Source organism: Pelecanus crispus, chromosome 6 (assembly GCF_030463565.1).
Source record: "Pelecanus crispus isolate bPelCri1 chromosome 6, bPelCri1.pri, whole genome shotgun sequence".
NCBI lineage: Eukaryota > Metazoa > Chordata > Aves > Pelecaniformes > Pelecanidae > Pelecanus > Pelecanus crispus.
Window position 1 is genome coordinate 40,560,297 of NC_134648.1, and position 72,089 is coordinate 40,632,385.

Genomic DNA, 72,089 nt, shown 5'->3' on the forward strand with positions numbered 1-72,089 from the left:
GCCAGAGACCTTGGCTGTAACTTTAGTCTAGGAAGTCATCCCTAAGAACAGCCTGCTTCTCAGGAGGCCAAACCTTTTACTCAGATACCTCTTTACAAGAAACCCACTGCGAACTGTACCTCAATTAAATGTAATTGCAGAAAAAGGTTAAGGTATTTTGAACTGATCTAAACCAAATGAGGCTGATCCTCCAAATGAGGTTGAATAATTCATTTTTAGATAATATAGGCATCACACCATTAATTTGCCATCTGTATGAGTCTAGCAAAACTACGTCTAAAATTGTGTGTTCTGCCCTGGGCTTTATCAGGAGTATTCCACAATATCCAACAATACACTTAGGGGCAAACTTCCTTTGATGCAAACTTTGTCACCTATTAAATACACCCAGAGTGTACACATCTAGGCAAACTCCTGACCTTTTGAAATTAAATTATCCTCTTCCAGTGCACCAGATTTAAAATGATTTTACAAATTGGGATAAGCTCAATTTATCCTAGTTTTTCAGATTAAGTACTAAATTCCTCCCTTTTTTGAGTCACCTTTCTGAAGCTTTCCTGTCTCAGTGTCCTTGAGACTATTATTAACATTTGTTTAGCTTTGGGACATTAGTAAACATTGAAGAACCACTTTTTTAAAAGAACAAGCCCTGTCATACTTTGATATTTTCTGATTTATTTCTTTATTATTTGTTTTTAGTGCAATATATTACATTGGTACACCTATGAATGGATTATTATGGAATAAAGTCCTCATCCAGAGCTAACTTTTGACTTTTAACTTCTGCTTTAAATGGATTTAATTGATTCGGATTTAAATCACAGATTTATAAAAATGATACTGCTTAATCTAATTCAACATACAATTTCATTTTCAAATATTGTTTACTTGGCATTATTGTTTTACTTTGCATTATTTTGACAACACTGAAATCAGTGCTATTTTTTCACTGACATAAAAAAGAATACCAGGATTGCTCTCCACATCCCTTTTGCAACCTATTTTTCAGTGCAAGTATCTTGTCATTTTGGGACTGGCAAAAGAATACTAAAGCAGTTTGTAAATTTCAGGACAAACAAAACTGAAACAAGTAGACAGGAACCAATTTAAAGAACTGTATGGAGAACATGCATGTATAGATGCAGCCATCTTTTCTCATTATTTTTGAATTCAGAATTTTTTTATAAAAAGTGAAATTCTGAGACAGTTGTTTAAGAGAACTGACAATTGCTCCAAAATGGTAATCTAAATTGTTCAGATTATCTAAAATCAAAAAAAGTTATTTACAGTAAGAGTTGATCTCCCTATCTAAGCATGAACAGAAATTTTGGGATTGAAAGAGGGAAAGTATAGGTTAGTCTGTTTTTTTTTTCTTTTTGCTTGGTTTTATTGGTTTATATAAAATGCCACACGGAGCTTATTGCACCAATAGCAAACATTTTTTTCGAAAAGGATGTTGCATTAATATTTCTTAAAACTTGATGTACTTTTAATTACTCCAGGGATCAGGAGCTATTAAAGAAGCCCTTCAGTTTGGATTATATTTTCCCAAAGAAGAGTTGAAATGAAGTAAGTGGCATGGAAGAAATCTTATCATTTACAGCTTGTTATACAGAATTCTTAATTTCCTGCTCTCAGATGTATTTTACCTCTGAGGTCAGGTGAAAGACCCATAACAGAGATGGTGCATGTATCCTATATGGATTTATGATAGGACTCTTCTCCTCACCCTGATTTTTGATTTTCCACATTTGCTGATGATATAGCATATCTTTTCTTCAATACTCATGAACAGACATTAAATAACATCCTGAACCATAAACATATTTCATAACTCATTCCAAAATTTTATATGATCCAAAAGCTTAAGCAATGACCCAAAAGTCAAGTCCTTGCAATTAATTTTTTTTCTCTTCTTTAAGTTTTTATATGAAAATAATAATTCCTTAAGATAAGGGTTTTTTTAGGTGTCTTATAATGAAAGTAAAATTCACTGTCAAAAAATATTATCAGATAATTTTTGTATAATAGCCTGACAAAAACTTTCAAATATGTTAGAAATCACATGTTAAAGTCAAGCCCTATGAAAATCTAAATTGTTTTAATGTAACCACAGACTAACATATTTCTTTCTGAGGTTATTATTCTTTCTTAGCTGCTTTTAAACTGTTTTTCAGGTCAGGGTCATCATAGCTACCTTTAACTATACTGTATGATCTAGAAAAGCCTTTAGAAAGGCTTTGCAGTGCAGCATAGATGACAGACATCTGTACTATTTCAGTAAACTTAAGGTTAAATATTTCTATAAATTAATTATTATATTTAAGGTAATAACAAGTCATTCGTTTTCAGTTATGCATAATTCAAAGCTTTTGTATCAAACGAAAAGAGAGACAAAGTATTTAAAAAGCTTGCTTAAACTGGAAAAAAAAAACCCTATTAACTGTTAGAGAGAGACATGCAGGGACAACTGTGTGTGTGTGTGTGTGTGCGTGCGTGCGTGCGTGCGTGCGTGCATATGCACAGGCACCCACCCATGTTAACATGGACTCTAATAAGTCTTATTTGTCAGCTTCTTCAGTTAACTTCCTAAATTAAACTTTGGAAAAACGCTTTGCTCACATAAATTTTTTTCTTCTGCACCTCAGAAGACCCTCAGAAGATCCTCACTGGTTAGCTAAAATAAAAAGATTTTATGTTTTTACAAAGTAATGTCAAAATAAGTAACAGATAATTTCAGAAAGAATAATTCCAGGGAGATGAACAAATGAACATACCAACTCTCCTTTATGCTGCAGTCATTATAGGCTTGCAGATATGTTCTGAATGACTCCTAGTAAAATCATCTTAGGATGCTGCATTGTACAATGGACACCTGAAAAAAGTAAGTTCTTTTTAATAGACACAGCTATCTAGAGCTGGAAAGGGAATACTTTCTATTTTGAATATGTTCTCCAATTTTTTTTGGAAGAGTGTTTGAGGTTGATGTACTAAAAGATTTCTTTGGATTTATACATATATTCAATTTTCCATATAATTCTGTCTTAGGCCCTTTCCTTTTGGACAGGATAAGGCTGACTCCTTCTATCAAAGGAGATTTGGTCAAAGTCTTCATCAGTTGGTAGGACCAGTGTTTCTTCCCTTTCCAACTCAAAATCAGTCAGGTTTTGCCTCTTCTCATTACACTGAAAAACTAAACAAGTGAAAGAATGTATAGCTATTTTGTTTAGAAGTGTGTATTGAATTTGAGCTCATCCCATTGTGTTAATGCAGATAGAAGCTATACATGAACAAAGAAAACTGCAGAAAGATTACACTTGTTCACTCTCACATTAAGTTTTGTCTTTCAAAGGAGGACAAACATGTTTTTCTTGGTGAACAAATAGGGTAAAAAGAAAACAAGAGATATGTAATTGACTTTGTTAATTTACTTACATAATTTTTACCCTTAATTATTTCTGATAATTTTGCAATTTAATCTAGTAAATGGTTTGTAATCAGATTGAAATCTTTGTACCGGAGCATTCTGTTCTATCTTTGTTGAGAGGTGAGGTAGTATCTTCTGTGTCTAAAACTGATCAAATGTCCACAACAGTAATATTACCTACATAAATGAATGTCAGCGAAACATAGGTTAGGTGGTTTCAGAAGCAAAATAATTTTTGCCTTCTGTCATGCCAATGAAACTGACATCACCAATGTTGTTAACTAGTTTTCTGCATACACATTAAGATGTCTCAAACACTTTAGTCATTGATTCCAACCAAGCTGATTGTTTGTACCTCTAAGGTCTTCATACTTGCTCTGCTGGGATTTTTCCCATGTCTCATACTTCCCTTGGAACAGTGTTTCACCATGTTCTTTTTCCCTCTGATCTTTAGATTCACATTCTTGAGTCCTTTGACATGCCTTTCTGCTACATGTGAGCCCCTGGTTTTCAAGTTTTCACTTTTGACCAAATCTATTTTTTTATGTCATTTTTTATCCTCTTATATAACCTTCCTTGAAGTGAAAAAATGATACAAGAATTGCCTTTTAAACTTGAATGAAGCAGTATCAACCGCTGTGCTGTCCAAAGCAGAGAAATGAATTGATTTGGGGAAATTAAATATTGATACTGTGCTCCCAGGGCCAGCACAAAACTAGGCAATTTTGCAAACTTCGCATGGCCCTCTGAGAGCTGGTGCGAAAAGATATTAAACTATAAGTAGGACAAGTGGCTAAAAGAGAGGAGTCTGTAGCTGCCACACGAGGATTGTAAGCTACAGGTTCTTGTGAACATTCTTGCACAACTCCACAGAATATAAAATGGTAAAGAGCAGAGTGTCTTTTGCACCATCTTTACTCAGATAGGGATGCAGACTACTTGATTCTGTTTGAATATGTGCAATTGTACCTGCATGAAGCAAACGTGGAATTGCATGGGAATTTCACTTGAAATTGGTCCTAAACTCGAGTCAAACCAAAAGAATCCCCTTCATAAGCTGTATAAATAGCTAGGTAAAAAATTTTGGGTCAGTCATCAGTCAGAGAAAGTAATTCTACGAACAGTTTTATTTTCTTGTACACTATAAGGCTGAATGTTACTTTTCATGCTAGCAAGATTTCTGTACTTTGACTTATGAAATGATAAAAAGCTAGAGAATACAGAAGTTTATTTTAAAGATATCCTTCAACTTATTGGCTATGATTTAAATTAAGGACTAGCTTTTATCTCAAAAAATGGAGACTTGCTTACTTTAGAGGCTATGTTTTTAGAAGAAAAAATTTGTGACCACATTCTCTATTCTAAGTTTGAAGAACACTTAGGTCAGTTAAATGCATGTCTCTACAAAACAGTAAAATTCCAACCACTCTGTCTGTGTGTGTGCATGCACATGCATGCACAGAAAAGGACAGGTCATCCAGCTCTTACAGTCTAGACACTCTTATTTGTATTAGGAAGGGACACATTGAAAAGTAGGCCATAAGCTGATCATTCAAGGTCATAGATTTGGAACAGCCTTGGCACCAGTGCATGATGCTTAGCAAGACTGCTTTTCCTAACCTTGATTTTGTGTCAAATTCAGAAGCATGCTTTCTACTCACGCTAGTGAAAATATCTTGTAGTTATTTCCAAAACAGGACTGATGTAAAAAACAGCATTGCAATTTGTATCTACTAAAGAAAGGTTCTTTTGCTTTCTTAAGAGAGTATAATGAACCCACTTAATCAGCTCACTAATTCAGCATCAGTGTTCACTTAGCACAATTTGAGAACAGAAAAGTTCTCTCCTATACTTTTTCTTCTGTATTCTTACTTCCTTACATGTGTCTCTGTGAGCAAAACTCATTTGCATACTGCTATGAAAGAGACAATATGTTACAACATTAGAAAAGAATATAAGTTCATGTAACTGTGAATTTGGTTCTGTAATCTTAAAGAAATCCACTATGAAGCAAAACATCATCTTTCATACACATTTTTGATTTTGAATAAACTGTATTTTTCAGAAATTTGAATTGCTGAATTAAAGACTGCTCAAAATCATGATAATCTAAAAGAGAAAAACCCCCAAACAAAACAGAACCTAAAGCTGTAAAATATGTTTTAGACCTCATTCGCCTACACTTAAATCTTCTGTTGTATACCAAACTTCTGAACATTACTTGAACCTCATATAACTCTTTTTTTAATGGTATTTTTCTATGATGAATTCTGTATTATCATTCTGTGTTAACTTTCTCTATTTTCTTCAAGCTGATCTCTGGCTTTTTATTACTAACTATATTTACTCTTTTAAACATAAAAAAATAATTCAGCAAATGCATCATTTTATGAAACTGGCTGTATTTATTGTTCCTACTTCTAGTCAGCTACTAGTCCTTGAGCCTTTTATTGTTATTTATTTTAAAATGGGTATTCTGATGACCTATGAGCATGTACTGAAGCATTATCTGAAACTCAAGTTGCAATACAGCTTTTTGTTCTCTGTACTTTGTAATTCTTAAATCTTTCTCCTTCCCAGACTTTCAATATTTTTTTCATTTTTAAAAGCCTTCTGTTTATTGCTTCCACTAATCTTTAGATCTCTGCTTAACCTCATTGCCCACTATTGCCCTTTTCTACATTTAAATTTAACCAGCATGTCAGTTACAGTCTCTCCAGAAACCTTCTTACGCATTTTCTATTTTTTATTAAAAAAAAAATCCTGAAAAAATCCACAGTTTTTATAGTACTCACGTGATATCACAGCTTTCCTCAGGTTCTGTGTCCTGAAAAAAACTATTTAGAAGATCTCACCTACTAAGTCAGATAAATACAAGCAATTAACAGAGGACAAAAAAACTATACTCTTCCTGTTTCTATAGGAAATGCCAATAGAAGTGGAGAAAAGATGGGAAGTAAAGATTTTTTTGTTTTTCAAAAATGTCCCCCCTTTAAAAAAACCTCACGAAAGTCTTTGAGCATACCCCCTACATCCCCATCACTTCTGATATACTTTGCAGAGAAAGGCAAGTCACAAATGGCAAATGGGTCTAAGCCTGACACACAGATGGAAGTGACTGAAAGAAATATGCGAGGAGTTAATAATCGTGTAACAGATGCATCTGAGAGGATAGAAGAAAGTATAAATGAATCCTTAAGTTTTAGACTAGGACTAATTATGCCCATTTTCTGGGTGTCACTCATTGCTGGGGTTACATTTTTTGGTAGTTATAAAGTGTCATACTCCAGGTAGTCTTCAATGCTTTCAGTAAACTAATTTTCCTTGCTTTTATTGCCTACGCTTAGGTACAGGTTTTCATCTTTGGCATTGACTAAAAGCGAGCAGAAAGCCATTGTGGCGGTTTTGTTGACTATTTAAACTTGAGTCCACAACAAATATTGAAATCAGCATTTGAGTGTCTCTTACTTAAATATTGTTCATATTAATAATAAGTTGTGTGGGACATTTTTCAGATACACCCAAGCCTTTCTGAATTTGTCTTGGCATTTTTCTAAGATATCACTGCTATGTCATCTAGTGGTGGCTCGACCTTTCCCACCTTCAATTCTGCAAAAGTGAACTTTAAAGCCTGGAGTTGTAAACTCTTACTGCCCTGGTTTGATCATTTCTGTCACTTGGATCACAATGAATAATCTCAAAATTGTGACTTCCTTTCTTTAGCCATCTCCTTTACTTTGTTAGCAGGTATGACAAACCCACATCCTTAAACAATGATCAGCAATTTACTCAGTTTTCATAGCCTGAATGTTTCTTAATTACTACAAAAGAACAACATTTTCTAAGGGAAATTAATGTGTTGATGATCCTGGAAAAGGTGCTGGAATTTATTAGTCAATGGTACTAATTTTGTAGGTAAGAAGGAATATGGTTCTCAGCTCTCTGTCTGTGGAAACTTCTCAAGCAGCCAAATCAGCGTAGCTCAATTGAAAAAAGAAGTGGAAATTTACATTTGGAACAGGAGGTCATGGGCCAGTTCATTGGGAGCCAGAGCTAGTCCTTTTCCAAAATGCAGAAAGAGTATTATGAACAGATGGTGCTATAGCTGCATTTGGGTAATAAAACATGGCGTTGCATAACCCATTTTATTCTTATGCTTTAAACAACCATTTCCACTACTCTTGTGAATCATCTCCCTTGAAAGTCTCTTGAGCCCCTGCATTTCATCAGTGATTTTCTGGCCTGCTTCCCTCAGCCTGCCTTGTTTTTTAATTTGGCCAGTACACTTAGACAGTCAAAGAAAAAATCCTTCAGAAGGATTAGTAATAAGGTTGTGTCAAGCAAGCTTAGAGTAAAAGGATTTCTTAAACATACCATGCATTAGTGAAAGTGATTGGCTAAAATGGTGTGAACTTTCTACCTGTTGCCTGCTTCTCCACTTCCTGCAAGTTCTCAACCAGTAAGCAGAGTTGTTTATCTGCCATCTACAAAGTAGGCAGATGAAGTTTTCAGATGCACAAATTCTTAGTGATAGGTTCTAACACATTGCAAGGTACAAAAATATTAGAAATAGGAGAAAGAATTTCCCCTCCCATCCTTCTCTGCCGCAGTATATGCTGTTAAAAATGTGAGAGTTGCAGCCAAGGAAAACTAGTGCTATTCTGGTATGCCTACTTTTTCTCACTGAAGTACCATGGTCCTGCAGGTGCTGTTGTGGCAGTCTTTGTCCACGTCACCTGCACACCTGCTTATTTCTAACCCATGCTTATAACTCTAAGGCACACTGAAGCTAAGTTTATATACCATGTGAATAATCCCTTATTCATTTACAAATGCATTATAATTGTAACAGATTTCCTTGATTTTTTTTGAAAAACAGTTTTCAATTAAACAGCAAAAATCAAAAGACTAAAAATTAAGATTCAGTTTCTGACGTGTAATAGGTCTCCCAGAACACAGCTACTCCACTCTTTGGATTAAGAGTGTTCACATTTTTAGCACAGTACATATTGTGGTAAATAACATCGTATTCTCGGATAATTTCTACAAGTCAGCAAGCAGTACTAGTCAGGGTGCCCATATCTGACTTTTGAAAAGGAAGAATATGTGTTTACAACTGCCAGTCACTCTGACTGAAGGAAGAGACAGACTGAAAGCAGCAGGGTTGTGATTGCTAGCAGCTTGAATAAACAAATGGATGTTTCTCTCTCTCTTTCTCTCTCTTTTTATACTGCTAAGGAGAAGCCATGAACATTTTCCAGCTGTGCTATAGTGATGATTTGCTCTTTTAAGACACAATGTCTGTTTTGCTTTCTTTATACATCCAAGATGACTATATGGACAATGGGGAATTTAGAAGATTTAGAACATCTCACCTACTAAGTCAGATAAATACAAGCAATTAACAGAGGACAAAAAAAGTTTTATTTCTTACATTAAAATGTTGTATTTTGCTTTATTTAAGTAACTGTAATTCAATTACCCAGCAAACACTTTACTGATAGAAAGAAATTATGATTTTAAAATATAGGGCAATAATGAAAGTAGAGGCACATCCTCAACACAGCTATAGGTTTATTTCCCAGTACTGCCATGTATGACTATCAGGTAAGACTTGGCTCCAGTTCTGCTTACCCATGTGTAACCAGGACCTTGAATTTCCAAGTCCCCCTTAAAACCTTTAAACTACTTAAAGCAGAACTTCAAAGGAGACCCATAGCAACAGTCTATGGACGAGGGAGAAGGAGGTTGAATTTTTGAAACAGAAAACGGGGAGATAAAGACAACCGTCACAACATAGTCAGCAAACCTAAGCCAGTCCAGCCAGATCTGTTCTGTTTGGAATTAATAACTAAGAATTCTGAGAGGGAGAGGAAGAAAGAGAGAAAACTATAACCTCCTGGTTTGGGTATCTGCTGGGGTTATGGTGGACTTAGATAAATTTCACCATTCAGATCAAGCCGCATCCTATCATCTTGACTATTCAAGATATCTCTTGGGTTTGTTCATTCGAGATTTGAGAATGTCCCTGTTAAGCCTTGCAGCTTTCTACCACAAAGCAATTATTTCCTATGAAAACTTTCTGGTCATACAATTCATGACTTGGTGTAGCTATGAACCTAGATGAAGAGGAGATATGTAGGTAAAAACCACAGTCCTGGAAAGGGCCTTTACTCACCTCTGTAAAGGGACCAGAACAATCCTTGTAGTATTATTTTTGCAGTTGCTAAAAGAATTACTCTGAATGGCTGGAGATGAACTATAGCAACCAGTGCACCAGAAACTTTGGCAGCTTCCTGTTGTTATCACAGGTCTGAACTGCATTTAATCAAAGTTTAATTTCATTTTCTGTGAAGGATTTCTTGCTTTCAGAAGAGGAGTTGTGTTGCGATAAGACAGAATTCTGAAAAAGTTGATTGACATTAGTTACATTCACTTTCATGATACTATGGTTGATTCTGGTAGGCATCCCAGTCTAAGTCCCAAACTAAATACAAATTTGGATCTAGACCCAGTTTAAAGTCACCGCCTCAGCTATGCCTAGTGAGAACAGATGAACAATAGGAGATACCAATTAGGGTAAACATTTTTCTCTCTTGTGAGATGAAAAATAAAAATTTGAATGTAGCCTTATAGTCAAATTATTTATTCATCACTAGTATATTATTAAATCATTGAGAAATGTGTTACTTTATTGAGAAATGGAAGGATTTTGTGAGAACAGTGAATGGGGAGCATTTTTTAAAAGTCCTTAATGTACAGACTGATGCGGATTGTTTCCTAGGTGCAAATAGTAGCTTTCATTCACAAAAGTAAACATTACCACTGCAGTATCTCAGGTGAAAATCTTTCTAGAATGCTTCAGTTCTGGTGAAAAGCCAGGAGTTTTTTGGCTTTTTGCTTTGAATGCAGAAATGCTTCCACAGCTCTGTTACCCCGCAAGAGACTTCACTCAGACAAAATAACAGAAAATGTTAAGTTACAAAACAGACTGTCACAGCTGCAGTTGTTTTTTAAAAACATGTCAGGGATGAACAACTTGATCTAATTCAGAAAGAGTCAAAGACTGCAGAAACATTTGGCTGCTACTAATTTAAAATAACACCACCATGAAATGTCATGTACATGTTAGTCTTCTAAGCATATATTTCTTGTTGTTGACTTCATTGCACTGAAAATCAACTTAAATTCTTTCTATCAGTATCATAATAGATGACATATCTCCCTATGTTACTGTCTTTTTTTTTTTAACTATACACTTGTAAATCTTACACAGATATATTAGATACAGGTAATGGCTATTTCAATTGTTTTGCTGTCTTTAATGTACTTCATAGACTGTTTCTAACTATGCAGAAGCTAGCTACATTGACTCCTGTGATACAGAACAGGCAAAAAAGCAGCTAGGATCTATGCCTGTATACCTAATTGCTGACTTATCTGACTAGTTTTCCATGACTGTCTCTCTTAAACATGGTAAAATGTTGAAGACTTTATTTGCACCTATATGATACTGGTTGCTACTTCTGCATGAAATTTCCATAAGAAACTCATAGTTCCCACACTTGGTGCTGCTGTTCTGAGCCTCATGAAAATAAGAACTGAGTTTAGAGAGAAGGATATAGGTGAAGGCAGAAATGTAGTGCTTTGCAAGTGATTTCATAGCAAACTGCACACAGTCTTGCTTTGAGAACTGGGTTATTCTGAACATCCCAAGAAAAAATAATGGAATCATGAAAAGCCGGAAAAATCAGGTAAAGCAAAGTGAAGAATATTTATTTATATTTTACTTTACCCCCAACTCACGTAATAACCCATCATGCTGAGAGAAACAGGAACAAATACATCCATGCCAAATAAACAGTCCCAGGTGTCAGCACTGATATCTTCTCTAGTTACTTCAAGGCATCCCAGTTATTCACAGTAACAGAGGCAATGGGAGAGGTCCAAAGCATCTCTGAGTACTGCCATGTCACAACTCTCCTGAGAATTTCAGTTCCCTCCTTAAGGCAATGTCATTACCATGACCTGCTCACAGGCTTGATTGAAATTTCTCTAACAATGCACAGCGCTGCAGACAGGATCATGTTATCCAAGCCCACCTCAGCATTTTTCCCAGGGCATTAGCTGAGAAAGGTAGATTTGAAGGCAAACAGAAACCTAAGAGAATGCTTAAAAAAATGAAAGCTTACAAACTGTACAGTAACTATTGTTATACAAAGTTAACTTTATGAGGTAATGTAAAAAAGCAGCAACAGAGGCTGCTAAAGGAGCAGTGCATCTCATCATTCGCTGCGTTTGTACTTAAGTATCAGAACCAGTGCTGCAGTTTGTATGCTGGCCTTTCTCATGCATATAGATAGCCTCTGGAACTAACATGAGGCCATCCATGGTTTTTGACTTATTATTAAAGGGCATGAATTCTTCCATAGGACAAAGCTAGTACATTTACTCAGACTCCTACATAAATTGTCCCAGGATCCTAATTTGATGTACTCCGGTGGAAAGTGATTAGGGTCAGAGGACTTAAGCTGTATTCTAACACATATTAGATTTAAATAATCCTGTCTCATCTCTTCTGGCTCCTATCCAGTTTATTTTAACATGTTTTGCTGAGTGAGTTGGTTTGTAAGGTTTAACCAAGTTTTAACAGCATCTAGTAGCATTTTACTAGCAAGTAGAAGAACCCCAGCAATCCAGGCTCCAAAGTGCATCAGTGTTCAATTTTTGTAAGATTTCACAGGAGACTGAATTTGCTAAAGGAAACTAAGGAAGCATGGTTTGCCAGAGTAGGTGTCTCAGGCTTTTGAACTATACATATGACTAGGCCATTAGAGTTCCATGTAGAAGTTAGAGATGTATCTTGCATTTCCTGTGCACCAGCTACCAAAGGCAGCTAGTGCTAAGTGAGAAATTTGCAGAAAGCTTATTAAAAAACCACCACATGAGTACTGCAGTCTGTGTTTTTCTTTGAATTTTTAACAGCAATCTGACAGGATGTGTCAGGGCTCCATGTCTAGTCCTTGCAACCTCCCCAGAAAATATGGGGGGGAAGATTTTGCTTCTTTTTCTTTCCCTCTCCATACATGGCCCAGCTATTTGAAAACAGTGCATAAATCTAATCTGAGGGAAATGTCCCTATATGTTAACTAGATCAGAAGAAAATAACCTAGAAGAATGTATGAACAGACAGACCACATGGACATAAACTCTTTTAAATTATCAGCTTAATGAAATAAACTTCAAACAGGCATGAAAGTACTATCATCATACATTGAAATTGGAACTCTGGAAATACTTAATTCTATTTTTCCCCTTTATTTTTCACAGCTGTTCATTCTTGTGACAGTTGTAATGCAAAATTTTTTTTCCTTGAAATTCATCCTAGGCTGTTTCACTGGAATGAGCCTGCAAACCACTGAAACCCCTTGCTCAGAACTTAAGACAATGAAACAGAAACTTGAGCAGCATTTGATTGGATTGGTCCTTGACATAGAAGATGGCCTCTGGGTTCGACACTGTATATGCTTGTTACCTCAGGGTACTACAAATAGTTTTACTGAATGTCATTCCAGAGTCCACAGGTAACACCTGCACCCATTCATTTCTTAACATGGTACTATATATGAGTAATAGCCTTGGAAGAAGGTGAAATGTTCTTTATTCCTATGAAAAATGGAATACAAATATACAAAATGCAACTGAATTTTGTATCAGCAGAGAAGCTCCAGACCAGATAAGAGCTTGAAGAAGTGATTAGGCACAAACCAGTGAAAGGCAAACCAGACTGGAGTAATGAATTTTCAAGGAGCTGACCTGGCTGATAAGTCTGTTGGCATAACTCAGCATCATAAAAAAAGACCAGAGGAAAGCATATTTTGTGTTGACTTAAATACTTAAATACCTCTTCTACTAGTCATGGCATTAGGTAGGAAACTAGCACAACATAAGCTCCCTTACTGAAAGTATTGAAAGCCTAAACAAAGGAGTTCTCAACTCAGACATTCTGAATAACTCTTTATTTGTTCCACATAGCATGCAATAAATCAAGTTTAAAGATATTCAGATCCATGTATATGCTAACCCAAATGACTAGAATTCAACACCCTTCTTAAACTAGCAATTTGTCAGAAACACCTAACTTTACCACTGTTATCAGTACATAAGCTGTTATCTTGACAGATCAGGATAAGAAATGCAAGGCTGTTTTCTTATAATACTAACAAGGCCATTTATGTAGAGGAAAGAGAGAGATAACTTATCTTAAGAAGAGAAACTACTGAGTACAGACTTGTCAAGCAATGAATCAATCATTTAGGCTGGGATATAATATCAAACTGCATGGGGACAACAGGGAATTCATGAGGTTATACTTCTTTGCATCTGTAAATAAATAGATATTTTAAAAATATGTTTCATGCTTTAAAAATATGATTCAGCAAAGAAAAAGAGCAGTGCAGTGAGATAAAAAGATGATTTATCCCATGGCCAGTGTTCTTCAAATTGACCAAAGAAAGTAATCTAATCAGACTTTATTAAACTGATTCTGCAGTACATCCCCGATGCCTGGAAGCATTGTCTGAGCTGGTCTGCAGTCTAATCCTACTTTAGGAGGCTTGCCAACTATTTAGCCTTTTCAAAGTACAAACACAGCCACATTCAATTTAATTATTGCAAACTGTTTTAATTAGAAAAAACGTGAACTTTTGATGATGTCTGACTTCTGAGAGAAGCTACATTCATGGCAGCAGTATTTAAATAACTCTGAACAAGCACATCCATTTTATTCAGAGCCAGCTATAGCAGATATTGTAGGCTCACAAACCAGCCTAAAAAGCTGCTGCCAGGTTATATAATCTTTGAGCACTCATCCAAGGCAGCCCTGAAGGCAACCACAGAGGGGAGAACTGCTAAGGCATTTGTTTTGCTTCAGCCATTTCCCCCATTGCATGACAATCACTGCCCCATAAGTTGGCAGTATTGACTATGGCAGTTTCAGACCCATACCGAAAAGGAAGCTCCATTTGTGCAACAGAGAGTTCCCCACAGATTGCCAAAAAAACCACACTGAAAAAGTAAGGGCAAATTGTTGTCAGTCCTTGCTTGTACATGCATATGTTTAAGTTTGCTCTCCTCACCCTTTGTTTGCATGGTTAAATATCAGTAAGTTCCCATCTCTCATGGTAAAAAGATTACATGGAGAAAATCCTTTTTTTCCACAGAGCTGAGGCAATGCAAAGAAAAGAGTTTATCATATTAAATGAAGACATGAAGCCACTACATTTCATACACATGAATCAATTCCAGGAGATACTGCATTTCCTCGGTGTATTGATTTTGGCTGGGATAGGGTTAATTTTCTTCATAGCAGCTAGCACAGTACTAAGTTTTGGATCTGTGACCAAAACAGAGTTGATAATACACCGGTGTTTTAGCTATTGCTGAACATGCTTGCACAGCATCAAGGCCGTCTCTACTTCTTACACTGCCCCGCTAGTGAGTAGGCTGGGGGTGCACAAGAAGCTGGGAGGGGACACAGCTGGGCCAGCTGAACACAACTGACCAAAGGGATATTCCATACTGTATGACGTGCTCAGTAATAAAACACTGGTGAAAAACTGGGGTTATGGCTTTTGTCTTCCCAAGTAACTGTTATGCATGATGAGGGCCTGCTTTCTTGGAAATGGCTAGACACCTGCCTGCCAGTGGGAAGTAGTGAATTAGTTCCTTACTTTGCTTTGCTTGCATGAACAGCTTTTGCTTTCCCTATTAAACTGTCTTTATCTCAATGGGCAAGTTTTCTCACTTTTACCCTTCTGATTCTCTCCCCGATACTGCCGTGGGGACTGAGCAGCGTGGGATTGAGCTGCCTACCAGAGTCAACCCACAATGCTTGGGCACAGTATCTTTCACTGTTTTACTGAGGATGGTGCAACTGTGCTCTACCCTGTCTTCCCTGACAGAAGAATAATATAGCACTTTTTAAGTTAAAAATCTGAGAAAATCCCAACGTATTGATCACACCCTTCAAGAAATTGCTCTCTCCTTTGTATTTTGCCAGCAGTAATGTCATTGTGCAATATTACAAATCCCACTTAATTAATCAGTTTGTATTCTTTAATCTACCAACACATATTATTCCTCCTATGTCTCCCTCAGTTGCATGTTCTCTCCCCCTGCACTCTGCAAGACCATCCATTCCCTCCTTTTGTGTTTCCAGCTTGATGAATGCTTCTGCAGAAAGTCTTGGATCTACCTATGTTTATTCCTCTCTCTCCTAGTGAAGCAATACTACCTGTGTAATTCCACTGATGTGCGTCCATGTCTTAAATTGCTGACTCTGTCTTCTATCATTCTTTTACATCCATCTTCTGTTTGTTCATGACCTTCCACCCTTTCAAGAAACAAGTCGGTCATTCTTTTAAAACCGCCAAAGTCTATCAGGACTCAAATATTGGATTCTCATGGCCTTCCTCTCTTGCCTCAATCAGGCAGGTAAGATACGTGTGTGTGGTAACATGCAAGTCTTGAGTTTTCGGGGTACATATTATATAGAGTTCTATGGAAGGAAGGAGAAGAGCAAGTCTCTATCATCAAATGAATAATACTTTACACATGAGATACTATTGGTTCTTCTGCCTGTTGCTTATGAGTTTACCGTGAGGTTTCTGGTAAGGCTATATAGCCGTGCACAAAGACAGTGCATATATACAAAAAATTAACAATATTCGGTATAACTGGGGAGATTGGGATCAGCAACAAAATGTGTGTTCATTGTTTCCCAGTGCCACATTAAAGTATTGAGTACCAGAAAGGTTCTACACGATGAAAGATGAAAAGCAAAGAAAGATGCAAAGTAGGATTAACTCTATAGCATTACCGTCTGCAACTCCAGTACCTCAAACAATAATAAAGGCTTTCAAGAAATATTTCGCTTTCCTGGCTTTTCCCTCCTAATTACACTTGTCATTCTTTCTCTGTGATTTCTCTTCATACCTGTCAGAAAGAGTTTCCAGAATTTTCCCATTTCTTTTGTGATGGTGTCTTAAATACTGTCATCTCCCTTACTCTGGCCTTCCTAAGACACACATAATTCTCTCCACTTCTTGTTGTATATACGCAAAACATCTTTCTAGTACAATTACCATTCCACTTCCCATTCTTGCTTACTGCACTAGCTTATTGTTGTCCACTGCTCACCTATCTCTTCATGTTGGAGGTTCCTTCTATATTTGCATTGTCTTTGCAAAGACACTCTTTTATCTGACCAGTTTGTTATATTGCCTCAGGAAAAAAAAAAAAATCTTAGTGTTGCCTTATGTTAGTGAAAATCCTGTCTTTAGTCACAGAAGTATAGCCTGAGGATAAATGGGGCTGGGGTACTGTCCCTCACATGAACCTCATGAGCCATGTGAAAAGACCATGTGCCTGTGTTCAGACATGTGATGTGAGTGGAAATCCTACATTGAATCAGCTGGCCTTAATAATTCCTGTCTATCCTAGTCCTAGTGCTGGCAGTACTTGTGGTGTTCACAGAACAGTGCAGCACTACAGTTCCTCTCAGTCCTCTCACTCAGGCAAGAAACAGCTTGGAAACATTTTTCACTGGAGTTCCAGCAGTTGCAGTGCTCTAGGAGAAAGGTCATGGATAGAAGTTAACAGAGGACAGAAACAGCAATGCATACTTCCCACTAAATCTGTGCTTGAGGAAATGTTGGTTTTGGCCTCTAAAATTCTCCCTTGGATCTAATTCTGTTAAAAATAATCTGGCTAATGCCAATGGGCTTCTACCATGGTCAATGATGCCTATGATTTCATTCATATCCATTTTGTTTTGGAGAACTTTGTGGAAATGTTTTACTCCCTGTGCCTGCAAAACATATGGATTAGAATAGCTTGATCCTGAATGAAGTGTCACCAAAGAAAAAAAGCAAATAAGCAAAGAATTTCAAGTTCCCAAAATTTATAGTAATTATTGACTATTTTATATGCCTTTAAAAAGTAAAGCATTAAAAGGCAGGTTTAGAACTTTCTCAGTGATCACCGGAGATTAGCTGTCAGGTTTTATCTACTCTCTGACCTTTCAAACTGCAAGCCATACAAACCCCATATTTCTAACCTGTTCCTTTAAAATTCCTAGGTTTTGTATGTGCAATGCTAATCCAATTATTTTATTCCATTTATTTATTTTGCTTGTATGATGGCCTTGCATTTGAAAGGCTGCCTGAGGAAAGATGCCTGAAGGAAAAGAGGGAACCCAGACAGCTATAAAAATATTCTGCATGCTTTTCACAGCATAAAATGTATGGGCATGATGGCAACCCTCCCCCATTTTAATGCTGGAGCTGTATATAGTAGAGGAGACCACATCACTATTGCCTTGGTGTGATATTTACAGCATTGTGCACTGTGTTTAGTGGCAGATCTGCCAACAATGGCAAATCTATTCCTGGCCTTAGCGAGTGGAATTCTGCCTACTCACTCTTTCCTCTCTCTGCATTGCCTTCCTCTTGTCATGTACGTTACATTTAGATCTTTGATGTTAAGTAGAGCCCAGCCAAAAAAGAACTTTGAATCAGAGTGCTTTCAGATTTCTGAGTACGGGGTGGATTTGAATTCCCAGATTAGAAGCAACCCTTCTGATTTTAGTATTGGGTTGTGTCCAGAACCATATGGGACCTAATTTCTAGCTGTATTCACATGCAGCCAAGAACTCACAGCCAATCTGAAGAAACCTGGGACAAGCTGACAGAAATAGTATTACAGGCAGAATAATAATGAAAGATTTACACCAAAGAGGATAGAAACCTCACAAACTTGGATCACTTTGATCTTACAAGTTTTTATAAGATCGCGGAAAAACTGAACACTAATTCTGCTTTTTTTGACAGTAACTAATTTAATCTGCTAAAAATTAAGTGTACTTTCTAAAGTAGTCGTTCATACTCCCTCTGATGAAGAGAAATGGGAGGACAATTAATTCTGCAAGTCTTAAACAACTAACTTTAAAAAGTGGAATGAATGGCTCACTGGAGCCTCCTTTCTCTCTCCATGAACTGCATACAATTACTTTAGCCTAGACATACGATGTTTATATGTCTCTCTGTTTTTACACAACCCAATGTTCTCAGCCTTTGAGTAACTTTCATACGCAAACAGCTTGGAGCAGGGTACAGTTATGAACACTACAACAATCCCAAGTGCCATTTTTTTTTTGCATTATTTTTCTTTACCTGGCAAGGTTAAGGCAAAGATCAAATTTAGGTCGTTTTTTCACTGTTACCTTAAAAAGTAGAGAAAAGTTTTGCAAAATCTGTGAATAAATGGGGATTGGATGAGCAATACTAATTCATAATGAAAATAACTTGTTAAGCTATTTTCATAACACTGTTTATACAAAGACCAAAATACTTTTTTTTAAAAAAATCAACACTTTAAGTCTTGGGACATACATAAATTAAAACTACTGCCTTCTTTGTACAAATGGAAGAGAGAAATTTAAACTAACATGAAGAGATAAAAATAGAACCCATTCTTCTCACTCCTATAGCTGGGCGTTTACCATGTTATCATTCTTCTCCCTCTCCAAATCAGTAAATTAACTAACACTAATCATCCCCAAAGCAGCAATGCCTTCACTGCACGTGTAGCACTCACTAAACGTGCATTTGGGCCTCCCAAGTCAAGAGGAAAGATTGATCCAGCACAACACTTCAAATGTTGGGAAGAGTTGGGCACCTTCTTTCCCAGCAGCTTCCCCAAAACATCAGCATAAAAAGCCTGTAGTAGCAATCAGTATCCCCATTAGGACTTCAGCACATCTGAAGAAACTGAAGTACATAACCGGTAGTTTGCATGGCAGTCAGCTTTTAGCTGTGAGGAGCTTCAGTTACCACATTCCCTCCTTCCACAAGGCATGAGGATACAACACATTTGTGGCAGAGTAATATGAGCACTCTCTCTCTCTGCATCTCATGAAAGGCTGAGCCCATCATCACTCACACGGGAGTGTATGAAGCTGGGGAAAACTGAGCCTGGACATTTCAGTCCTTGGAGACATCATGGAGTAAGAAATTCTTAATGTATACAGTTCTTTTGAGACCTGGGAAACTTTTTTACCTGGCACATTTAAATCCTAGGACGTGCAGTCTATGAACTGTTGTCAGGACATGTAGTCAGTGTTTGTGTCCAGTTTCTGATATAGGAATGCGAAAGCAAACACATGTCTGTCAAAATCCTAAAAACGTCTATAGCATCCATGTAATACTAAACATTTGTACAGGTGTTTATGCAGTTGGGCCCAGGGTAAGATACAGTTTGTCTTTGAGTATCTACTGAATGCATCAAAACCCCAAATCCTCTGGACTAACATGCCAGCTTAGAAGTCATTGCTTCCTTCTTTGCTTTCACCGACCACAGACTGAACTTTAACCTTTTATAGTGTTCTGATTTGTGTTTCAGTTTATAGTGTCTTGATCCTCCTGCTACACCAATAGGCTTCTTTGCCTAGCTACACTTGTCACAGTCAGCCTCACTATGCCAGTCTTCAGAGAGCTGTTATCTTTCATCTAACAAATGTGTCCCAAAAACTAGAGATCCCTCCTCCTTGACACACCCTTCTTTCAGGATTATACTATTTTTCAATGGTCTGGTCTCCAAAATGTTCATACTATACATCTTCCTTCAGCATCTAGCTTTGAAGTTCTGCAGGCTTGGTATGGTACCCTTCTAGAAACTACACAAGAACAGAGCATATTTCATGAAACACTTTGAATAACCTGCAAGTGATGTTATCCAGTGTTTTCCAGGAGCTAATAACTGCACCCACATGGAGTTCTGATAAATTTGAAGATGCTGGATGCAGAAGTTGCGCTATATACTTTCAAATGCAAGACTGAATCTTGGCTAATTGTAGAATCTTGACAAATCAGAGACAGCACAGTGAAAATGCTGTGTTATTTTTCAAGTGTCCATCAGCTTGTATGATTATTAAGGAGCATTTATCAATCATGAACTGCAAACAGTGAAGCTTGCAGTATAGTCTACTCAGTCTTTTTACCACTTCATACTCGTGTTTCAAAACAGCTGAAATAGATTCCACCTGGACAGAACTTTTTGCCCTGCATATTTTGTACATGTACATATATTGGATACCATTCTGCTTCCTGGTATCAGCAGCTGCTATCATACTTCTTTATGAGCTGTCAGAATAAATAATTTTTTAAAAGCACTGATAACTTAAGTATCAGTATCTGAAGGCATTAATTCTTCTGTTCTCATACCTGCTACATATGTGAGTGTCAATTTTTTTATTAAGTTATTTCAAAATTTCTATTAAAAATCATGCTGGGATAAATCTGGCAAGGTGAAACAAACAAGGCACAAAACTTACAAAAATTATAATATTTCTTATGCAAAAACTAACAGCCATTTGACTAAAGAAGTGCAGATGATAGGTGCATGTATACAATCTGGGTACAGAATTGCCTATCTTGTCAACACCATGATATGCCAGAAGGTGCTTTTAACCCTCTCCTCTGAGTAATCCTGTCACATAAGATTACACGCCATTATGTGCACAGTAGATGCAACAATTCAGTGCACTGAGATTCCCATGTCACTGATTGGCTGCACTGACATGGCAGGGTGAATGGTCTGCAGCTCCAGTCTCCAGTCATCCAGACTGTGTAAAACATTGGACTACACTCCAGCTCTTTGCCTCCCTGAACATTCAAATTTCATTTTAAAGGAAAGGGGGATGTGTGAGGGCATGGTGTGCATACAGGTACTATTCTGTTATAAAGCCATTTCTCATATAGCTGAAATGCAGGCAGTGATTTGGCTGTGAACACATTGAAGAAGACAACTTCTCTTAAGAATGAACTCAAGTCAGACTTTTCTAACACTCTTGAGCAACTATCAGAGTTCTCAATAGTGTGTGATGGCCTTGTCTTCCTGTGCAGACTTGACTGAGTAATGAACTATCCCTTAAATAACAAGAATTTACCTACAGGCTCCATAGGATTCCTATATTTAGCCATAAACAATGGCAGTAAAGGAACATACTGTATTTTCCTTCTGCTCCAGTTAGTGTTAAGTGTTATAGAAATTAACAGATATAGACTGTTATATTCCTTGCACCAAAATCTTTGTGGAATGTGATATCACCATGTGTCTTGTAACTGGTGAGGCATTATTTTTCCCCATGCACTTTGTTTCTAAATAAAGCAACAAAAATTTTGCCCTCCTCCCTTTTGTCTCTGGTGTCTAATGCTGTGATATTAACAAGGAGTGACATGTTTGAAGCCTTTTTTTATACTGGTGGAGAATATTTTTGCAAGATATATAGTGTAGTGCTCCAAGATGAGGACATTTTTATGGTGATTTTATGGTGTAAGGCGAGAGAAGATTTTCCTTACAAAAAATTATTACTCAAACCAGTAGATCATTATAGTAAATTAAGAGAGGTAAATTATTTTTGTGGACATTTCAAACAATTTAATGCACAGAACTGCCTTCTACTAAAAGTGCGGTGATGAAATCTGCCTGATCTATGCACTATTTACTTTGGCCAGCCCATAGGATTAGGTTCAGGCTCAAAGTAGGAATAAGAGGAACGGAAATGGTTTTGTTCTGATAGCAACAGCTGTTATAGTGTAATAAAGAGTTGCAATGCTGCTGACCCATCTTCTTCATCTTGCCCTTCCTCGGGATTCTCTTCAGTCTGAAGGTCAGTAAATTCCTTAAGTATTCAGTGAAGATTTCCTGAGGCCTCCCACACACATTAGGGACTGCTGCTTGTTACTGGGGGTGGCACAAGACCATAATGAGTTTTAGACTCTTCCTCCACAGTGCTGTCACAAATTCTTCCCTTTTTCTTTTCCCTGTAAGACAGGTTACTTTTGAGCACCTCCTTCACTAGCTTTGACACGAAGCGATTTCTAGCAGCAGATTCACAGTGTTTCTTTCCTCCAACCTCATCAAGTGAGAAGAGGCACAGCCAGCCCAGTGCAGGAGAAGGAACAGTTAAATTACTGGACAGCAAATCCAGTAACTATCCACACAGCTGACGAGTCTGGTCAGATTTTGGATCCTCTGTGCTAGAAGAAACAAAACAAATACTTTTTGGACTGAAAAGAGGACATAAAGCTATATCTTTTTCTAAAACCAGCTTTAATCTAATCCTAAAACTTGGGCTGTATACTTAGTAATAGAAGAATGTTGTTGCCCAAAAGAATGGTGAAAGCAAAACATGCCCTGCACATAGGGCATCTTCTACTTTGCACTTCCCAGAGGCATTCCTCAAGGACACAATTGCACCCTCAGTAACCACCCTTTTGATTTAAAAATTAAGGCACACTAAAGGCCATAATCTCCATCTCATTAGTAATCATAAGCTTTTAGATCATGTGGAGAACATCATCATTCTCCACCGCAGAATGAAGACCAGCATCACAGATACTGACATAAGTGGCTTCCCTTTTCTTGTATTCTTCTCAGCTTTTCAAAACTGTTTTTGTAAACTGAACTTATGCTTATTTTTCCAAATTAGCTGATAAGAAGGTATGTCACAATAGCTTCATACATTTACTTCCAGGATCTATGCTTATTAATAAACAGCAAGTCCTTTACTAGATCTGCTTTGGAAAATTTACACAGAAATGTTTGACATTAGAGCACATGAATTATTTGGTCTTTTGTTGTTATTGTTGTTTTTCTCCAAAAGCACATTTCCTGCCTACTAAACGTATGAATTGTAATGTTTAGGAGTACACAGAGCATTTTTTTTCTTCCACATTACACAGAAGGATTGTTTGGTATATGTTTCTGTTAGACTGGCTTGGAAGAAGCGAGTGACAAGTGATTCCATGTTTGCTTGCACTGAAGTTACCACATTTTCCAAACTACTCTGTGCAAATATTCTATGGAATGCATAGCACAATGCAACACTGTTCCTGAAAAAATTGTTCAGATTTTCACAGAATCACAGAAAATTTGTTTTTTTCAGGTTTTTTTCAGAGTGAGAATCAGACTGTGACTGAGCAGTCCTGAGATAATGTTTTCATCCTTTCACTTCCTTCAGCTGTTCAGTATTTTCCTACAGTATCATATTGACACAGAAGGAAAGGAAATACATTTTCAAATGTCTTCACTCAAAATAAGTGAAAAGATAATGCTTCTTTCCACAAGCTGAATTCATACAGTTGGCTATATGGAGTCTTTTCCAAGATATGAAATCCCACAATGTATTTTTAATTAATTTTGTGGCACAAGAAGTATAATACTTGAGTGAGGATCTTGGCAAACATTCCTCACAGGATAAATTCTGTAAGGCAAAGGCAATATAAACGTAAGACAACACTCACCTGCTTTATCATTGCCCAACAGCTCACTTCTTGTCCTAAATGATAAGTTAAGACTTTCCAAAGATGTTGTGTGCTACTTCAGACACATTTAGATGTTGCTTTTTAAGATATACCTCTACCCACTGTCTGACACATGAAGAGGTTTCATTTCGGCAACAGAGTCATTAGTCAGTTCTGAAAATCCTGGCCATCCCCATGGTTAGACAGCTGCACAAGATGCCGGGACACCATTTCCAGCAAAGAGTTGGCATCTTCTGCTACTGCAAGAAGAAGATTTATCTGGGATTTTAAGGCATCAGGAATGAATCCAGGTCTAAGTTTACCATCATGTAGGATAAAACAAGAAACAAAGGGGGAGAAAATAAGCATAAATATTTACTGTATTTGCTGTTCATAAAAAAGGTTTCTTAAGACAGAAAAACAGGAGTCATGGGATGTTCTTTTTTGTATATCATTACGGTATACAAAGAAGCTTGGATTTTTTTTTTTCCCTCCCCCCCCCCCAAGGGTTTTGTCATTTGGAACTTTAGGAATGTGGAGTCTTTTACTCCCCTTTCTTACAGAGAGAGTTGAATGATACAACATTCTGTATGGGAAACATTCTGAACATTAAGTGAAGTGGTCAGTTATTAACAAATATCTAATAGGCATTTTAGAATAGATAAAATAACAAAACCAACACTTGAAGCAGCCTTAATAAATATAACTTTTCTCAGCTTTGTCTCTCTCTTATTGTTATGTTACTGTTCCTCCTATTACCCCTAAATTTTTCTGGCATTGAGAGGACCTGAATTTGTAACATACATTATTGCAGCACTGAAAGCGTGCATTATTTTCAAATTTGAAAATACAAGAGTGTAATGACAGTTTTCTCTCCTTATGGTAAATAATATTAAAAGCCTTTGTTTAGGCCCATTGTTCTATATGAAAAGGTTTAGAGAATGTTAGTGATAGGAAATAAAATAATATTTCAGTGCAGAAGGGGAACTAAAGTTTTTTTTTTTTTCCCCTCAAAGTAGCACTTAACATCTTTGCATATGTGGTCATCCAAAACGTAGGCAGATTAATCTTTGGTAGGAAATTATTAATTGGATGTATTTTGTGGTAGCTGGTATCTAATTCCTATTTTGTACTGCAAACCAACTCTTTAATTTATCTGATAACCTTCCAATTTAATTTTCTGCCTCCATCAGTTTACATGATAAAAGAAAAAACACCTACTACAGATCTTAGCATTTAAATTAATTGATACAACTAAATTGACAGCCAGAACTTTGACATAGGGTTTTTATGTGACTTTTACCATAGCTAATCTTACACCCTCTTAAACAATAGTCTGAAATGTCACCAAATTAAAAAAAAAAAAAAATCTGCCAGGTAGTATTGGAATCCTTTTCTTTGTATTGATTTCCCAGTTAGTATCAAGCTTCTTTAAGCTCTTCTCTGGGTCTGTGCAGTTTTGAACTAGCTTGTGCAGTGATTGCTCTTCAATCTCTTATCTGCATCTGAACAATGGCCACATGAGGTACTAAGGAGATCACCATCAGAGAGGCCATCTCTTGCCATGCTCTTATGAAGTTTTCTAAACCACTGGAAAACTCTATTGTAATTTAGTGGTGTCTCACACACAGTTAGTGTCACTGAAAGCTCAAGGCAATGAGGACTCTGGCTGATAACGTTCCTTCATCCAAAGTACCAGGAACAATTTGAATTCTTGGAAATATTTCAGATCCTTATAGATGCTTCCTGGTCTGTTTAACAAAGAAAATCTCAATACAAATGAGATTTTTAATGAAAACCAGATGATCTACATGAATACCCCAAAACCTCTAGGCCTTTAAAAAATTACCATGCAATATCTGCTCTGTAGCTTTTTTTCTCTTGTGCTTGTTCATCAGAAAGGAATGAAAGCAAAATGAAGTGGTATTCTTCAGGTTATTTCCCAAAGTATTCCCAAAGATTAATTCCCAAAGATAATATGTGTTGAACATTCCAACTTCCCTATAACTAACACCACCTGTCAATGTTCTAGACAGAAGTCTGTTTCTTCTGTTTTGTAGGCTCTCTTCTTTTAATTGAAGATACATTATTACAATTCTATTTCAGATATACCATGTAAAACATAGAGACAGTTTAAAGACCGTTTCAGCTATATACACAAATAATTTGATGAATAACCATAATAAATATATTTGGTTTTATAAATAAAATCCCAGCTGTTTGAAAATATCATTCCTATAATATCTGCTCAAGAGGTCTACATGCTGTTTGCAATCTAATTTTTAATAAGTGCTCATGTAAGGAAATGTGATTTTTTTCAAAAAATATTGCTCTTTTTTTCCCCTTTCCTTTCCGTTCCATTCCGTGACATTAAATGAATCAGTGGTAAATAGCAGACATATCTAGGTTAGAGGAACATGAACAGCAAGAAGTCACAGTGGAAGAAGATGGTATTTATGCTTTATGTGTAATGCTGCCAAATCATGTGCTAGTTGCCCTTTTAATAACCTCTTTTTATTTCACTTCTGCTAAAAATATCTCAAAAGCCTTTGGTGAAGCCATAATTTAACAAAATTCAATATCCACAGGTTTAGGAGTCCTCAACCATGCCCTAGAAAAGCCAAAAGAACATGAACAATCTACAGTATTTCTGGGAAAAGTCTGTGTTGTAATCCTTTGCTGGACAGAATCAGCAGAGATTTAAAATCTTCTCCTGCAAATGTTAACCCCACAACTGACAAATCTCAGGGGACAATCTTTGATGCTTTTCACTGACTTTAAGAACAGCTCAAACATTATTTTTTTCTGCAACTGACTGGTACATTAAAAATAAAGTGGCACACTGGAGATGAATTTTATTTGAATTTACACAGTTTTATGCATGATGTTCACTTATCTGAAAGTTGATGGAACAATTCTTTAATGGCAGACTGAAACAGAATAATGAGTAGAATGTGGTAAGACAGAGGGCAGAGGGTAAAGTCAGGACTCTATCTTAATTCAAACCTCTTGGCCTTACTGCAGAGCTGGAAAACAGTCCATAATACAGACCTTGAATTTCAATTGCTGGTATTATATCACAGCAGCAAAAGAATGCACTTATACTTGTTTGGGATTTAGATCAGAAGAGTGCAATTCAGCCCCTTATGCATTTGATAGCATTTCTGTTTAATCAACTTCAGCATTTTCCCACAAGTTACCTATAAAGGGATTTTCGCAACACAATGAGAAAGTAAAAAATATTTTAAAAATTTGCTATGGACTCCAATAGCTGGGGTTTTTTGACCAATTTTAACTCAAGATTAGAGTGTTTCTACATGTAATTATCCTTTCCCATAAAGCAAAGACATCATTTGTCACATGAGATATAAAACTTACTATAACCTTGGGTTTTGACAGCAATGTCTGAGTGATCTTCAAGATAGCTTTGCCCAGGCAAATATTAAAAGAATAGAATAATCAGCAGGAGGATATCTGTTTCATTCATTTAGTCTCTCAAAACAAATGCTCAAAATCCAAATATTTAATCTGTAGCTTGATTTATGTATTGACATTTTAACACAACAGTCAATTCTTCAATATAGAGAAATACATGTATTAACTTAGTCAACTATTCAGTTGACTGAGTTCAGCTTGCCCACAATTCATGTTGCAGGTGCGCAGGCTCTTAGCTGGCTCAGCACAGCCTGCTTTGGTCTGGCAAGCTTGCTGACAAGAAACACAGTGCAAATGCAGTGATTTTGTTTCAGTACCTGTAGAAGTAGCCACATTCTTATCACACAGATCTTGAGCTGCTAGGTGTGACCAAACACAAGATGACTTTATGCAGAGGCAGCTGAGACATGTATGCACCACAGCACTTTCAGGCTCTGGTTGAATATACTATGTGAGACGCAGCATAGTAAGGAGATAGCCGTATCACTACTAGACTCTTGCCTCCATGGTCTCCTATCCTCCCTCCAAGACGATAAACCTTCTTGGAACGGTGTATAATGCAGTGTTGAACATAGACACTGAGATGATGCTGTGTACACCAGGCTGTGGTTCTGGGATCCTTTCTTTTAACCCATGTATTTCATTTTCTTCTTATTCTATTCCTGCCAAATAGGGAACTGACTGCAGGGCTGTCCTGTTTTGATGGGGATTCTGGAGACTTACTGCATCAGTCTAGCTGGCAATATGTGGAAGATCCGTTCCTTCTCCTTCCCTTCTCCCCTGATACCGCCAGCAAGCCAAGCACTCCGCCCTTTCCTGGGGTACAGGCAAGCAGCACAGGGGCTGGTTCATCAGCTCCAAGGGAGATAAATCAGCATGGTGGAGACATGCAGCTGCCCTTCCAGAGCTCCTCCTATCTTCTACCACACTTGCTTTGATGCTGGACAACCATTTGGCAGCTTAGTCGGCTAAGTTCTATCCTTGTTAAACCCAGTTTCATCCCGTTTTCCATGCCTGCATTCTTTCCTTCAAAAATCTGCCTACAACAGAAACCTTGCACATGATGGAGGCTGGGACTGTAGCTGCCTAAATTGCTTTATGTTTGGCAGCATTTGTCAGTCATTCTCCTCATCTCCTCCCAACCTTTATATTTTTTATTATTTTGCAGTAATATTCAGAATGTCAGTACAGACACTTTGTATTTTCAAGTCTCCACATCATACCTGGCCCTGTGGCTGGTATTCACTAATCTGCAAACGCTCTCATTCCAAAACACATGCAGGATCTTAGGCTCTGGGCTACTGAAGCCTAAACCTGTCATGAACATGACGTAAATAGCTACCAGAGGCAGCAGGTTCTGAATATTCAGTAACACTAGAGCAGTATGTTCATGGGCTATGTGTTGCGAACATTATTTATAGTTCACTTGTGAGTCAATTGTTTGCAGCATTTGCTGGAGGTAAGTAGGGTTTTCAACCTTTAAAAATAGATGTTAACAATAGGCATGAGCACTACCCTACATGCATATATATATATATGTGTGAATGTCTACTGCAGAGCTGCAGCTAGCCATCTGAACAGAAGCAAACAGCTGCATCAGCATGGTTCTGATGAGCTGTTTAGGCCTGTTTCCACCATAGGGTTATACATAAGGTTGTACTGCTTTTCAAAGTTATGCCATTTCATCGCATAGCACTGAACACAGATCTGCCAGGCTGCGGGGGACTGGCTCGTGGTTACTTACAGTTATGCACCACTCTCCAGCCACCCAGCCATATACTGATGATGGCACCGCAGTCAGGTATATCACAGTCGCTAAAATACGGTGGAAGGGGAAAGCTCATTTTTGTCTGTACAGCCTTCTGCACCTGTGTTTGAGAAGCCATGCTAGAGGGTGGAAGCAAGGAGGTGGTTTGCCTTTTTGTCTCATCTGGGCTTCTGAAATGTTGACAAAGTGACAGAGAAAGGGTTTCAAATTAGATTCATGAAGAATAATGTAAAAATGTATTCTTATATATACATAATTCTTGAAACTGGCTTTCTTCTCAATATTCTATTAAGTACCTTAAAGTGATTTTCTTGAAGTACTTCTATGCTTTGTAGAGATGTGTAACTTCAAGGCCTCAGAGTAGTTACCAGGATTTCATTCACAGCAAGGCCTGCCAACCCTGAAACAAGTGGGGCACACTGCCATTTTGTTCTAGTTTTTCGGCTCTGGCCAGGTAATGAACAAATCTCCTTTCATAGTTTGGTTTAACATAAGGCTTAAAAAAAATATTTTAAGAATCATAGAATCATAGAATCATAGCTTTGGGTTGGAAGGCACCTTTAGAGGTCATCTAGCCCAACCCTCCTGCCGTGAGCAGGGACAGCTTTCACTCAGTCAGGTTGCTCAGAGCCCCGTCCAACCTGACCTTGAATGTTGCCAGGGATGGGGCCTCTACCACCTCTCTGGGTAACCTGTTCCAGTGCTTCACCACCCTCATTGTAATGTATGAATCTTACCTTATAAAAAGGTTATCACAAAGGAATCCTAAGGGGGTCTAAATTAGGCCTGACCTCTAGAATACTTGCTACCCACCTACAACATCCCAACATGCTTATCTGTTTCTGTGGGACATTTCATGTTTGCAAGACATTTTTAAGGCTTATTTCTACATGAGGACACATTTTTGGACTAAGATAGAAATGTCTAAACTGGTTCTTTTTGTCACACTAAGTTATCATCACAAAAGCACTTTAGGGAGAATAGATTCTAAATAACACAGTCTGGGTTTGGGCTAAAATCAGCGTGCTCCTAATCAAAATCTCCAAACTGAGACCAATTAGACGTGAATGGGATCATCCTTGCTTTTTGCAGAACCAAAATCTGACACAGATCATGAAAAAGCGATACCAGTTGTAGTTTTACCCAGCTGGACATTAGATGGATTAAATGACCGAAAATATTCTCAGAAGATTTATGGGTTGGAGGTGCCTGTGGGGTTGGGAGATATCTTTATTTTTGCCTTCTAATTGTTGCAACAGAAACTGAAATTATTCGTTTCAGCACCCATTCTCTCCCCAAGTCCTCTTACTTCAGAACACTGGAATGGTGTAATTCTCAGTATGGATAACACCTTCACGTGTATGCTGCTCGCTGACCTCAAACTACATGAATAAAAGGCCAAGAGAAACCATGGTGGAATAAGACACATTGTTTTAGTAAAGGAATACATGTTTAATATTTTTGGCATTGTGCCACTCTGCTCAGAATTAAGGGTTGGATTATTGTGGATTTGTTTTCTTTCAGGAATTAGGGCTGGCCCTGGCTTAGCTTCAGTACTGCAGAGGTATTAACTGCAATGCATTTCTGTCTTACAGCTTCATCCCATTTAGCCATTGTGACTTTGGAGTGACTTCCAAAGCAATCCAATCAGAATGAGTTGGCAGATTAATGTTAACTTTCATGTCAGGACTGAAGGCAATGCAAAATGAAAATGCTAAAAGAAGAGGCATTGCACCAGCCATACTGTAGCTAAAAATAAAACTGAACTGTCTCATGTGAGCTAATGAGCCTTTGTTTGATCTACAAATGGGTAAAGCATTAATAAGCTGCCTTTCTGTATATTAATCACTCTCAAAATTTAAATAAAATTGATGCTATAGCCTCTGGCCACTGTACTAGATCATAACCAAGGGCTGCCCCTTTTTCATCTAAAATTTTGGATTATCACAAAAGTTTCCATCTTCCTTAGCCTTGGCAGCCACTGAGTTTGTGATAAATTTTACACTGCAGTTCCTCAGGAACAGTACTGGCAAGACTAGAAGAAGGTTCACTGTTTCACCTTTTGTTTGGGCAATGATTCAAATTGTTCTTTCCTCCTTGCAACAAATCAGTATGGAGTAGCCTGATATATTTTAGGGATCAGAGGCCAAGGGGAGAGTTTGGAACAGTATAAATTAAACTCCCCATAAAATGTCAATATTTATTCTAATCAAGCCATTAAAGATCAATGATCAGATGTGCACCTCTTTCTCAGTGCTGTATTACAACTAAGAAGAGCCTGTACTATCATGTGTGACTCAAGCTTCTAGTCTAACACATTCCCCTCAATCTGATGACTTAATTTCCCTCTCAGTTTAAAAATACTTGCTGCTTCTCACCTGCATGGTACTGTTATGGAGACAGCTACTTTTTGGTCTCAAGACATTTGAATGCTGTGTATGATGAATACAGATACTTTTTGGTCTCACAACATTTAATTGCTGTATATGATTAAGCCTACTTTTGGATTTCCAGTTTAGTAATTTCTGTTCTTTAGGAATGCAAACAATACATCAGGATGCGGTACTTCTGGATTTCTGGTTGAACACGTTCTACTGACCGTCATTCATCACTAGCTTAAATGATATATGGCAAACAGCAAGCCTGAAACGTGTTTTTTAGCCTTAGTCTATGGCTTTGGAGAGCCATTTCTTCAGTAGTACTTGTAAATCTTAGGCAAAACCAAACAGATAAATCTCTGTGATGTAGTTACACCCACAAAATACTATCTATCTGCATTAACTAAGGCAGGATGTTCTTAACATCAACACGATTTACTAACATTGCAGTATTAATCAGCATTATTCCAAATTTTAGCTTCTCAGATCTGTAAGCAAATCTGGTGACTTCCTGGTCATAATCAAAGAAAACTAAATTTGCTGTTCTTCTTTCAACATTAAAGATATTTTCTCTTCACCAGGACATTTTTTCTGTTTTATCGTTACTCATTTTCCTATATGTTACAGCACAACTTAAAAAAATCAGTCTTCCTGTCTTTCTCTGTACAGTATTAATAACCCCCTGCTTTAATATGTAAATACCCTTCTCAGTACTGTATTTGTTCCAAGATTCAAATATCTTCTGTTACTCCCAATAGAATAGAAGCCTTGATATATAGTTTTGTATGCCTACTCATTTTGCTTCCTATAAGTGGGAAAGTGCATGACAGAAAAAAACCTAACAATGAAAACAGCAGGCAATGGCACTCTGGACAAATTATTATTCTGGTAATTTCTCATACTCACATAAGATGACACAGATGCTTTCTTAAAAATATACTGATATATTAGACAGTTAGCAAATAAATTAAGATTAACATTTCTCTAGGATCAAATAGCTGCATTAAACATAGGGCAACTCTACAACAGGGATACTAGAAAATAGAGAGACCTCCCCATACTTACCATATGCAATTATTCTAATGAAAACATTCTAGGCTAATAACATTGTCAACAAAATGTCATCTGCAAAGTTACTAACATTTTCTAGAAGGTCAAAACCTGGGAAAAATTAAATACAGAAATGATGGAACTAAGACCAGCTAAATTTTAAGGAACTAACTTACTACTGCACTATATGCAGTTTGTTAAATATAAACTATCAAATGCATTTGCCCCACTTCCACTCTCAGTTTCTTTAATTCTTCTTTTTTTCAAAGTGCACCTGTTTACTCTGGAGGTGGTTGCTGTTAGCTATGAATTCACATGGGATGTCAAGGTGGAGGATAGCTCCTCCTGCAGCATTTTGGCTGATGCCAGCAGAACTCAGACAGGCACAGCGATACAGTTCTTATATAACACCCCGGGGTTAAAAGTTGGGTTCCCTCCCATTTCCAGCAGCATGCAGCATGCATTTCTTGTTCTGCAGTGTCACAGAGTACTAGATATCAAACTTGACACTGCTGAAGGACTGACAAATAGCGACTTTTTACTGAGGAACCTTAAACCTACTTAATCTTCAGGTAATATAGACTGGGCTAAGCAATTCCATCTTTGGAACATTTCTCTGGAATTTTTAAAATTCTTTTTCCTTTGTTTCTAAATTTCAGAAGTTATGTACGATGGTGATATTTATAGTGCAAAATTACTTTCTTCAAATGCCATGCTTTGTATTATGTGTTCACAATGCAGATATCAGGACTATGGCCAGCACATGCCAATGAAGTTTTACTTGTATAATGGAAATCACTTACTGGAAGACTTTTCTTTCCTCAACAAAAAGTACAGAATAATGTATAGGACATTCCCCACAAACCTAATATAATTTTGTAATGAGGAGTAGCAAATTCCCTACAGAAATCATTTGCTTGCCTTTCAAGGTTTTTGACAGAGCATTGCTGCTTATACTAGTCTCTTTCTCATCCTTTTGAGTTTAATAACATCTTGTTATTAAACTGAACTAGAACATGAATGAACCCTGGATGAAATAGTAAACACATTCATAACTCACAGTATATTATTTCTGTGAACATCACGTTTTGTCCAGAGCAAAAAAAATCACAATCTGCTTTAAATGACCCTATTGGTTTGCAGATTAGTTTATGTTGTAAGCAAAGGGCTTGTAGCATGCTGCTGAAACTATATAAGGAAAACAAAGAAAATAAAAGCATGAATTTGGCTAGTGTAGATAATGTATGTTACAGATTCCTCCTATAGCTATAATTTCACCAAGAAAATTAAAGAGCTTGGCAAAATTAACCCCCACATGTTCACAAAACCTGTTTTATTCTGACTAGGTCAAAACAGAGTAACACCTGGTTTCATCCTGAAGACCTCTGAGCTAGCTCCAGGCTTGCTGATATGGTCCTTCAGCACAATGCACGGTTATGGCTAACACAGAGCTATCAATTAATATTTGAAAACAATGAAGCTGTGGTACCTCAGTTCTGCATCCAGGCTAGTAGGTCAGACCTGTAAACCAGCTTGATTAACTCAGTTACAGCATGGTGCTAAAGTCAGCTACATTACTCACCAATCTGGAGTTGAGTTGCAAATCTCTCCCATGACACAATATGGAAATATTTAATTAATTTTATCTTCTTCAGGATGAAATCAACAAGAAAATGATCTGTCAAACCCTAGATGAAAACAAATTGTTAAATTATGCAGAAGAGCACTAAAATATCTCTCATAAAATCTTTCTACTCTTAATTTCATCTCAAAGTACGTTTTGTCTATTCTGTCTCACTGGGAACTGCAAAGCAATATGATAGCACTAGTTCAGTTTATGAATATCAAAAGGTGTAGACCTATTTTAAAAAAAAAATCAAAACCTAGTCTAATTTCTGGTCTGAAACTAAGCATATAAATTCTGAAAAATAATATATTTAAGAAATTATAGATTGATGAAAACATTATAATGAAACAAGTTGAGCTACTCTCTTTTTTATGAAGATGTGTTACAGTTTAAATAAAATAAGATTTCAGCATGCTTTAAATATCGCAAACTGCTAAAGCCAGAAGTTATTCTAAAATAATGTTTTCCTTTTTTTTCTCCCAAATATTGTTCAACCAAATTGGCCTGTAATAATTACACTTGAAAATACATTCATCGTTTGCTGTTATGGGCCAATGTTATGCAAATATCTTATTTCGTTTTCCGTTGTTTGCACTCCATTTCATGTTCATGCACTTTATGTGCACAACTTGAGAATCTGCAATAGGAATGATTTTTTTTCTTAACTGTGGATTTGCCCTTGCAGCTAAGGAAATAAAACATGTACATTTTTTTCCAAAATTCACTTTAAAATTGAAAATCTGCAGATTCCCACAACACCTCTAAGATTGATAGAGTTGTCTTCATTTCTTTCTTTTCTATTTTCAGATGCTATTGAGGATAAAATTCTTCTGTGAAGTAACCTTTTTAGATCACTAGAAATTTGAAATCTCAGATAAGGCTAATCCTTGATTTGATATTTTTACAGAGGTTGTATAGTGGACTCCACTTTAGCTGGATGCCAATTGTCCAGGCAATCCTGACAAAAGCTGATTTTCCAGGCTAAATCCATTTTCTGTATGGCATGTTAAGCCCAGCAGAATATTTTTTTAATTCACTATTTATGGTCACTCCTAACAAAGTCCTTTCATCCTCTAATAGTTTTCTCCATCCTCTTATGACTATGATTTTCTAAGTGCTCCAGGTGTGCATGGTATGTTGAAAGCAAATGAAAGACAGTACTTGTCTGAAGGAGCTCATAGCTAAGGCTATGGGCTTGCAAACAGTTCTGGACCTGACCAGTTTCTCTTTGTGAAAAGTCCCAGCGAACTGGGATCCTGAACCACATCTGATTCTGTGTCTTTTAAGTCAGCAAAAATTTAGTATTGAATTCAAATTGCAGAGGAACAAACCTCATATCTGTTGTAGGGTCTGGATTTACTGCAATGAGACAGCAACATAAAACTGAGAGTAGGCACTACTGAACTGAGAGTTTGGACATATGGGTCATGAAACAGCAAGAACTTAAATTTCCAAGTGGGATTACCTTTAGTAACACTGATAGGTAGGTAGTTGTTGTCTAGTGAACTCTTCAGTCCAGATTTAGGAATTTCTTGCACATGGAAAGCATCAGGGTCCTAAGCAAAGGACCCACAGCAGGCACTAGGAGAGTAAAAAGTCACCCAAGCCAGTCTGTAAGAAAGACCAATGAAGAAAAAGAAAAGGCTGCCAAACAGCAATCATAGAATCATAGAATGCTTTGGGTTGGAAGGGACCTTTAGAGGTCATCTAGCCCAACCCCCCTGCAGTGAGCAGGGACAGCTTTAACCAGATCAGGTTGCTCAGAGCCCCATCCAACCTGACCTTGAATGTTGCCAGGGATGGGGCCTCTACCACCTCTCTGGGTAACCTGTTCCAGTGCTTCACCACCCTCATTGCAAAAAATTTCTTCCTTATATCCAGTCTAAATCTATCCTCCTTTAGTTTAAAACCATTACTCCTTGTCCTGTCACAACAACCTTGCTAAAAAGATTGTCCCCATGTTTCCTATAGGCCCCCTTTAAGTACTGAAAGGCCGCAATAAGGTCTCCTCGCAGCCTTCCCTTCTCCAAGCTGAACAACCCCAACTCTCTCAGCCTGGCCTTGTAGGAGAGGTGCTCCAGCCCTCGGATCATTTTTGTGGCCCTCCTCTGGACCAGCTTGACCTGCTGGACAAGCAACCACTTGTTGCTAAGGTAGTCAGAAGGAAATTACTTTCTGCAGTGTGGGGGAATCTGGATTTGGATTATTAATCCTAACTTCTAATGTCCTTTCTCTGAAAAAAACAGGCAGAAATGATGTTTCTCTTTTATACCACATCCCAGTGAAAAGATTCCGGTTCTTACCTCCCTTGTGTGCCTGAGGAATTTGAAAGCAGATCTCCCACCTCCCCAAAAAATGAACTAGAAGTGAATTATGCAGAGATAACCTAACACCCCTTCCTCTAGCAATAGGGTGCCTGGAATCTGATTTGATTGTTGGCGTATGAGGACGTGCATGAGATTAGTCCCAACAGAAGACAAGCTGCAGAATGCCTAATTTGAGAATCTGCCATGCTCACATTCGCAGCTGCTTGGCATCTTCAGGATATGGACAGGATATCGCTATCCAGCATCAGAAATTTGGGCACCTAGAAGAATTTATTGGTGGAGTATTTTGGTGCTGAGATAATTTCAGTGCCTTTCAGGTTAAGTAGCAGCTAAGCAGGGCTTTCTGAGGGTCTCACAGCTGGATTTAGAGAACTGAAGTGGCAGTCTAAATTTAGAGAGCTAAAGTGTTATCTAAATTCCTTTGCGAAGCTATGTAGGAGAGGTAGGGAGCTAATCTTCTATTGGGGGAGGATAACTATTTCTAAAGGCTTGGACCAAAGGAAAGCATGTGCTAATGCAACTACCAAGACACTGAGATTTCGGTACTTGCTTGTGTTCCTTGCTGGGTTGGGACTGTGCTGAGCTAATAATGTGAAACAATTATGCTTCTTGTACAGAAATACAGGGAATTTCTTGTACAGAAATACAGGGAAGTATTCGCGGCTAGTCCAAGATCTCTGCTTAGCTCCTCTGAATCTTCTCCATACTTAATGGGGTGCTCGGAACTAGGGTATTTGAACTTAGATACCTTAAGTAGGTGCTGTCTATGTAGCCTGAAATAGATCACAAATGGGAGATCTAGTTACAGTCAGTTTAGTTTCTGAGTTTCTATACATCAATTTCTGCTTCCCAGTGTCTCCCTCCTGTCCTTTAAAAGCATGTAGTAAACTAATAAGTAATCTGCTACCTATATAAAATATAGTATCTTTATTTCTTTGCCTTCTCTTATATATTGCCTGCACAAAAGAGTTGACTTTAACACCATACTTCTTTGCTAAAATCTGCTTCTGAATTATTCTGCAAAGAAAACAAGAATGACAAATAATATTAACCAAAAGTATCCCATTTTTTTCTGTGACTAAAATCCTTTCCTTTTGAGAACTTGTGTATTAAATTTTAATCCTGAGAGAACATGCATCAATAAATTAGTTAGCTAGTAATTATACAAAGTAATTCTAATGGAAATATTCCCAGAAGTTTACCTATGATAGAATCTATAAAAAATGTAATATTACTAGATAGATAGTAATATATTACTAATAAATAGTAATATATTTGTGATGAAGAGATAAATAGGATATAATAGCTACTAGTTTTGGCAATATATACTGATTTGTAGAAACTCGTACTATTTATATTGTTGCAGCTTGCTAGGAACTTCATAATTAATGGTACTATTCTGATGACTTTTCTACTCGTCTTTCTTTTGATGTGTGCAGATTTTGTCAACTCTTTGAACACCTCCTTTTGAAAGAGCGGGGACTTTTCTTCTTGTAAAAGGGAATTACAATCCTTTACACAGCAGACATGGATAGCTAGTAGATGACTATGTTGGTACATGTATGGAATGTAAAACTTACCTCAAAGGCCTGTTCAGACAAGGAGAGACATCTGTGGATTGTTTGCATACAGACAGAATCACTCAGAAGAGGTGGAGGCTGCCATACAACTTGCTGGGGTTTTTTTTTGTTTTTTTTCTCCCCCTTCCCCCCCCGATATAGTATAAATATGATTGTCTTTTAACAACTTCTCATATGTGCATATGCTTCTGATATGTAATATCAGAATATTTCTTAACAGTGGGATTTTTTTTTCTGTAAACGGTAATTCTTCCTCTTTTTTTTTTTTTTTTTTTGCTATATCTCTCAGCAATATATGGGCTACAACTCCCTTGCGGGGAAAAAATACAGAAATATCAGAAAGAGTATTTCTCCCCTTCACACATGCTTGCAGTATCTAATGGTACTGTGGTAGTAATTTCCTCAATAGTGGTTCATTACCAGCAGTTAAAAACCCCTTCTGGCTATTAACTAATTACCTTGCCTTTGACTACGGTGAAAGGAAATGGTTATCAAGGGCATTGTTTGCTCAATTAACCAAAAACAATAGACACATGCTTAGTAATAATTGTAAAAGGAAATCCCTCCAAAATGCACTCATCTTACTCAATTTTTCACAGGAGCTGTGCAGTCTGAAATGACAAATTAAAGAAATTCAGAAGACCTAACATGCTTTTTTCTTTTTTTTTAGTATCAGGACAATAACATTATTCTGTAAAATGCAAGTTCCTGGGCTCAGCCAAGGTTCATGGTATTCTCAGAGCAAAAACTAATGCAGCCATGAGCAGCTCTGGCCAGGATAGTCTCTAGTCCTGCAAGCTGGATGTAGCCCAGGGGATGATTCTGCTTGGCCAGTTGCCTTTTCCTCAGAAGAGCTGCCACAGCTTCCTCCACGTGGGCGGAGAGATGGATGGATGGGGATGTATGCCTCCTACAGAGGGCCCAGCAACACCTCCATATGGCCCATGCAGAAAAGACAAGACAAAGCTGGTATCTCTCAGTAAAAAGATCGGGCTGTATCTCTCAGTCACAATCCCTCTAGGCTTCAGCTACACTAATCTGGGTAAGATTTGTAACAAAAAAGCATCAACCCACCAAATTACTGGCTAAAAGTTCTTCAGTGAAAGATGGCATATTATAAAATAATTTTTGAAATAAAAGAAATTACTTTTATTCAAAAAACAGCTGACAATTTACCATTTTTTATTTTCTTCAGAGGAAAAAAATATATTTCTTACATCTCATAATGATAAATCAGTTATCTAATAGGAACCAGGAATGATACAAACTTAATGGCAGTCCTTACCTTTTTCCCTGTGTTCTTAATGCTTCTCGGTTCTTCCTGTTGTACCACCAGGACCTGAGCTGACTCCACATTTTGTCATATGACTAAAATGCTACTGTAGGGGTGCTTTTTTTTTCCCATTTCATTACCCTACAGATAATAATAATTGATTCACTTGTAAATGACTCACAACTCTCCAAAAACATCTGAACATTGTCAATGGCTTTTCTTTCCTCCTTGTTAAAAGGGAAGGAAAAAAGCAACAGCTCCCTCTTCCCTGACTACTCCCACACCCAACTATGAACTACCGTTATTTTCTGGCTAGGAACAAAAGCAGATTTTAGAAACCTGGCAATATGATAACTGACAATATTTCTCTTCACTTTAGAAACAATAAAAACATAAATATGTTAGAAATTCAGAATTCTGTGACCATGCCTTGTAATAACAATTACAAAACATCTGAGAAAAAAAGCAAGATTTATTTTCTTCCTCAGAAAGTAACATTTGTGGCATTCTATGTAAAACACTTTCTCCTCAGCAATGTCTCTCTAACCTCAGTTACACCACTTATCTTCCTTATCATTCATGTAAACAAACCAACCCAACAGCCCCCCCCCCCCCCCCCCCCAGTTTCTAAATACTTCGTGTTTCCCATTGTTTTCTCTGATCTCTCTGAGCCCTATGCAAACAGGATTTACTTTACCGTTTGCAGTGGATAGGGCTCTTTGGAGATCTCCTTGTTGAAGGAAATGTGAGGCATAAAATATATGAAGGTGGAGATATCTTACATTTAATTAATTTTATTAAAGCCTTTTGACTAAAGATTAAGGTCTTTGTCCATGTCTAATGATCCAATGTCACTTCGATTTCATAGAAAGCTTTCAACTAATTTTAATGAGAGATTAAGTCTTAAAGAAGGTTTGTAGAAAAATTATCTCCTACACAGAACTGCATATTCTAACGTGCTTAAACCTGTAGTCAATGCTTATGCTGACTCAATTTTCTTAAATAAATTTCATATTTATTAATATTAAGTATGTGCAGCTGAGATTAATTTGTAAAAATGTATCATGTGAACCTGAATAACATTTCTACTACCTATATAAGGACAGGCAAATACTGCACACTACTAATGTTGTCCCAAATAGGGCTCATTCACCTGGTGTGCAATAAGCCAATCTTCACACACTGAGACGAGATATTGTTTTATTTCATTTCTGCACAGAGATGGGTGCTAGGAAAGATGCAGGCTAGTTTGTTGGCAGCGATAGTAAATGCTTCTCAAAGAGAAGGAGGCAAGAGTTACAGAGGGGTGGTAAACGGAGGGAGAGGTCATGGATGTATGCCTCTGCCTCAACCTATGAGTAGTAACCTTGTTGGGATCAATCAATGTGCATATTGCGGAGAGGAAGGACATTGGAAGAGAGATTGTCCAAAAAGAAAGGGAGTACAAATACCAGCAAAGGGGGGTCAGGTGCCAGAAGCAGGGTTATTGATGATGGGAACTTATGATTCTGAATGAAGGGGACCAGGGGTGAATTTGACAATTTCCCCAGTGGATCCCCTGGTTCCAGTTCAGCTGGGGAATGAAACTGTAGAATTTTTAGTTGATACCAGAGCCACCTATTCTGTAGTAAATAGTTATAAAGGGCCTTTAAGCAAGTTCTCTATGCCTGTTGTTGGAGTCATGTGAAAGCAAGAAATTAGACCCTTTTTAAGGCCAATGAAATGTAAAATTGGAGATCAGATTTTAACACTAGAAATTCTGTATATGCCTGAATGCCTGCTACCTCTCTTAGGTTGAGATTTATTGAATAAATTGGGGACACAAATAACTTTTTCTAAAAATACAGTTCAAATAAACACCTCAAAGAATAATGCTTGGAAAACTCAGTTATGTCTGTTACAGAATGAAAATGAGAAAGAGAATGAAGTACCGGAAGACATTCTGGATGCTGTTATTCCTACAGTGGATGGAAAGGATGAATCAAACATTAAAAAAACAATAGCAATATTATGTCAGGAGACACATTTAAAACGGGTAGAGGTTTTGCCCATAGCCTTGATGCGTATTTGTATTACTCCTCGAGTTAAGGAAGGAGTAAGCCCTTTTGAAAGATTGTATGGCAGACCCTATTCAATAAATTTGACTGGGAAAGCAGATCAAATGCATGCAAGGGGTAATAAAATACTTACTGGCTATCTTTTATCTCTGGCTAGAACTCTCTCTTCACTGCATAGATATCTAAGGACAAGAACGCCAATTCCATTGGATACTCCAGTGCATTTTTTGAACCAGGAGATCAACTATACCTTCAGGTTTGGAAAGATGAGCCACTAAAAGAGAAGGGGAAAGGACCATATACAGTCTTACTCAAGACTAACACTGCAGTGAAAGTAGTCAGAGTGGACTCCTGGATTCATTATACAAGAGTTAAGAAAGCACTGACTCTGGAACAAAAACAATGGACTTCTAGAGAAACAGGATATTTAAAGTTAACCCTTTCTCACCCCAAATGAATTGTACCTGGGATGTTAGAAGGCAGTAACTAGCTCATATATTAGTTAAAAGGAAAGGAAGTGAGACTTGTCAAACAATTAAACTTCGATAAGTCTCAAAGGGGGGAAATTGTTATCCAAAGCTGATGCTACTATAGAATGTCCATTGTAAAGCCCTACCCTATCTATGTTTTTGTTTGGTTAATAGATTGCTAATGACAAATTGTCCAGGAACAGGACACAAGGTGATGTATTATTGTCTTGACTACTAAACCATGAAGAGTTACTAAGGATCTGCCAAGAAGGAAAGTAGAGGAAAGGTAATTTCGGCAGGGGGAGACTGCGACCACCAACTCAATTAAAAACTAGAGAGACTACCCCCCCACTCTCCTTGAGAATGTGTAGTAAGTTAAAATCATACTGTACATTTAAATTTAAGTGGAGAAGATATGAACCAGTAAGAGACAAGTATGCTTAGTTAATGATTATGTAGTAGATAGGTGTGGTGTGCTAATTGTAATGCATAAAAGTTAGACAAAACTTTGGTAGGTGTGCTATTTGGGACAACACTAAGAAAACCATAAAGACTGTTCAATATCCGTGTTCTCTCATTCCTTTCTTTGGATGTTCTGATTTAACATGGAACTATAGGCAATACCCCTGGAGGAGCAACGGCTACATTAGAGGCTATTTGTCTGCTAGCAGCAAAACTATAAACCTGTCACTGCAATAATTAATATTATGTTGTTTCCAACCTAACAGGAAGTTTAGCATTTTTTATAAACAATCTTCATGAATTGCTGCCTATTAAACAGATTAATGTTGACCCAAAGAGCTACTATAAATAACACATTAAAGAATCAACTGACAATAAAAATTAATCTATACAATTTTTCAGAATCAACAAATCCCATGCCTGAAAGAACACTCCTGCTCTTTAGTTTAATTCTAGTTGATGAAAAGCAGATGGATATGAATGCCCATATATCTTAACATCCTGTGGGCTCACCATCCTGTGGCTTTTTTTTTCTTTATTCTTTGACAACATCTATCACTTCTTGAAACCTTGGAGAATTAAAGCAAATTTAAGTGACCAGAAAGCATCTAGATTCCATGCTTTTGTCAGTCAGAAACAATTACTAATGAATGAAAACTTGGAAAATATAGTCTTCTATCCTATTGCTAGAGTGCCCAAGACTTCTGCAGGCAAAGTAAAATGTTAATGAGTTATCCAAAGGAAGGGACAATTGCCCACATGATTAGCAATGATAATAATGACAATCTGTTTTTAAGAATTAGAATACATTTGTAGATAAAACAAAAAACATTTGTTTGTAGTAAAATTTACCATCTAGATGCTGTTCCCTGTGCTGTCTTGAAGCTCTTTCCAAAAATTCCTTTCAAATGAATAGATGATGAAACCACGGTAAAATAATGTACAGTGCTGTACAGTGTCTATGGTATAACATGAATGAAGACTTCACAGGACAAATTCATACATTGTCTTGCAAAGCTCTCAAATTACATATACAGTTACTAAACTTAGAAATTTCTACTGAAAAATCGTATACATGCGAACACGAAAGCTCAAAATAATGAAATAAGTCACATGACAATGAAAACATTTTAAAATAAATTATTTAGCTAAGTGAATATAGTTGTAGATTTAGCTGACAACAGAGTAGAGATGTATACAATTTGCATAAAATAAGCCCTACTCAGAGCATCCAAACAGCTGCTTATTGACTGAATTGAACTCTTGTATAATCGGCAACAACAAAGAAAAAAAATTCTTTGTCTATACCCTTCTCTGTAATGCTGTGTTGTCAGGAAAGACATTTTATCTGTGCTGTCCCCATACTCTGAATGGAGGATCATGTTCCAGCTTAGCATAAAGACAGATGTAGTAACACATCATGCCTAAAGTAATATGCCACTTACACAGCAGATGGAGCCCAGTAACTCAGACGAGTTTGGGAAAATGACCACAAAAGAAGGATTTTAGCACGAAAGCAGAACACAACACAACAGCAGGCATTTTTATTCTTCCCAATATATTCTCACCAAGCTTACTCCTTATAGAAGAAAAAAGCCCATTGTGATAATTGTTTCTCTCTGGCCTGCTACAGTAGAGCAGACACACACCACTTAAAAGATGTTCAGTAATATCACTGCAACAACCCTTAGAAAGGGAACATTGGTGATAAATGTTTTAGGAATAGCTTTTTCCATTCTAAGGTAAATATTTCATCTGCTCATTCATCTGCAGAGTGCTGGTTTTTTTTACGATCCTTGTAGGTTTCCCTGAGACATGTGATAGAGATTTTCAACAGCATTTTGTTGGTGGCCTACCTTCCTTTCTGCTGCAGTCAAGGGTGAAAGTGCCCTTGATTTTCAGTAAGAGCAAAGAACTGTAAATTCTAGTTATAGTTTCTTCTTACTACAGGCTTCTGTCTTTCTGGCATCATCATAAAATTTTTAATGTTTCTAAATGAACTACTTTTTTCCCAGTCATTCAACAAATACTCAAACAAAATAGTCTGCATATCAGTTTTATTGCTGTTTCCAAGTACAGAATCTATAACCTCAAAATAACAGAACAAATTATTACTTACAATTAGTTTTAAAAAATCACCAGCATTAACTAGGCTAACCACTTCTTTTTGGAGTTCTATGAAACTGGATTTGTAAGGCTGTTAGAATGAACAGAAAAAACATCTATGCCATTTTGTAGGACACTTCAGAATGGTAACATCCAGGCTGCACAGAAAATGGCCGATTTCCACTATAAACAAAAAAGGCATTAGCATTGCATAATAGCTCCAGGGCTGGTTTCAGCTGCATTATGTCACATAGGGATGAATGTGAGAATTGCAAGGTGATCTGGGGTGAAAAGCACAGTGTGTTTCCTAAACTAGAAAGCCAGACAAAACCTATTGACTCATCCTGATAACACTTACTTTCAAAAGCATTCGGAAAATCAGCGTATTTCCTTAAAAGCCTTCATAAATCTTTAACACCTTGGCACAAGAATACCTAAGTCCTTAGTCAGAAGATTTTGTCTGGATTACAAATTACTACTCAAGATACACATTTTTCAGTTTAAATCTGCAGCATCCTTGGTGCTCACCTCTGTGTGTAGACTAAAGGCGTCCTTTGACACTCAGCGCTCACAACATTTGTCAGTTCTGTGGCTCTGGCTTGAGGCTCTCAGATAGTCATGAGGCAATCTGAGGGAGTAGCCAGAGGTTTGAAGTTAACAAAAAGTGACTGAGTTTATATCTAGGACTATGTTAAATAAGGTTAGGTCAGCTGGTTTAAGTAAGCACTCTATTTATAGAGTGTGCTGTTTTTAAAGTAAGTATTTTTTACAGAAAAACTTAGGTTAATGCCTCATTGTGTCGCTCAATTTGTCCCTTAACTCAAAGAGAAGTGTTTGTGAGAGTTCATTCAGAATTACCATTTGACATAATTTTTTGCCTATTTATCTTCTCTTAGAAGAGTTATTTTGTATACGGAGGAGGAAACTAAATGTGTACACTGTCACTGAAAACTCTACAATGTTATTTAACCACCAAGAGAAAAAATATCGAAACATAAAATATTTGGCAAATTATTCAAACATTTACTTTTGAGAAACCATAGTTTGTGTACAGAGGCTTACAGACAGAGAGCTAAAATTAGTTAAATAATTTTTTAAGCAAATTGTACCAGTGAACGTTAGGTTGGGAAAAAGGCAGGGCCTCCACTGCAGGAATATTGTATTACTTTTAAGTGGCCTAGCAATAGACTTTGCAGGAAAATGTCATACTCTTTTATTGTCAAGCTACTAGCAAAGATCTGTCTTCTTAGAGGCAGATAATATCAACTGTGTGACAGACTGGGAGATTATCTGTGAAAGAGAACTTTGAATGATAGCTGCTCGATAATGAATGGAAGGCTGGAAAGGAAAGAACAAGGGTTGTTGTCTCAAGATCAGTGTAGCTGGATTCCAGGTACAAGTACCAAAGTACCAATTCTGTGTGTTTTGTGCTTGGGCTTCTTTTGATGAATATCTAGAGTATTTAGTGTGAATGCTTTTGTATGCAGTATTGCAGTGTGAATGTTTTGCATGCAGCATCGCGTACAATGCTCCTCCTCAGTAACTCAGCTGTAAGTAAACATTTCTGGAGTCTGACACGAATCACCAGATCTTCATGCTCCTGCAACAAAGACAATGACACAGACAGGAGAAAACCTAGGTGTAAGCTCTCAGAGAAGCGTAATAAGCTGTTATACCATGTGGTCAGTCATGCAATGAATGGGAGACTCAAGAACAACCCTTTTTACTGTGCCATTTATAGTTTTATGAATGCATAGGATAGATGTTCATCTTGTGCTAGTTTATCAGTGGGACCTCTTAATTTCACCACACAGTTAACAGCGCATATGCCTACATTGGATCCTTTTTGATATTTTTAATTTCTTTTCTTTTTTTTCTTTTAGGCTCGAAATCTTTTCTACCTTGATCATTTGTGCATTCGTTACATGAATAAGTCAGTGTAGGAAGGAGGAATTTTTCTACATTGTCTAAATTTTTCTTAAAATAATTTATTTTTAACTTTTCTGTACTGAAATATTTCTGTACTTTTTCTAAAGTACATTCCAGCACCTAAAGTTTCCTCTGCTTTATTTTCTTCTACTTCTTGGGTTTTTTTTTTTCCTCAAATGGTGCAGTGTAAATCAAATACAGATAATTTCTGACATAATCAGAATTCTAAATGAGTGTCATCTGCTTAAGATTTTGCTATGGTGCAATATATGAATAAATGTGTTTGTCTGATACTAAAAAAACATGGCCTACATATAGCTGTAAGTTAATGGGGATTAAAAAATGAGGGGAGAAAAAAATATTAAGCCTTCCAGTTCAATGCAAAAAATATTTCTTTGTTCTTTAGGTAGACTGGTGTAAGAAAAGTAATTCATTATGAGACACTACTGAGCTAAGAGAATGTTTAGTGCTAAAGTATTAGAGAAATAAAACTGACATTGGATGAAATTGTCTTTGAGATGCCTTCCCATGAACTTACCATTAAAGTGCTAAACATCATATGCTACAATTTATTCTCTTGTATGTGATTGCAGTTGTTCAATTGACAATGTGTAAGTTAACCAAAAAGCTAAGATGTTCTGGTCTCACCATTAGATTCACCTTCTAGTACCCTGTAGTGGTACTGGGAACAAATTTTTTTCCCAGCATGGCACCACTGCTTCATGGCAACTCCCTGATATCCAACACGGGAGGCAGAGAACAAGACACACAGCCCAAGAGAAGGGGAGTTTACCCATGTGGTCTAACCTGTCTCAGTGTTTTCTCTAACACAAGGACTGCAGCTACCCCTGTCGAAGTATGTGTAAAGGAGGGTAAAGTACTGAATTAACTGTAAAATTTGTCATATTTTACACTACAGATTAGGAATAAAAGTCTAATTCTATGACAGAGTCTAAGTATATCTTAGATGAAGTATTTAGAAGTGTATCTTAGATGAAGTATTTATTGGGCAGTATGTATAACTAAGATTTTTTTGTTCCTGAATAATCTGAGTTTGTTCTTCATTTTCAGTGATATGATGAAGGCCATATGTGAATCTATTACTATTTACAGGTTACTTGTAAACTACTGCTTTGAATATGGGCTATTCATAGCTTACTCTTTATACCACCAACTTACTACCTGTCTCACCTCCAGATGAGTCCCCAAATTCATCAATGCTTCCCAGAATAGTTGTGTGAAGACTTACAGTGAAGATATTTTCAGGGAAACATATTTGTGTAAACATATGCAATTCTCTCTAACTCTGCTGACACTCCTGTGACCAGAAAAGCATTTTTGTGTATTTGCCTGCTGAACATAGGCATGACTGGTAAAAAATGCTTGCCAAGCCTTGAACGTGGTAAGCACAATTCACTAATCTTATCTTTTGTTTTTACGCATTAGTTATTCAACAATAGTGGTTGGTGGCACTAAAAAGAATTAACATTCCATAATACTAGGTACTGTGACTGTTAGCAACTGTCCAGATATCTTCAAAATAGGTGATGGATTAGTGCACCACATTTAACACAAGCTATATTCAGGACAATGCTCTGAAGATGTATGTACATGGACAATGTCTAACACAAAATGGGAGAAGCATCAATGAAAATCCTTGTGGAAATACTAAATGCTTCTGCTGAAAAAAACCTACATGCACTGACAACAGAAACAGCGTATGGGTCTTTGAGTAGATGCTACTTTACCTACACGTCTTCACCAATGAGCCATAAATGATTGTCAAATTTGATGACATACCTGGTAAAGTAAAAAGGGTGGGAAATGACAAAAGGCACAGCATCTCATTCATGAAGAAAATCAGGTACAAGGTGTAGTAGTCTAGTATGGAGACTAATTGCTTGTTTATTCCTTTTGAAATGTTACTAGTACTACACACATTGATTAAACAGTATAAAGAACCCCAACAAAATCCATGAACTCACTTATACTGAGGGTAAACTATTTTATGGTAATTGATTTTCAGTTAAATATTCTGCATTGAGCCTGCAATGAGGGATGTGTAATGAAACTCTCATTTGTAATGAGAAATCAATATTTGATCAAGCGTTTCTAGAAAATGTTATGCAAAATGCAACTATAAAATTTGTAACACTGCAACCAGACTGTGGAGCATGTTACAGTGAATCCAATGCAATGATCAAACAGAACAACAAAACAAACTGACAGGGATTGTCAAAATGAAAATTAAAAAAAGTCAAGTTTTTTTGACTACTTTCCTAAAGAAATAGATGCACTAAGGCCAACATGACTCTAAAAATGGGTTTATGGTATTTAAACCATACCATAATGAGCAGTTAAGCATCTGACAGTTTGGAACCCTACTAAAAAAATATATATAGTATCTCAGAAATTGTATAGTACAGTTATCTAAGAGGAAGGGTTCTGAAGAAGTACAAAATATCAGCTAGAACCATGGAACGGTGAAACATCACCTTTTTCAATGATAACACACTATTATCAGTAAACAAGACTAGAAGGAATATTTTCTAGAAGAGCTGATATCCAGATTAGGCTGACAAGGTAGAGAAAGGAACATATGCATGGGAAAGCCAGGGTTGATATACTGAACAACAGGCAGAAGAGAAAAGAAAAAAGCATATATTAAGCAGTGACATTCCTTACCATGGACCTATTTTTGCATCATCTGTGAAATTGTTACCAGATGTCCTGTGGAAATAAGCAATTTGTCTTGGCCAAAGGCTTATGGTGCCTGTGACCATCAGAACACTGGGGCTTGCAATATCAAGTATAGAATACGTTACACCTAGCCATAGCTTTCTGAAAGTAGTTAGGCTAAACCAATCAGTAGGAAACCCATTGTATCATAAGTGTCTATGGCAGGTAAAAGGTAGCGGCGATCTTCCACTGACTATAAAGCACGCTAGGCAATAGCCTACTCTATCCTGTTGAAGGTGGATGCAGTTAATTTCTCCCCACATAGCTTATCCTCCACATGGGAATGATAACATTTATGAGAATCAGTCATGAAAATGATTAAATCCTTATCCATGACTACCTTATGGCCAATCTGAACATACTAGAGGACCTAAGACAGCAACAAGAACACCCAATGGCAAATCACAGTTGGAAGGACTTGCTCTTCAGATGCATAAAAGGATCCCAGAAGAGAAAGCAATGCCAGCTGTGACTAGGTACAACAAATGAGGTCCATCAATACCTTCTGTGCACTTTTAGAGCTTGTCCAGCAAGGTCTCAGTACGGGGAATCCTGCTAAAATATATGCTATGCTTATGGCTGGGACAAAACAGTTTGCCAATCTGAAGGGTAAATTGCTTCTTTAATGAAACAATGGGAAGTAAAGCCTTCAGAAGTGTCACAGAGAATGGGAATGACCCAGCAAAGCAGAGCATTTTGAAAATTTAAATCACTTTCTTATTCTTGTAAGTATCCTTCCTTGGTGAGAAGAGAAGGCTTTGCTTCCTGTAATTGTTTCCTACTATGCCATAACAAATGGTGTAAAGATGGAGTTCTGCATAGGGTGAGTCCCACCTAAAACGTCTTGAGTGTTCTATGCAGGCTGAGGGAAATGCTTAGGGGATGATGCTGGGAAGCTAGAGACATGTTTTGAGCCCACATGTGGTGTTAGTGTATCCAAATGCGGCAAAGGAATCAAGCCTGTGTCTCTTAATTTCAAGAGTTAGATGATATATTAACACTTAATGGAAACATGGAAAAAAAGTGCTGGGAAGAACCCAGATCAGCCAGTCTCTGCCTCTACCATGGGCCAAGTTAACCATGATTAATTTGCCTTTCTGACTAACAGACACTTTTAAAAGGCAATCTTCTCAATATACCAAGAGAAAAAGCTGTGTGTCTCCCAGGTCACCTGGAAATGCAAGTTTATATCTGCTGCAGTTGCCAGGCAACCATCACAATCTTCCAGTTACTAAAAATTGTCTGACTGGAGTTGACCTTACTTTTATGCTATGGATACCCCTGCAGCCTTTCCCAGAATAACAAAATTCTGTCAATCTGCCAGAAACAAAATTCTGTCATTACACTGAAATTTTGCAGCCCATTAGTCCATAATATGAACTACTGCCTTTAGGTGTCCCAAAGGGATGAGCTGCTAAAGCAACTGATTCATTTCAGTTAGAAGCAAGGTTTTTGTTTTTCAGCACATGTGCATTTCTTTAATTTCTTTAAACAAATACTCATATTGATTCTAAGCATGCGTCCTGGTTTCAGCTGGGATAGAGTTAATTTTCTTCCTAGTAGCTGGCACAGTGTTGTGTTTTGGATTTAGTAGGAGAAGAATGTTGATAACATGCTGATGTTTTAGTTGTTGCTAAGTACTGCTCATGCTAGTCAAGGACTTTTCATCTTCCCATGCTCTGCCAAGTGCACAAGAAACTGGGAGGGGGCACAGCCAGGACAGCTGACCCAAACTGGCCAAAGGGCTATTGCATACCATATGACATCATGCTCAGTATATAAGTTGGGGGGAGTTGGCTGGGGGACAGCGATCGCTGCTCGGGAACTGGCTGGGCATCAGTCAGCAGGTGGTGAGCAATTGCATTGTGCAACACTTGTTTTGTATATTCTTTTATCATTATTATTATTATTATTATTATTATTACTTTCTCTTCCTCTGCTGTCCTATTAAACTGCTTTTATCTCAACCCACGGGATTTACTTTTTTTTTCTGATTCTCTCTCCTGTCCTGCTGGGAACTGGGGGCAGTGAGCGAATGGCTGTGTGGTGTTTAGCTGCCTACCAGCTTAAACCACAACAGCATGTAGACTTGAGGACCTATTTTGTATTGCAGTCTTAGCCAAAATCTCAATTAGACTGGATAGGAACACAGCCTATTTTTAAGAATGCAGTATGTGGCCTTTGTGGCCTTACAGCAACAAAATGTATGACAATAACTATCATGTGTCAGTGTCAATATACAGATCAATATCAGTGCAGAATTGATAGTCAAGAAATTCCATGTCAATTAAACCACATTAGCTTTTAATTTATTTAGCATTTATTGCTTATATTGCATGAAAGGCATGAAAAAGAAACTTTGACAAAAGTAGACAGATATCATTCCTGCTTTGCAACCAAGAGAGATAAAAAAGAGAGATGTTAAAGGTTCCTAAAGACAAAGTACTCAGCCTAAATTCCAGTGCTACTTCATTCGCATAATTCAATGACATCTGAAATTCTTAGAGGAACCATCCAGAATGAAACTGAATATTAACCAGGGAGATACTAGGGTAATCTTTAGCTCACCTAACCTTACCTGGTTTAAATGAATGTGTCTGGTTCAAGCTACATTCTCTTACTGACAAAGGAGAGAGCTCCCAAGGAAGGTTCATCCCACTTGAATGGTGTATATATGTCTGTATTGACAAGAGTAAGATGCAATCCAGATGAGTAACTTAAAACAGATACCTAACTTTTAGACAGCTAAGGTTTAGTGAGATGGATTACTCAGTTATAGGTAATCAATGAAAGTACTATGCAGATGGACTTTAAGGTCACATTGCAATTATGTGCAACAAAGGTAGAACTACTCTGATCTCAGATTATCTAGCCCTGTGATTTATCCTCTGAACACTACTCTTTCTGTAGACACTTTTAACGTGTTGGAGATTTTTTTTTCTAGCACTTTAAAAAAGATATTTATTAGATTAAGTGACTCACTGTTTCTTTGCAGCTAGATTTAATTTATGTTCTGCAAGCTCGACATCTTAGCCTGGAAAGGGATACAGTTGTGTTATAACAATATGACTCGTACTTAACCTACTTAAAAAAAAAAATAGTGTAAGGGTTGCCAAGTAAAATTATAATATAACAGTGCTAAGTATAAGAAAGATATAAGGACCTCCAACAAAGAACACAGTGATTCAGGATCCCCCTTGGCAAAATTCTGATCTACCTTCTATATCACTCAAAAAGAAACAAACCTTAAAGGAGATATAAGCATAATTTTCTTCTACTTTACAACCTGATTGGGCTTTATACAAGTAATATTTTATACTGAATGTAATGTAACTTGGCATTTCTTTTTTGAAGATGTTGAAGTTCACACTACTGCCAGTGAAGTTGATAATGAAATTAATTCAGTGATGTATAATCCTAACTTTATTTGCTCACCCACTGTTAAAAAATTGATGTGAAATAGTACCTTGAAAGTGATTTGTATATGCTTCATAAAAAATTCCTGCTGCGTATGTCCTTTTTCTATATCAAATGGAACTACTTCCTGTATAAGTTTTCAGGGAATCAAGATTAGTATAATAGTCTTACAGTTTGCATGTATAAAATGCTGATTGATGTGGTACCTTGGTAAGAAGATATCTAATGCTTCACCTGTATTATACCTAAACCTTAAGCTGAGGCCACACGGGGCAATGATGTCTAAGGTAGTGCAAAACAATGAGTTTCACAAATCCTTTGAGCCTGAGCAGTTGCCCAAAAGAGGCGCTGACTGCTTTTCATATTTGTTTTCATCCCTATGCTGTTCTATTCATTAACACCAGAATAATTGTTTGTGGAGCTGCACAGTGAATGTACAGAGCAATTACAGTCTGCAATAACCATTCGATTATCTATGTCTTGTGCTGAATTAGTTTTCACCCAGGTCAGTTCCCCCATCTCAGTTTTAGAGTCATAATCTTATAAATGTGGCATAGGGCATAAGGGTGGGGAAGGGAGATAAGATGGGATGGAGAGGCACAGAAACAGGAATGAACAGCTGGGTCCACTCCCCTATTTGACTATGCTGATTTATGCGGATTTAACGTCCATGAAAAGAACATCTCAGGCACCTGAACAGTAGAACTGTAAAATGGTTAATATGGGCACGTTTAATATGGTTGACTAATTTTCCATCAAGCTAACTAATTTTGAAAGAGTTTTACAATAATCTGGTAAAAGCAATATGAAGAGTCAGTGAGTAAACAATCTTATGCATATATTTAAGATTAGCAGGTTTAGAACAGGCTGCAGGATTTTAACATATCAAATCACATGGATATTTTGTTCAAATGGCACCTGCTGTTTTTAATATCTGAGTGCTTTCAATGAAGATATCAGCAGAGCAAGCAATGATGCATCTAGTGAGACTGTGCACTCAAAGATGAATGGTATCTGGAAGTAGGACAACAGCAGAATGTAAGCAGATATGCTAGAGGATATAATGTCAGTGGCTGGAAGCTATTTGTATAGCAAATGCTGCAAGTTTTATGAATGGCTGTCAGGAGCCAATCATATAAAATAAACCTTACATAAGCCACATAGAAGTTTGGGAATAGACTTGTAAAATATTTTGTGATCCCTTCTTTAGGATCATATGGCAGATCTAGGTCTAGATCTGAATCTAGTTGGGATTGATCTTCATAAAGCAGTAGAGAATCTCCCTGAATTATTTTCTAACCTTAGAAGATCATATCTTTCAGAGATAAAAATAAATACATTCATCAATATAATGGTGGAGAAGCCATCTTGACATGTCATTCCAGTAGCTAATTATTCACATTTCTAAAAATGCAAAAAAACCTACTGTGAAATTATCTGTCTTCAACTTCCAGCCTCTGGATCCTTTCACACTTTTTGAGGCTAGTCTGAGAACTCATTCTGTACCATCTAGCTGTTTAGACACTATGATCAAATCATCCCCCAGCTTTGGAGTTAGTGTGAAAAGATATTTCCTAGAACTTTTTCATACTAGGAATATTTTCCTAATCTTTTTATCATAGTTACGGTAAATGCCAGCTTCAGGCATCAGGAAAGTAGGTATGACAGACATCTGATGTCAGCAAAATGCCTCCAGGATGGACATTTGTGGCTTTGGCTTCTTACTTTGCCTCTGCAGGAAGAAGCAGGAGACAAATTACTTGAATAGCGAAACTTTCCAAAGCGTCCGAATCTCCATTTTCCATCCAAAACCTATATCCTAAACATGAAAGAGATCAGCCTAACAGCAAAAGTTTCAATGACTGTGGATGCCGAAATATTTTCCTAAAAAAAATAACACTAACAAAAGGCATTCCCTCCAAGAATTATAAATCATTTTACTGGCAATCACACCCAATTTACAGCCATACAGGAACTAAGTAGTCACTTGCCTAAAGTCAAAGTACTATTAGAAATAGATCCAGAAATAGAAACAAACTTTCTCTTTGAATGTTCATCAGAGAATGCATCAGGTGTGTTCTATGGTTTAGCATATTTATTTAAAGCACAAGTGAAGTTTTTAAAAGTTGATCTGTCATTTAAATACTAAAATCATGATTTGGTATGAATTCACACAAATGATGACATCTAAATCCTAAGATGCCCCAGAGAAAAATGCACAAAGATTTAAAATGAACTGTTTAATCATCGTTTAAATGGCAAGGTTGGTTTTTTTTTTTCCTCTGCCATGTTCTTTTTAACGAGTTTAAAGCATACAAGAACTTTGAACTACTTGATTACTTGAATCTTATTTTATTTCTATTTTCTTTATGTCTAAGCTTATTTGGTCAGTTGTGATTGCTTCACCAGGCCCTTAGCATCAATAGACCAAATAGGTCTGACACTAGTGAATGAATAAATACATACTTGCAGACATCTGCTGTCCTAATTTCATGCAGCTGAAATTGTGGGTTTGCTCAACAGCTGTTCATATGCACCATTAGTGCCCTCTGCAGTATTATAATGTAGTTGTGATATGCAGTATGATAATAAAAGTAAAGAAGAGTGGCAGAGCTATGAAAGTTAAGGAGCCAAAGGGTGAGAAGAATGTGCAATATAGTAATCAGAAGTGTTTATTTGATTTGCATCAAATTAGAATCAATAGTGTGGTCCAATATGATTGCAGTTTGATTTTGAATGAAGATCTTCACTCAGGCAAGCTGTTGCACTGACATCAGCTCTCAAAATAACTGTAAATTAGAAGGTTGGTGCTGTGTTATGACAGTTGTATGACATTGCTAGGAATGTGTGCACATGACTCAAGGGATCCAGCACCCAGTAATGGCCTTCCAAGGCCCATTCAAACTATAAATGTTCTTGACTTTGTGACAGTGCTGCTCTTACTCTCATGTTTTGCACAGTCTGTCATCATCTCAGCTATCGATTTAATTTACTCCACTGGCTTTATCCTGCTTAACCACAGTAATCCCCAAACCTGCTTACTCCCACATATCTTTTTCCCATTCCTAATAAAGTTGTGCTGACTGCATGTGCTGAATATTTGTGCCACTGTTTGTTTTTCAACAAAATCATAAAACTGCTACTCACCACCCTTATAATACCAGCAGTAGAGAAGCACTCAATGAAAGACCCCCATAAATTCTAGACTTATCCCCACGATACCAACAATAAGAGGCAACATATCTGCTCTTGCACCAACTCACACTGCTCGGCTGCTGAGCTACTCATTGCTGGTGTCAGATGCTGCTTCCTGGATCTTCCTGTGTCATCTCCTCTCCAGCAACTTGTCCCAACCAAGGCTGGGAATGGGGGAATGTATAGAACTATGATGTCTGTCCCATATAACTAGACTAGAGTTTGTAGGCTTTTATGTTTTAAAGTTTTCTTTGAGCACTTACGGCAAACGTTTTACATGTGCTTCTCATTGGTAATAACTGAGGAGAAATCTCTGACACAGAACTGTTTTGTTTGGATAATAAAGTTACAGGAGAAGTAAAATTTTCAGATTAGAGAAGGCTGTGCTGTACATAAGAGATCATACATGAGTGATGTTGGAAAGGAATGACTAGGAAGGTGTTCTGCATTAGAAAGGGTAAATAAGGGGAGTTCAAAATGAGGTAGCTTGCTTATCAAGACCATTTGCATACTGTTACATAATTAGTGTCATTATGAGGTCTTGGACATCAAAACAATCTGTTTACTTTTATTGCAATTTCAGGTAAACCATAATATCAAAATGCAGAAACACTTTTGCAGCATTCCCTCTGTTTAAGTACAGAGTTAATAGGTGGTAACCTGGGAAGTAGTAATTTTAAAGTGTTCCCAATTCCTGAGATCATTTAGAAATAATCAGAGGCGATCTTTGGTCTAGCTGATTGTGTGATAAAAATCAGGAATAAAATGCACATGCAGGTAGGTATTTGAAAAATTATCCAGAACAATCTAGGAGTTGAATAGCTTTATATGATAGTTAAAAAATGCATATTCTTGTAGTCAGCCGATGGAAAACATCTAAGAGTTGATGTAGAACAGACAGCTCAGAGACAGGAAGCAACAAGTGTGAAGATGGCAGCCTGAGACGTACTTTCCTGACTCTTTAGATTTTCTAATGAAGCTCAATAAGATGCCATAAAGCAAGGGTTTTGAAGGGGCCAAAGGCTGCTCAGGCATTTTTAACACTTGAGATAAACAAGACTACATTACACCTCAGGAAAAAGAAACATTTCTAGAATTGTATCAGGCTAATCAAAATAACGTATTTGTCCTAAAAAGAGCTGGCACATTATTGCCATCAGGATGAAAATTTGTGAAACATGCTTGGATTCTCTGCAAAAAATGAGAAAAAAAATCACAGACATGACTGGCAGAAAAGGTAGGAGAGTGACTTGGATGTTTTGTTTGGGTAAGAGGTTTTGTTTGTGCAGACCTTTTTCAGTATGTCACACACGGCTGAATCTTGACGGCCCTACCCAGGCTTAAAATTTTAACCATCACTCAGAGGTCACCTCCCACAGGACAGAATCTTGCAACTACCAGCCAGTTTGTAATGAGAATAGCTTGTAGCAAATCCAAGTGTTTGGAACATTTCAGTAGACTGGAAGTTTAAAGTGGACCTTCACTTTCTGGATTCATAGCTTTTGAATTTAATAGCTATTTTTATCTTTGTTATAGCCTCTGGTCAAGTGAAAATCTGTTCTGCTTAATTTTCTCTCTCTCTTTAGGGTTGACTTTCTAAAAAGGCAGTGATTTGTACAAAAAAAAAAACCCAACCACCACAACCCCACTTTGTGAGACCATGAATAGAAGGCCCAGAGAAAATGGGGAATTTTATGGTTTCTAGCCAAGAGAGCTGCCTCAGGCCTTGGTCATAGGATGCTCCTCTTGGGCTTTGGCCTAACACTAAGATACCAGTGTATGTATTAAACTACGGTATATTCTAAGGCTAGTGAGAAAATCAACTTTCTGTCCCTACGTGCAAAAACCCCAGGAAATCTCAAAACTGCCCTAAAATCACTTTAAAAAAGTTTGACTCCTAAAAATATTTTTGGTTTGCCAAAATTAAAATATGCCTGCTCCAGGGGCTCTCTTCTGCACACTACTCATCAGGCTTGATTTGCAGCTGCTGGTTTGTGCATGGAGTCTAAATAGTCACTGGCATGCAAACAGGTAGCCAATACCCATTTTGATGCACAGCTGCATCAGAAGCTGCAATGAGGAAGAAACTGGCTAAAATACAAGCATTTCTCTGGAAACATTTCTGCTTATGTGAAGTTATACCTCTATTCAAACCGAGGGGATAATTTTGGATCATTTTGCTGATTTTTGTTGAACGTGAGTCAGCAGTGCACTCTTGTGGCGATGGGGCTAACTGTGTACCAGGCACAGAGATGGACCACAGCCAACAGGCCCAGGGAAGTGGCTGCTCCCTGCTGCTTGTTTGTTACCCAGAAGGCCATTTCTGGTGTGCCCGGTCCAGGCTGAGATCTCAGAAGAGAGAGAGATGGGCAAAGTGGAGATAGAATTCTGGAGGGACACTGAGATGACAAGAGAGGTTGCAATGAGCTGATGGACCTGGATTTCTTGAGTTTCAAGGAAAAGGCTGAGTGGAGCAGTTGCACTCTTCCTAAGTTTGTCTAAAGGAGGGTTGTAGAGATTCTGTTACCAAAATCAAATCTGTTTCTTGGGTTATTAGTAAAAGAACTGGTACTTTCTTTCTGTGTTTCCCAAGTTTTGGAAGTATAAACAAATACAAAAGTTTTGCATATATATAATAGAAGATTGCCTTCTTCGTACTTTTAAGACTTACTAAGTAGCGCTGCTAATGAATCAACACCAGTTGGGCACCAAAGGGTGAAGGTCCTTTCTAATTGACTGACACTTGCCCATTTAGCTCACATTCCTGATCAGATATGACATAATGGGACAGATGGTTCCACTGAAAGACTGTTTTGCAAAGGAAAATTTTTGAAATGTTTGGACAAAAGTATTTGCACCAGTAGTCACCTCAAGGTTTGGGGACTATGACCAATGCCACAATGCCATTAGTGATAGAGCAAGAGTTAAGGAAGAGGAATAACTGTCTGATGACAAATATATATAAATAAATTTTATATCTCTTCATATAGTTTTAATGCTGTGGTTCTCTAGTTTCTGTATGTAGGACCTTTTCAGTTTTGCCTGCTTGTCCTGGTTTCAGCTGGGATAGAGTTAATTTTCTTCCTAGTAGCAGGCATAGTGCTGTGTTTTGGGTTTAGGATGAGAAGAATGCTGATAACACACTGATGTTTTAGTTGTTGCTAAGTACTGCTTATGCTAGCCAAGGACTTTTCAGCTTCCCATGCTCTGCCAGGTGCACAAGAAACTGAGAGGGGGCACAGCCAGAATAGTTGATCCAAACTGACCAAAGGGCTATGCCATACCATATGACGTCATGCTCAGTACATAAACTGGGGGGGGGGGGGGGGGGGTTGGCCGGGGAGCAGCGATCACTGCTCGGGAACTGTCTGGGTATTGGTCGGTGGGTGGTGAGCAATTGCATTGTGCATCACTTGCTTTGGATATTATTATTATTATTACTATTATTATATTGTTACTATTATCATTACTATTTTACTTTATTTCAATTAAACTGTTCTTATCTGAACCCAGGCGTATTTGTCACTCTTACTCTTCCGATTCTCTCCCCCATCCCACCGGGGCAGGGGGAGTGAGCGAGCGGCTGCATGGTGCTTAGTTGCTGGCTGGGGCTAAACCACAACACTTCTGTAACGATCACCCTCTGAATCATCGTTGATACAATTCTTCACAGCTTTCAGCTGACAACTTTTTCTCTGCTTCAGCAAATACATCATCTTTGTCTATACTTTTAAGCTCCAACTTATTGTCACTTATTTTTAATAAAAATGCTCAATCATGTATTCATAAAGCAGAGAATGGAAACTCTGGGCTCCTGGTGTGACTTATATGTCTACAGCACTATAATTCACTGGCAAAGGTACAGCTTCCTTATATTTTATCTAGATGAGGACTATAAGTACATTTATCTTCTGCAAATATCCTTTAACTTCATTTTCTACTATCCTGTCTCATCTTTAAGGCACAATATCTAAATTTGCACCTAGCTATATCTGCTAGGAAAATATCATTTTATGGTGTGGCCCACTTTCCACAGTAAAACTCTGCTTTTATTTATGGAAGGAAAGAGTTGACTATCTTATCTTAAATTAGACAGTAAGGCCTTCTAACCAAGGACTGCCATGTGCTACCTATTTGTACATCACTAAGTGAAATAATGTTCCATGACTTCAATATGTCGAGCTGAATTCATATACAAATTATATAGAATTGCTTTAGTTGGGGATTGCTGAGATATTGGGAGGAAATTTACATGGCTTTAATTGTCAGTCAAAATAATCCAACGAGAAGCATTTCTTATGGCAACATCATGTAAGCTTGTATTGGGGTGGGGCTAGAACTAATGGTGGTAGATGAATCACTTCCTTCATCACTTTCCTATAGCACAGAGAAGGTCTTCCATTAAATGTCAGCCTTGACCGAGTCTGATGGAGAGCAGCAAGTCTGATTTCATGATTTCATGAAGTCTTTTAGAACACAGTAAATTTATACTGCTTTATTATCTTCTCTACCGTATTTGTCATGAAAAAATAATCAAGTTCTAGTTGATTTTTGTCTCCAATAAATCTTGATGGAAAGCTGAACATGCACGACTTTTGATGCCTTACATACTCTATGAATTATAGTGCTACACTTCATTGCTTTGGGCTTTTCAATATTCAGCAATTTACCTGACTGATCACTTTTGCTTTCCTCTGTTTATAGCTTCTGAAGCAGTCTCAAGCCAGCGCTGGATGTCATGTGTCAGAAGGTCTCACAGACAGTAACAACAAACAATGAAATGTCAACTTCAGAAGTGAACTGAACAGCTAGAAATTCATCTTCAAAGCAGAATTAACCCTCAATATACCTTGAATATTGCCACCATGTGAAAATCCTCTATTTTAGATGATGACAAAGAGCTGTGGGCTGTCTTAAATGTATTGCACAAGTGTAACCCCTTTCTTTAAATGTAATCATGATCTGAGTTCAAACTGATGGATCCAAAAGGAACATATATGACAACGTAATACAAATCACTACCTTGTAGTATGATTGCTGCATAATATGAGCACATATTGTGTGACATATTGAATTACACATATTGAATGACACATATTGTGTCATTCAAATGCCATAGCTCTTCTGTACTTTCCCACAATTACCTACGAGGCCAGAAAAAATACCACCAGGCTTATTTTGCTTATTTGCTTAAAAGCACTGACAACACAGCTCATAGAATAGTTCAGCTTACTCTGGTGCAAAACCCAAGAGGATATGACCCCCAGGACATTTGCTGCCTTACACAGCTGAGTGCTGTGGAGGAGCCAGTGCTAGCTGACTTGATCAGGAAAACTTGATTTTAGATAAGCCATACTAACTATGCAGTAATGATATACATTAAGCAAATTTACAAACTTGTTTCTTCCTCAAATTATCTGAAGATATTAGAGTAATTAGCTCTGAGAAATTTACAAAGAGAGATGGAAGGCTATTGATCTCATACGCTGAACTGAACTGGTATTGTTGTGATGATCCCTCTGAAGTGTATACTCTTACCCCATGCACAGAAGAAAGAACAGTACAGTTTGAGGTAGTAGAGAGAAATGGCAGGAAGGAGAAGATATAAAATAATATTTAAAAACATCTTTGCTATTTCATGAAGCAATATTATATCCTGTTTGTTTTGTTTGTTTGTTCATTTGTTTTTCCCCAGAACTTTGTTTTCTGAAGCATCTAGTAATAGATGTGGCACCATCTAGTGGCCTCATAAAAATTTACTCAGATTTGGAGACCATCTTTAACTACATTTAATCACACTGTTTTTAGGGACATCTAATGAGTTACTTCGGTATAGAATTCCTGATTAATGAAACCTTGATTTTTTACTCAAAACTGGCATTAAGGTATCATCGCTGATGAAAAGTCAGAACAATGTGTTAGAAGCTTCTAAATAAGACTATAATATAAGAATCTATCATGATTTCAAATTCTGGTACTCTCGTCTCAGGCATCTGAAAACAGGTGTATGTGACCAAGATGCATCATTATTGTTTGAAGTGAAATCCCAAGTCCACATAAATGACAATGCCAAAGGAGAGGTCTACTCCTCAGATTCTCATTTGATGCTGAATTCTTTGATTTCTGCTGCAGTGTACATTGATTGACTGATTGTTTAACACAATATACTAGAGTTGGTGTTGTAAGTACTATTGGTTTCTGGGTCATAGCTCTTCCCTTACTTCTCCTCAGATCTCTTGCCTTTGGAAACTAGGTTGATGATTTAGGGTGGGAAGGTACCGGCTTTCTTAAAAAAAATGAAGTGATATTTTTCAGATCTGCCCCAACCTGAGCTAATTTGCAGGTCTGTAGATCTGTCCTCAGTCATTGAGTTGTTTGCATACTTCTAAAAACCATGCAGTTATATTGCTGCATTTCCTATGTCAGCTTTTCCTCTGTCTCACCTCTCTTCTCAGTAGGAAGGGCAGATCTATTCGATAATTCTGTGTTTTACCTTCTTCTTATATATACATATAACACAAGCTAGATTACTGTTTTTCCTACAAAACACTGCTCTTGCTTAGGGATGATAGGATTGCCTTTCTGTATTATGCAGAACAAGATGCACAAAAGCAATAACGTATTCGTACAGTAGGTGAAGTTACAAGAAAATCTTCAAGCTATACAATGAAGATCTGCAATTGATCATTGTCACTGCAAAATCCTCCTTTTTTACTGTCTTCATGAATGAAAATGCCCTTCTATTGCAGGTTGCATTAAGTCTGTGAGCCTTCTCAAAATTTCTAGAACACTATTCCTCACTATTTTATCACTTTTCTGGTCCATTTGTGGGATTTAAGAAAAGGTGCTTTAAATAATGACATTATCTCTAATCCTAAACAAATAGCCGGTCCCCAAAAGCATTCAAATCAATGAAAAGTCTATAAGCAGAATTTTTTTGAAACTGTATAGTGATTATATAACTCCTAGAAGCTCTACTAAAATGGTAAAAAGCAACCTGTGTAAAAAGGAAGCTTATAAATGCCTGTCTTTGAAAGGGCAGGTCATGCTGACTGACACAGTGATACATTAAGGTTAAAATTCCCTTCAGAAAAGACAGATTACTTATACCTGTGAGGAGTTAAGCAAAATTGCCTCAATGTTTCTGCTGCATGTGTACATGACCTTGTGCAGACAGTCCCAGTCTCACTCTGCCTGTACTTTGGAGCAAGTTACCTTCAGGTTAGAAAAAGTTAACCTCTCAGAAAAGCTAATCAGGTCATGTGATGGGCCATATTCACACTGCTGTACTGCTTCTGTCTAGCTTGGAGGTTGCTAATTTGGACATATCTTTACTTTGTTGCATGCTATGGAGCTGATATATCCCAAATCTCCTTATCCAAGTGAAGTACAGTGTGTGGATTCAGCAGTCACATTTGAAATTGCAGGTTTGTAAAATCTTTGCTTTTTGACCCCCCCCAAAAAAAAAAATTCTCTCTGCCTTTTCTCAGATTTACAGTCTGCCCTTATTTACAATTGCCTCTAAATTTAATTACTGTACAATTTTTTTTCTCTAGAATTCCTACGTGTCGTGGTTTAACCCCAGCCAGCAACTAAGCACCACGCAGCTGCTTGCTCACTCCCCCTGCCCCAATGGGATGGGGGAGAGAATCAGAGGAGTAAGAGTGAGAAACACTCCTGGGTTCAGATAAGAACAGTTTAATTGAAATAAGGTAAAATAGTAATGATAATAGTAACAATATAATAATAATAATGATAATAATAATGATGATGATGATAATAATAATAATAATATACAAACCAAGTGATGCACAATGCAATTGCTCACCATCCACCGACTGATACCCAGACAGTTCCCAAGCAGCGATCGCTCCCCCCCAGCCCACTCCCTCCAGTTTATGTACTGAGCATGACGTCATACGGTATGGAATACCCCTTCGGTCAGTTTGGATCAGCTGGCCTGGCTGTGCCCCCTCCCAGTTTCTTGTGCACCTGGCAGAGCATGGGAAGCTGCAAAGTCCTTGACTAGCATAAGCAGTACTTAGCAACAACTAAAACATCAGTGTGTTACTAGCATTATTCTGATACTAAATCCAAACCACAGCACTATGCCTGCTACTAGGAAGCAAATTAACTTTATCCCAGCTGAAACCAGGAGACCATGTTATGAAGACATTACGGACCAGCACTTTGGCCAGATAGATCCTTTCTTACTGATTTATAAAGCTTTCTAAATTTGATCTCTTATTAAGATAATTTTCTCATCACTAAATAGCAATACATTGCTTCCACAGCACAATAACCAATAAAAAGAAAAAGAATTGTATGCAAAATCCTTCTAAAAGATTAGCCACCTAGCAGTGAGTCAATCCCAGATGTATATATCCTCCCCTTATTTAAAGCATCTTGAACCTAGAACAGCTGCTGCTGGTTTTGTTACTACATCAGATTCAACTTAGGAAAGCACATGGTAATGAGAGCTAACAAATGGCAATTCTCTGATTCAGAAACATCTAGAAATTCCCTGGATAGGAGAAGATAAATTCCAGTGATCTGTGAACACCACAGATGGCCATGTAGCTGGGTTGGAAACAGACTTCTTTCTGCCAGGAAGAAATATTCATGACTTTGCCAAAGAGTTAACTGCAAAGAAGGTTGAAATCTGTAGGTGGCAAAATTTATAAAATACAGGTCTCAGAAGTCTTTATGAAAACTTAATTTTAGAAGGATATGAATATAGAATCTCCCCATGTGAAACAATGAAGGTGAAAATCAGACGGCAGAGTAGTAACAGTTAAGCATTTGAACCTTCCAAATGAAATACTGATATAACTCTTGCACATATCCAGCCCTGTTAAAATTCTTCTTACTCCTCTGGAGAAAATTTCAAGGAATCCACTACTAGAAGTTGTTTGCTAAACTACTTCAGATGATACTTCATATCCTGCTAACAATTGGTGATGGTTCCCTACATAACTCTGCTCAAGCTTTTAGAAATCAGCTGTGAAAGCCTCATGTAAAATTGGTGGTCAATTAATTTACAGAAACACATAATTTTCTCAGTTGTTAGATTGTGAGTCTGGGTGACTGGATGTACAAGGCTCATGTGAGTTTTGGGGTGCCGACCACTGCAGTGCTTGGTTTCTTTTTCTCTGTCCTGCTGCCTAGTGCAATTTACAATGATCTTACAATGATTGAGAGAGAGAAAAAGAGAGAGAGAGACTAACAGGGACTAGCCAGTGTGAAATGCTAAAAAGAGAAAAGTAGGCCATGTTCTCCAAAGAGTTAGTTATTTCTACAATTCAATATTCACAACCATGAACCCTCTTTGTAGATGTCATTGCCAAAGTGACTTATTCTTTCATCCTCACCAAAAAAGGATGAAAAGGAAAGAAAAGAAGATCATTCTTTTGCCTTTTCTTTTTTTTCCCTGAAGAGTCAGTAGTTAAAATAATTAGAATGTAGTTCATTGGCATGAAAACATTGCTTGAAGCAGCCAGTGTAATCTGGGTATTCAGACTGGGCAACTATTAGCAATTCCTTTCAACTATCAATTATATTGACTCTTCAGGCAGGGTGAGTAGGAGAAAGTTAACTTAGACAACAGCTAGGTAGGTCCTAAGTGAATGCAAACCACAACTGAATACTGGACTTTGACAACTAAGGGGCATGCAGACCTCTAATACCACCACCTCTTAATGCTAAACAGCAGAGACTTCTCCCACCAAGTAGAAACAGTGGAATTTACCACCATGAGTCAGATCAAATCCAAGGAGAATTACTTTTTGAGCAAAAACTTCAGTAAGGCTAGAAAAAGTTGTCATCCTTTAGCTGCTTTCCAAATACAATATTCATTGAATTCTCTGTGACATCAAGACTTTCTGTGGTAGGTAAATTTTTGCTCTTCTTGTCACTTTTCCTTTACAAAGCAACATTTTAGATTGTGTTCTCTGAAAAAAAATGTCTATTGTCACCAATAAAAAGATTTACATTTATAAACTCATAAAATATTACATTTTCCCATCTACTGAAAACAGGAAATAACTCTACTGTTAACAGAAGAGTTAGCTGTCTTTATACAGGTATAAACTAATGTGCAAATGAAAGCTTCTACATTTACCATGCTATCTTGCATGTACCGGTGTGAAACTTCTTAGGCTAACACTAATATTCTAACCTTGGACATTCAGCCTGGTGGGAGCATTGATTCCAATCCTAGCTCATCTTCCAGTCATGCAGTTGAGGTATTACAGTCAGATACTTCCCCCTACCTAGAATTTCGGTTGCTTCTGTATGTCCCTGGACTCAAAATAAAAGATGACTACTCTGGTAAGTAAAGCTTGGGCATCTGGAGGGTGAGAACTTGTTATAAGAGACAGCGTACTGTTAGCTTCCCTATGCATGAGCAGTATCGGCTTTAGGAATTGTCAATAGAAGCAATAGTGAGCTCTAGAACAGAGCAGCAGAAAGTCAGACCGGTATAAGTTGCATATGGCTCATATAAACTGGGAAAGAGGAGAAACTGACTTCTCACCGCTGCCACCGTGTTCAGTGAGGAGGTAACACCAGACAGCTCAGCCTCCTTGGAGAGGCTGCACCCTGCCTATGTACATATTTGTTCTTCATTCTGCTTTACAAAGGGGTGGAAGCTTACTTTCTACAAGAGAAACCAGAGAAAAGGTGTCTGCGAGGCAGATGCACATCCCAGTGGAGAGAACACTCTTTTTCTTTTGTTCTGATGTATGCCAAGCAGATGGCTTAAGCTGACCTCTTTGACTTTGAAAGGAAAGGGAACATGAGAACTTCATGTTTGTGCAGTTAGCATCAGTCTCACTCAGGAAGCTGTAATTATCTAACGGGAGACAAGGCTGTGTCCTACCTGTAAGCTGTGCTGCCTGTGTCCAGACATGAATTTTTCCAGGCCTGATTCTGAAAGGAAGACCCAAATAATGTACTGTAGACAGTGTAGTTTTTAGCAAAGAAGAACAAGAAATGTCATTGATATTATGTTTTTAAGGTATGTCTAACAAAACTTTGGGAATGCCTAGGATATATTAATTCTTCAGAGGCAGTTCTAACATAGTTTCTAGATTAAAAAAAAGGAAAAGAAAAAATTAAAAATCTGTATTTAACATTTAGTTCCTGTTTTTATCAGCAAGGGACAGTATTTATAACCCAGTTATACAAAACTTGTTTTCAGAAATCATCTCCTTCTTAATTAATATTCAGAACTATGTTCAATCATTTTAATTTTCCTATATAGGCTACATAGGCAGCTGGATTAAGCTTGCAAAAAGGTAACTTCTCTCCTGAAAACTTGAACTTAAAGGTTCAAAATTGTTCACTACAAAACTAGGACTTTGAAAGTCATACTTTCCTTTCTCACAAATACCAATTTTATAGGTATTATTATTATTATTATTTACCTCTAAGTATATTGTACTTTTTTATTTTGTGATGTAGTATACCAAATTCTTCATTATTTCAATACTTACCAGAAATAGCAGGACAGCAGGTATAATGAAAATCTAACCTGTAAGAAGCAGCTAAACATGATGATCATAAAAAGAGCAGGAAGCAGAAATTAGTTCTCAGCTCACATTAAATGTTTTAGTTAACAAATGGCAAAATATAATATGAATAAGCTAACTGATGCCTTGAGACAACGCTTCTGAGAAAGAATAGTCTTACAAAACATTTCTCATCTTCTCCAAATGTATTTTCATCTAAAACAAAAATGTAAGAGCCTTTCACCAACCAATAGGAAAAAAGCCTATATCCTTACAACAGACATATATTAATGAATCTTCACCTCCATTATGTGATAAATGGCCATTTAAATTGTAAGGGCTGTGGCAGAAGCTAAGATATAAATGGCATTATAAAAGCTGTTGCAAAACTGCAAGAGAAAATCTTTCTAATTGCACTAACAATGAGAAATAAGCATTTTCTTAAACAAGGTTTTATTTCATTAGAATTTCTCTTTTTCTTGCTGAAGTGAAATATGTAAGTCCCTGCTTACATTTTTTAAAAAAAGTTATTTCTCATTAGCAAGTTCTCTCTGAGTCTACCATTCCCCTACATGCTTATAGCACAGGCTGAGTATTGATCTTTGAGTTTGCAACGGCCCATTTGTCCATCCTGAAAAGGAAGTTGAAGTTGCTACCAGTAAGTGCCAGTTCAGTCCAGTTTTAACCAGTATGGCCAATGGTGTCTTGCTTTCTGGGATTATCTCTAAGTCAGCAAAGAGACTCAGTTTTAACCTAGCTTTCAAAAACCAGCCAGGTAGTCTCTGTCATTTCCTTAGAATTTTAATGCCTTACCCAGTTTCAACTGAATTTGATGTATCATAGAATCACAGAATGGTTTGGGTTGGAAGGGACCTTTAAAGATCATCTAGTCGAACCCTCCCTGCCATGGGCAGGGTGTCTTTCACTAGATCAGGTTGCTCAAAGCAACCACAAGTGACACACAAGTGAGTGATTTAAAAATCTAGTGGTCGTTGGGTTTTTTAGTAAAGATTTTAATGGATTGCAAAGCTTTGCAATCTTCACATCATTTCAGGAAAGTAATCTAAATGTTCTGAGAACATTATCTAAATGTTTTGAGAACAGTCTTATGAAAATAGACTTAAAGTGTTTACCACCTTTCATCTCCTTCATGTGCATCCAGGTGAAAGTTCTCTTTCATCTTCTCCACCTCCTTCTTTCTGTACACTTTGCATCTTAAAAAGAGCCTTCACATCCTCTGGGAAAAAAACCCCAACCCTCTTGCAACACAATGCGATAGATTTTATCTACTATGTCCATTCAAGCATTAAGCATAAAAGCCTCAACCAGGTAGCTAGATAACATCAAACACTAATGAAATAACAACATTAAATAAACAGATTATGAATTGATGGATTGTATCAGGAAATCCTGTCGATGGTGTTGAGAGCATCTATTAACAACTAGGAACTTGGTTCAATTTTTTTTGGTGTGGTGTATGTGCTGCAATTTAGGCACAATTCTAGTTTCAGTGCTTAAGCAGTCATCTGAAATTTCACACATATGTAATGCTTATGTAATGCTATTTCTGGGATTATCAACTTTACAAAAAAAATTGAAAAATGGCTATCTTAGAGGGGGAATTATTGAGAGTGAAGATCCCTTTGCACATGCATGTAGCGCTGATACCTGAGATGTAATCCAATAAAATCTGCCAGGCTGATTTGAAGCCTTGTTTTTATCAGTAAAAATGTGAAGCTAACAAGGAGCACTTACAGAAACCAAATGAATGACCAGAACGACCAAACCCGCTGCTGGTCAGGAATTATCATCCTAAATGCTGTGTGGTTGTTGTGGGTTAATCCCAGTAGGCAGCTCAGCCCCACACAGCCACTCACTCACTCTTTGCCAGTGGGATGGGGGAGAGAATCAGAAGGTTAAAAGTGAGAAAACTTGCCCATTAAGCCCAAGACAGCTTAATAGGGAAAGCATAAGCTGGGCATGCAAGTAAAGTAAAATAAGAATTCATTCACTATTTCCCATTGGTAGGCAGGTGTTCAGCTGTTTCCCGGAAAGCAGGACTTCATCACACATAACCACTACTTGGGAAGACAAACACCATAACTGTGAACGTCCACCCCTTCCTCCTTCTTTCCCCCAGGTTTTATTGTTGGACTTTCAAACCCAATGTAGCATGACTGCCTGAGAGAAGGGAGGTGAAGGGAAGAGTGGTCCTTCTCCAGATCCATGCTGGGATGTTTCCAGACCTCCTTTATCTACCAGCAGGAGGATGAGGGAAAACCAAGGCCTGGGAGTGGGATAAGTTTTCTCATTATCAAGACTGAGAAGATGGTATAATCTCAGCACACCAGGTAGTGCCTGGGGGAGCTGCTCTGCTACCACTGTGATTTTCATGTCTTTGCTGCTGCCTTAGGCAACTGCCTACTTGGTCTGGACCTATGGCTGCCCCCTGCCTTGGCAGATATGCTGCATACAAGTCATATGCCAGGTTTAGAAATTGAATTTGGGAGCTATCTGATTGTTAATAAAATTTTTGAGTTATAAGACAAGTTTGAAAAACTGAATTGTTTTGGATGATTATCAAACTAAAAAAGTTATCCTGCTTATAGAATATAGAATACACCACTAACACAGTGGATACTGCAAAAGAAACTATGAGTATTCATAGTGACTGACTCTCCCTGTCAGGCTGACAGGGAGTCATGAGAGGTATATATTTCTATATACATCAAATAGAAATGGTGTTACAGAATGACACTTTAGAAAGAAAAATTATGCTGATGACCAATGAAAGAAAGAAATTCCTGACAATGCTGTCTAACAGATTGTGAAAATATGCTCCAAGGGAAGTGATGGGACCAGTCTTGACTGACAGTAGACTTGCCTTGGTAACCTATTTTTAGAGGACCAAAGGCTCAGACAAAATCCTCAGGGTGTATAAATTAGGACCATGATAAATGACTAAGTCATGCAATAACTGAGTTTCTAATCATGGGGTTTAATGTGCTTGGTGAAATGGAAAGTACTCCACTTCTGCCTCCACTTCCCCTTCTGAAACTTGTTGAAATGAGTACTTGACAAAAAGCTTTTCGTTCCTTCAAGTGGGAGCTATTGCTGTTCCACAAGTTCAGTACATCCACATCACCTTTCTCTTGTCTGTGTCTCAGGACCATCAAATGTAGAAAAGAACAGCAGAAAACAAACTACAGGTGGCATCTTGTTCTAGCTCAGAAACTAACACAAGCAAACTGGAACTTCAAGGGAACAAAACTATTGAAGAAGCAGACTTATTTGAGCAGAGTCTACAGCATTTTTCATGTTTATAAACAGTCATGATGTCAATATGCATAATACTGCACTTAGATTTTCTCATATTTAAGAAGTACATACAATTCTATTGTCAAAATATTATTTTTTAAATCTGTCCAGAATCAACAAAACATATCCTTTGTCCATGGATTGCTTCCCTTCAAGCCACCACAGTTTTAAAACTATTTTGAGAGTAAGCAGGACAATATAAACACAAATCCATGGTTAGACAGGAAGCATAAATTAAGTAAGGGGCAGTGGTGGCAGTTAGGTAATAATTCATGATAGTACCATATAGAAAATTACAGGACCTTTGGTCCTATGCACCCCACAGGTAATGATAAAGAAGGAAGGATCAAAACTAACTAAGTCATCTTTGTTTTAATATAATACTTTTGGAGCATATCCATTTTGGTTAGAAAAAAGGCAACTTTTACACTACTCTAAACAGATCTGATCCCTCAGTCTCTACTGGATTTTGCTACAAGGCTGTGAATTTTGCTGAGTTTACTTCAAGGGAGAGATTGAGTGTTGAAGAGGCAACAAAACCCTATATATTTGGTCTCTGTTTGGTTACCAGAGCACCAAAGAAAGCTGGAAGCTAACAATTATGATGGAGAGTCCAGAAATGGATAGGGAAACAAAGGTACTGGAATTGACCAAAGGTCACTGATACTGGGTACTGAGTGGCATCAGAACTGACTTGCACTCTTGATTTTGATGATGTAAAGACCAGAAAAGGCAGAGTTTACTATTTTCTCTTTTTTTCTTTTTTTTTGTCTTTATTTTTCTTTCCTTTTTTTTTTTTTGTTACTGTATTTTATTACTATGAGATCTCCTGACTACGTGCTTTGATTTTCCTAGAAAAGATGTACATTATTAACATGTGAATGTGTTCAAGTGATAACATATATATTACCCTTCCATCTAGCAGACAATACTGTGAATCAGCTTATGTTTTCTTCAGCTCTGGGAGTGTGTTCTCCTAAAAGTGTTCTACCATACAAAAGCAACTGGGAACTGTAAGCCATTCTATATCAAAACAGATTTAAACAGAATATGGACTCCTTATAAGTCACTGAATAAACAGTAATTCAGATAGCCTTGCTGTCCAAATTAAAAAAGATAAAGCAGTTTACTTTGTTAGTGCTTAGGTGTTAAAAATCAGAAAAATATAGTGTAATTTCCTGGTCTGAGCTTCCCTGATGAGTCAGTTTGCCTTCTTTCTTCATTCTCTATTACTGATGGATTTAATTTGATTGCAATTGTAACTTTGATTTGATAAGGGCATTGTTCAATTTTGTTCAGCATAATTTAAGTAACAGAATAAATTAGGATATTCATAGATTTTAAATCTGATTATTTATTACCTTGCAATCAAAGCCATAGAAATATATAGGTCTGATTTTTCTATTAAAATTTCGGTCAGAGTATCCAGCCTCACAAGGTTAAAATGTTATCCCAGATGATAAATCTGTAAGCGAATAAAATGGCTTCTAAACCTTTGTATATTTTCTTCAAAGAACATATTATCATCATCATTCTTTGTCATAAGAAGGTAAATTGCACTTAAAAAGGATTTAGGTTGTATTCACATCGACAAAGTTGTCTCTGCTACACATCCCTTTATCTTAGAAATAAGAAATATTCTGTTTCTTTAAATG